The sequence below is a fragment of the Triturus cristatus genome, chromosome 1_2, assembly GCF_964204655.1.
Source record: "Triturus cristatus chromosome 1_2, aTriCri1.1, whole genome shotgun sequence".
Lineage (NCBI taxonomy): Eukaryota > Metazoa > Chordata > Amphibia > Caudata > Salamandridae > Triturus > Triturus cristatus.
In genome coordinates, this window is record NC_140580.1 from 393,846,828 (window position 1) to 393,918,916 (window position 72,089).

Here is a 72,089-nt window from a genome sequence, read left to right on the forward strand (position 1 = left end):
ATTATGGTTAGTGCTGTAGAAAGAAAAATTAGGACATGTTTTAAGTTGGATCTAAATATCTTCCTGTTATATTTCAACAGGAGCAGCCTGTCAGTTAATAACTTTGTGTTCTACTGTAGCTTCCCAGAGTGTTCTAAAGAACAACTAGAGAGCTAACAGTCTTACTTATGACAAAAGTATGGCACACCTGATGCCATCTTGATTGGTATAGACTGGTAACACTTAAAACATTTAATTTAAAAAGGAACAAAATGAGGGGGTTCATTTTGCCATAGAAATTATGGTTAGTGCTGCAGAAAGAAAATGTAGGGCATGTTTTAAGTGAGATCTCAAATCCTCTTCTATTTCATTACAAAATTCTGACATGCAGACTGAAACAATCACTTTCAATACCAGCAGTAGACTTCCAGTTAATTCCCTGGTGAGCAGTAGCTTTACTACAGTGATCTAATGAACAACTAGAGTGCTAATATTCTGAATTTATGGCAAATGTATGACACATCTGAATGCCTTCTTGATGGCATCAAAGTAAAAAACTGAAAGCATATCCTACTGAGGAGACTGCAGTACATGAGGAAATTAGGAAACTTCATAACACATAAGTCTCCCAAGATGGCCACCAGAGAAAAAAGAGCCCAAATGTAGCACAAATATCACCCAGATGTAGCCCACATATAGCCCAATGACAGAAGTGTGCAAAACACTTTTTATTTTTAGTTTTTATGCAGTTTTATATAGTGCAGACTGGTCAGGTATTGGAGCGTTACATCTTACTTGGACCCCTTATTGCGTATTTTGCACGAAGTACATGAGATTGATCTTGCGAAACATTGAACTTTACAATTCTGTTAACCTGAAGTTGCTCTGAACCGGCCTTTGTAACACCCGTTTTTACCTACTGGTTTTAATTAATTCTCACTGTATTGTATTAGGAAAGAGGATTTACTGTTTTTACGTACACTTTTATGATCTATGTTTCTAAATCAGATCGAATAAAGTTTAATGAATTCTATGGCAGGACGGAGGCGAGGATTATGCATATCTTTCCTCACTTTATTTGCATAGCAGTTCAAAGAAAATGTAACACAAAATCATTAAACAAAAGACTACACAACCCATGAACCATTAGGGGGGTAGTCTCCAAGGCAACTATAGTCCAATCATATCACAGTCCATCGTTTATAATATCGTGACGTCCCTTCCGCTTCCTCTTTCTTCACTGCTTTTCAGTTAAGTGCCTTTCTTACATTAATCTGACGTTGTTGCTGTTTGCATAGCGGTTTCTTGTGCTCGTTATTAGCATTATTGCCTTGGTATTGTTTCATATTCAGGCTCTTGCACGAGAGCATTCTCCCCCTCGCAGTATCTCCTGCTGTGCGCTCTGCGCGTGGTGAGATCCTGTCAGGCGTGTCAGGACCGAGCAAACCAGCTCCGTCGAGTGCTCCTGTTGGTCCTTGAGCGCGTTTGGGAATCCAGTCACTCCTTTAGTGTCCGCTTGATTCCCGACCAACCCTCGCCTGATTTTGACACCGCTACGCGGTGATTTCCCCGCACGGCCACATTAGTGACCAGCACCGCCTGGTGGTGGTAATTGGTATTGCGCCTTAGTCTATTCTTATAACACCTTCGGGGAAAGCCCAGCTGTTGGAGGACCAGCGAGGGGGCTGCCTTAAGGATTTTAAGGGCATTTGTTCTGTGCTCACACCCTCTGCCATCATGTCTTCTCCAGAAGACCATTTTTACTCATTCTACCAGGAAGTGGAGGAGGAATGGTCCCCCATATTCTCCCTCCAGCAGTAGACCAAGCCCTCTCTCTGTCTATTTCTAGGGATCAAGTTGATAAACTGGCGAAAAGCATCCCTGGGGTGTTCAGTGACCCAGATCTGGTGGTAGCAGGTCCCAGTAGCTCCCAGATGGGGAATAAAAGGGCCGTTAAGCATAACGCGGGGCACATGGAAGGATTTGATAAACTAAGGGAGACCTTCCTCAAGAATGCGCGAACGTTAAAACATGCACCTTGCCGTCAGGAGTAGGAGTCCGGGGAAAATTTGCTAGGCTGTCACCACTATTGTAGACCCCAACGGCGGGTTTCCCTTAGAGGGAGAGGGTATATCGGAGGACGATTTCTCCCACTCCTCTCAGTCCCGGGTTGGGGACGAGGTCCACTCGGACATGTTCGAGCCTACCCAAATTTACCATCCGAGGTCGGCGGAGTGGACCCCTGACACCAAAGTGGCAGAGTATGTGGTGGGGAAAATCCATCAACCCCCTTGAAAGGGAGGTCAGGAATAGGATGAGGGGAGAATGCCCCAGGCCCTCACTGAAGGGGAAGGTGGCACACACGCCTGAAATTGAAGAGAAACTATGTACCTTTTTCTCCAAGTATATGAGGGATTTCAAGAAAGGAATTGACAGGTCTTGGACGTGGTAGATCCCTTGACCCAAATTATTCAATTGGCGGTGCGTTCAAAAGAGTCAGGATCTCCTTTGTCCATGGATATTGTGGCTGGTTGGGCGCACTACCCTAAACCCTAAAACACTACACCCTCCACAAACCAAACACCAATGCACTACCCTAAACCTTAAAACACTACCCCCAGCACGACACCGTACACTACCCAAACATAATTGCACTACCCTAAACCCTAAAACACTACCACCAGCACAACCCCCTACACTACACAAACACCACTGCACTGAACTAACCCTAAAACACTACCCCCAGCATGACCCCCTTCACTACACAAACACCACTGCACTGCCTTAAACCCTAAAACACTACCCCAGCACAACCCCCTCCACTACACAAACACCACTGCACTTCCCTAAACTCTAAATCTACCCTCAGCATGACCCCCTACACTACACAAACACCACTGCACTGCCTTAAGCCCTAAGACACTACCCCAGCACGACCCCCTCCACTGCCCGAACACCACTGCACTGCACTGCCCTAAACCCTATAACACCACCCCCAGCAAGACCCCCTACACTGCCCGAAGACCACTGCCCTAAACCCTGAAACACCACTCCCATCAAGACCCCCTACACTGCCCAAACACCACTGCACTGACCTAAACCCTGAAACACCACCCCCTGCACGACCCCCTACACTGCCCGAACACCACTGCACTGCCCTAAACCTTGAAACACCACCCCCAGCACAACCACCTACACTGCCCGAACATCACTGCTCTGCGCTAAACCCTAAAACACCACCCCCAGCACGACCCCCAACACTGCCCGAACACCACTGCTCTGCCCTAAACCCCAAGACACCACCCCCAGCACAACCCCTACACTGCTTGAACACCACTGCTCTGCCACTAACCCTAAAACACTACCACCAGCACGCCCCCCTACACTGCCAGAACACCACTGCACTGCTTAAAACCCTGAAACACTAGCCCCCCGCAGGACCCCATACACTGCCCGAACACCACTGCACTGAACCCTGAAACACCACCCCCAGCATGACCCCCTACACTGCCTGAACACCACTGCACTGCCCTAAACCCTGAAACACCGCCCCAGCACGACAACCCTACACTGCCCAAACATCACTGCACTGCCCTAAACCCTAAAACACCACCCCCAGCATGACCCCAACACTGCCCGAACACCACTGCACTGCCCTAAACCCTGAAACACCAGCCCCCGCACGACCCCCTACACTGCCTGAACACCACTGCACTGCCCTAAACCCTGAAACACCAGCCCCCACATGACCCACTACACTGCCCGAACACCACTGCACTGCCCTAAACCCTGCAACACCAGCCCCCGCACGACCCCCTACACTTTCTGAACACCACTGCACTGCCCTAAACTCTGAAACACCAGCCCCAGCACGACCCCCTACACTGCCCGAACAACACTGCACTGCTCTAAACCCTGAAACACCAGCCCCGCACGACCCCCTACACTGCCTGAACACAACTGCACTGCCCTAAACTCTGAAACACCAGCCCCCGCACGACCCCCTACACTGCCCGAACACCATTGCACTGCCCTGAAACACCACACCCTGCAAGACCCCATACACTGCCCAAACACCACTGCCCTAAACACTGAAACACCACCCCCAGCAAGACCCCCTTCACTGCCAGAACACCACTGCACTGCCCTAAACCCTGAAACACCACCCCCTGCATGACCCCCTACACTGCCCAACCATCACTGCACTGCCCTAAACCATAAAACACCACCCCCAGCATGACCCCCAACACTGCCCGAACACCACTGCACTGCCCTAAACCCTGAAACACCACCCCCAGCATGACCCCCTACACTGCCCGAACACCACTGCACTGCCCTAAACCCTGAAACACCACCCCAGCACGACAACCCTACGCTGCCCAAACACCACTGCACTGTTCTAAACCCTGAAACACCACCCACAGCACAAAAACCCTACACTGCCCGAACACCACAGCTCTGCCCTAAACCCTGAAACACTACCCCCAGCACGACCCTCTACACTGCCCGAACACCACTGCTCTGTCCTAAACTCTGAAACACTACCCCCAGCACGACCACCTACACTTCCCGAACACAACTGCTCTGCCCTAAACCCTGAAACACTAACCCCAGCATGACCCACTACACTGCCCGAACACCACTGCACTGCCCAAAACCCTGAAACACCAGCCCCAGCATGACACCCTACACTGCCCGAACACCACTGCACTGCCCTAAACCCTGAAACACCAGCCCCCTGCACGACCCCCTACACTACCCAAACACCCCTGCACTGCCCTAAACCCTGAAATACCAGTCCCCTGCACGACCCCCTACACTGCCCAAATACCCCAGCACTGCCCTAAACCCCGAAACACCAGGCCCCCACACGACCCCCTACACTGCCCGAAAACCCTTGCACTGCCCTAAACCCTGAAACACCACCCCCGCAAGACCCCCTACACTGCCCGAACACCACTGCACTGCCCTAAACGCTGAAACTTAACCTCACACACAACCCCTTACACTGCCCGAACACCATTGCACTGCCCTGAAACACCACACCCTGCAAGACCCCCTACACTGCCCAAACACCACTGCCCTAAACACTGAAACACCACCCCCAGAAAGACCCCCTACACTGCCCGAACACCACTGCACTGCCCTAAACCCTGAAACACCACCCCCAGCATGACCCCCTACACTGCCCGAACACCACTGCACTGCCCTAAACCCTGAAACACCACCCCCAGCATGACACCCCTACGCTGCCCAAACACCACTGCACTGCCCTAAACCCTGAAACACCAGCCCCAGCACGACAACCCTACACTGCCCGAACACCACTGCACTGCCCTAAACCCTAAACACCACCCCCAGCACGACCCCCTACTCTGCCCGAACACCACAGCTCTGCCCTAAACCCTGAAACACTACCCCCAGCACGACCCTCTACACTGCCCGAACACAACTGCTCTGTTCTAAACCCTGAAACACTACCCCCAGCACGACCACCTACACTGCCCGAACACAACTGCTCTGCCCTAAACCCTGAAACACTAGCCCCAGCACGACCCCCTTCTCTGCCCAAACACCACTGCACTGCCCAAAAGTCTGAAACACCAGCCCCAGCATGACCCCTTACACTGCCCGAACAACACTGCACTGCTCTAAACCCTGAAACACCAGCCCCGCACGACCCCCTACACTGCCCGAACACAACTGCACTGCCCTAAACTCTGAAAAACCAGCCCCCACACAACCCCCTACACTGCCCGAACACCATTGCACTGCCCTGAAACACCACACCCTGCAAGACCCCCTACACTGCCGAACACCACAGCTCTGCCCTAAACCCTGAAACACTACCCCCAGCACGACCCTCTACACTGCCCGAACACAACAGCTCTGTTCTAAACCCTGAAACACTACCCCAGCACGACCACCTACTCTGCCCGAACACAACTGCTCTGCCCTAAACCCTGAAACACTAGCCCCAGCACGACCCCCTTCTCTGCCCAAACACCACTGCACTGCCCAAAAGTCTGAAACACCAGCCCCAGCATGACCCCTTACACTGCCCGAACAACACTGCTCTGCCCTAAACCCTGAAACACTAACCCCAGCATGACCCACTACACTGCCCGAACACCACTGCACTGCCCAAAACCCTGAAACACCAGCCCCAGCATGACCCCCTACACTGCCCGAACACCACTGCACTGCCCTAAACCCTGAAACACCAGCCCCCTGCACGACCCCCTACACTACCCAAACACCCCTGCACTGCCCTAAACCCTGAAATACCAGTCCCCTGCACGACCCCCTACACTGCCCAAATACCCCAGCACTGCCCTAAACCCCGAAACACCAGGCCCCCACACGACCCCCTACACTGCCCGAAAACCCTTGCACTGCCCTAAACCCTGAAACACCACCCCCGCAAGACCCCCTACACTGCCCGAACACCACTGCACTGCCCTAAACGCTGAAACTTAACCTCACACACAACCCCTTGCACTGCCCAAACACCATTGCACTGCCCTGAAACACCACACCCTGCAAGACCCCCTACACTGCCCAAACACCACTGCCCTAAACACTGAAACACCACCCCCAGAAAGACCCCCTACACTGCCCGAACACCACTGCACTGCCCTAAACCCTAAAACACCACCCCAGCATGACCCCCAACACTGCCCGAACACCACTGCACTGCCCTAAACCCTGAAACACCACCCCCAGCATGACCCCCTACACTGCCCGAACACCACTGCACTGCCCTAAACCCTGAAACACCACCCCCAACATGACACCCCTACGCTGCCCAAACACCACTGCATTGCCCTAAACCCTGAAACACCAGCCCCAGCACGACAACCCTACACTGCCCGAACACCACTGCACTGCCCTAAACCCTAAACACCACCCCCAGCACGACCCCCTACTCTGCCCGAACACCACAGCTCTGCCCTAAACCCTGAAACACTACCCCCAGCACGACCCTCTACACTGCCCGAACACAACTGCTCTGTTCTAAACCCTGAAACACTACCCCCAGCACGACCACCTACACTGCCCGAACACAACTGCTCTGCCCTAAACCCTGAAACACTAGCCCCAGCACGACCCCCTTCTCTGCCCAAACACCACTGCACTGCCCAAAAGTCTGAAACACCAGCCCCAGCATGACCCCTTACACTGCCCGAACAACACTGCACTGCTCTAAACCCTGAAACACCAGCCCCGCACGACCCCCTACACTGCCCGAACACAACTGCACTGCCCTAAACTCTGAAAAACCAGCCCCCACACAACCCCCTACACTGCCCGAACACCATTGCACTGCCCTGAAACACCACACCCTGCAAGACCCCCTACACTGCCGAACACCACTGCCCTAAACACTGAAACACCACCCCCAGCAAGACCCCCTACACTGCCCGAACACCACTGCACTGCCCTAAACGCTGAAACACCACCTCACACACAACCCCTTACACTGCCCGAACACCACTGCACTGCCCTGAACCCTGAAACACCACCCCCAGCAAGACCCCCTACACTGCATGAACACCACTGCACTGCCCTAAACCCTGAAACACCACCCCCAGTAAGACACCCTACACTGCCCGAACACCATTGCACTGCCCTGAAACACCACACCCTGCAAGACCCCCTACACTGCCCGAACACCACTGCCCTAAACAGTGAAACACCACCCCCAGCAAGACCCCCTACACTGCCCGAACACCACTGCACTGCCCTAAACCCTGAAACACCACCCCCTGCATGACCCCCTACACTGCCCAAACACCGCTGCACTGCCCTAAACCCTAAAACACCACCCCAGCATGACCCCCAACACTGCCCGAACACCACTGCACTGCCCTAAACCCTGAAACACCACCCCCAGCATGACCCACTACACTGCCCAAACACCTCTGCACTGCCCTAAACCCTGAAACACCACCCCCAGCATGACAACCCTACGCTGCCCGAACACCACTGCACTGCCCTAAACCCTGAAACACCACCCCCAGCAAGACACCCTACACTGCAGGAACACCATTGCACTGCCCTGAAACACCACACCCTGCAAGACCCCTTACACTGCCCGAACACCACTGCCCTAAACAGTGAAACAGCACCCCCAGCAATACCCCCTACACTGCCCGAACACCACTGCACTGCCCTAAACCCTGAAACACCACCCCCAGCATGACAACCCTACGCTGCCCGAACACCACTGCACTGCCCTAAACCCTGAAACACCACCCCAGCACGACAACCCTACACTGCTCGAACACCACTGCACTGCCCTAAACCCTAAACACCACCCCTCAGTACGACCCCCTACTCTGCCCGAACACCACAGCTCTGCCCTAAACCCTGAAACACTACCCCCAGCATGACCACCTACACTGCCCGAACACAACTGCTCTGCCCTAAACCCTGAAACACTAGCCCCAGCACGACCCCCTGCTCTGCCCAAACACCACTGCACTGCCCAAAAGTCTGAAACACCAGCCCCAGCACGACCCCCTACACTGCCCGAACACAACTGCACTGCCCAAAACCCTGAAACACCACCCCCCGCAAGACCCCCTACACTGCCCGAACACCACTGCCCTAAACCCTGAAACACCACCCCCAGCATGATCCCCTACACTGCCCGAACACCACAGCACTGCCCTAAGCCCTGAAACACCACCTCCCACACGATCCCCTACACTGCCCGAACACCACTGCACTGCCCTAAACCAAGAAACACCAACCCCGCATGACCCCCTACAATGCCCGAACACCACTGCACTGACCTAAACCCTGTAACACCACCCCCCGCAAGACCCCCTACACTGCCCGAACACCACTGCACTAAACCCTGAAACACCACCCCCAGCATGATCCCCTACACTGCCCGAACACCACGGCACTGCCCTAAGCCCTGAAACACCACCTCCCACACGATCTCCTACACTGCCCGAACACCATTGCACTGCCCTAAACCAAGAAACACCAACCCCGCAGAAACCCCCTACAATGCCCGAACACCACTGCACTGACCTAAACCCTGAAAGACCACCCCCCGCATGACCCCCTACACTGCCCGAACACCACTGCACTGCCCTAAGCCATGAAACACCACCCCCTGCAAGACCCCCTACACTGCCCGAACACCACTGCACTGCCCTAATCCCTGAAACACAACCCCCCAGCAAGACCCTCTACGCTGCCCGAACACCACTGCACTGCCCTAAACCCTGACACACCACCTCCCGCAAGACCCCCTACACTGCCCAAACACCACTGCACTGCCCTAAATCCTGAAACACCACCCCCCAGCATGACCCCCTACACTGCTCAAACACTACTGCACTGTCCTAAACCCTGAAACACCACCCCCAGCAGGACACCATACACTGCCCGAACACCACTGCATTAAACCCTGAAACACCACCCCCAGCAAGACTCCCTAAACTGCCCGAACACCACTGCACTGCCCTAAACCCTGAAACACCACCCCCAGCAAGACCCCCTACTCTGCCCGAACACCACTGCACTGCCCTAAACCCTGAAACACCAAGCCCAGCAAGAACCCCTACACTGCCCGAACACCACTGCACTGCCCTAAACCCTGAAACACCACCCCCAGCAAGACCCCCTACACTGGCCGAACACCACTGCACTGCCCTAAACCCTGAAACACCAACCCCTGCATGACCCTCTACACTGCCCGAACACCAATGCACTGCCCTAAACCCTAAACACCACCTCAAGCACGACCCCCTACAAAGCCCGAACACCACTGCACTGCCCTAAACCCTAAACACCATGCCCAGCATGACCCCCTACTCTGCCCAAACACCACAGCTCTGCCCTAAACCCTGAAACACTACCCCCAGCATGACCCTCTACACTGCCCGAACACCACTGCTCTGTCCTAAACCCTGAAACACTACCCCCAGCACGACCCCCTACACTGCCCGAACACAACTGCTCTGCCCTAAACCCTGAAACACTAGCCCCAGCACGACACCCTACACTGCCCGAACACCACTGCACTGCCCAAAAGCCTGAAACACCAGCCCCAGCATGAACCCCTACACTGCACGAACACCACTGCACTGCCCAAAACCCTGAAACAAAAGCCCTAGCATGACCCCCTACACTGCCCAAACACCACTGCACTGCCCTAAGCACTGAAACACCAGCCCCTTGCACGACCCCCTACACTGCCCAAACACCCCTGCACTGCCCTAAACCCCGAAACACCAGTCCCCCAGCACGACCCCCTACACTACCCAAATACCCCTGCACTGCCCTAAACCCCGAAACACCAGCCCCCCGCATGACCCCCTACACTGCCTGAAAACCCCTGCACTGCCCTAAACCCTGAAACACCACCCCCCGCAAGACCCTCTACACTGCCCGAACACCACTGCACTGCCCTAAGCCCTGAAACACCACCTCCCGCACAACCCCCTACACTGCCCGAACACCATTGCACTGCCCTAAACAAAGAAACACCACCCCCAGCAAGACCCCCTACACTGCACGAACACCACTGCACTGCCCTAAACCCTGAAACACCACCCCCTGCACGGCCCTCTACACTGCCCGAACACCAATGCACTACCCTAAACCCTAAACACCACCTCAAGCACGACCCCCTACTCTGCCCCAACACCACTGCACTGCTCTAAACCCTAAACACCATCCCCAGCATGACCCCCTACTCTGCCCGAACACCACAGCTCTGCCCTAAACCCTGAAACACTACCCCCAGCATGACCCTCTACACTGCCCGAACACCACTGCTCTGTCCTAAACCCTGAAACACTACCCCCAGCATGACCCCCTACACTGCCCGAACACAACTGCTCTGCCCTAAACCCTGAAATACTAGCCCCAGCACGACACCCTACACTGCCCGAACACCACTGCACTGCCCAAAAGCCTGAAACACCAGCATGAACCCCTACACTGCACGAACACCACTGCACTGCCCAAAACCCTGAAACACCAGCCCCAGAAGGACCACCTACACTGCCCGAACACCACTGCACTGCCCTAAGCACTGAAACACCAGCCGCCTGCACGACCCCCTACACTGCCCAAACACCCCTGCACTGCCCTAAACCCCAAAACACCAGTCCCCCAGCACGACCACCTACACTACCCAAATACCCCTGCACTGCCCTAAACCCCGAAACACCAGCCCCCCGCACGACCCCCTACACTGCCTGAAAACCCCTGCACTGCCCTAAACCCTGAAACACCACTCCCCGCAAGACCCCTACACTGCCCGAACACCACTGCACTGCCCTAAGCCCTGAAACACCACCTTCTGCACAACCCCCTACACTGCCGAAACACCATTGCACTGCCCTAAACAAAGAAACACCACCCACGCATGACCCCCTACACTGCTCGAACACCACTGCACTGCCCTAAACCATAAAACACCACCCCCAGCAAGACCCCCTACACTGCCCGAACACCACTGCACTGCCCTAAACCCTGAAACACCACCCCCAGCAAGACACCCTACACTGCCCGAACACCACTGCACAGCCCTAAACCCTGAAACACCAGCCCCAGCCCGACCCTCTACACTGCCTGAACACCACTGCACTGCCCTAAACCCTGAAACACCAGCCCCAGCACGACCGCCTACACTGCCCGAACACCACTGCACTGCCCTAAACCCTGAAACACCAGCCCCAGCACGACCCCCTACACTGCCCGAACACCACTGCACTGCCCTAAACCCTGTAACACCATCCCCCAGCATGACCCCCTATGCTGCCCGAACACCAGTGCACTGCCCTAAACCCTGAAACACCACCCCCGCTTGACCCCCTACAGTGACCGAACACCACTGCACTGCCCTAAACCCTCAAAACACCACCCCCCGCATGACCCCCTACACTGCCCGAACACCACTGCCCTAAACCCCGAAACACCTTCCCCAGCATGACCCCCTACACTGCCCGAACACCACTGCCCTAAACCCCGAAACACCTCTCCCAGCATGACCCCCTACACTGCCTGAACACCACTGCACTGCCCTAAACCCTAAAACACCCCCCCAGCAAGACCCACTACACTACACGAACACCACTGCCCTATACCCTGAAAGAGCACCCCAGTAAGTCTCCCTACACTGCCCGAACACCACTGCACTGCCCTAAACCATGAAACAGCACCCCCTGCACGACCCCCTACACTGACCGAACGCCACTGCACTGCCCTAAACCCTGAAATACCACCCGCTGCACGACCCCCTACACTGCCCGAACACCACTGCACTGCCCTAAACCCTTAAACACCACCCCCTGCATGACTCCCTACACTACCCAAACACCACTGCACTGCCCTAAACCCTAAAACACTCCCCTCAGCACCACTCCCTATACTACCCGAACACCACTGCACTGTCCTAAACCCTAAAACACTCCCCCCAGCAAGACGCTCTACACTGCCCGAACACCACTGCACTGCCCTAAACCCTGAAACACCACCTCCCGCATGACCCCCTACACTGCCCGAACACCACTGCACAGCCCTAAATCCTGAAACACCACCCCCAGCAAGACCCCCTACACTGCCCGAACATCACTGCCCTAAACCCTGAAACACCACCACCAGCAACATCCCCTACTCTGCCCGAACACCACTGCACTGCCCTAAACCCTGAAACACTACCCCCAGCGTGACCCCCTACACTGCCCGAACACCACTGCACTGCCCTAAACCCTGAAACACCACCCCATCACGACAACCCTACGCTGCCCGAACACCACTGCACAGCACTAAACCCTAAACACCACCCCCAGCACGACCCCTACTCTGCCCGATCACCACAGCTCTGCCCTTAACCCTAAAACACTACCCCCAGCACGACCCTCTACACTGCCTGAACACCACTACTCTGCCCTAAACCCTGAAACACTACCCTCAGCACGACCCCCTACACTGCCCGAACACAACTGCTCTGCTCTAAACCCTGAAACACTAGCCCCAGCATGACACCCTACTCTGCCGAAAACACCACTGCACTGCCCAAAACCCTGAAACACCTGCCCCAGCATGACCCCCTACACTGCCCGAGCACCACTGCACTGCCCAAAACCCTGAAACACCAGCCACAGCACGACCCCCTACACTGCCCGAACACCACTGCACTGCCCTAAACCCTGAAACACCAGCCATAGCACGACCCCCTACACTGCCCGAACACCACTGCACTGCCCTAAACCCTGAAACACCAGCCCCCTGCACGACCCCCTACACTGCCAGAACACCCCTGCACTGCCCTAAACCCCGAAACACCAGTCCCCCGCACAACCCCCTACACTGCCCGAATACCCCTGCACTGCCCTAAACCCCGAAACACCAGAACCCCGCACGACCCCCTACACTGCCTGAAAACCCCTGCACTGCCCTAAACCCTGAAACAACATCCCCGCACGACCCCCTACACTGCCCGAACACCACTGCACTGCCCTAAGCCCTGAAAAACCACCTCCCACACGATCCCCTACACTGCCCGAACACCACTGCACTGCCCTAAACCAAGAAACACCACCCCCGCACGACCCCCTACAATGCCCGCACACCACTGCACTGACCTAAACCCTGAAAGACCTCCCCTCGCAAGACCCCCTACACTGCCTGAACACCACTGCACTGCCCTAAACCATGAAACACCGACCCCCAGCAAGACCCCCTACACTGCCCGAACACCACTGCACTGCCCTAAATGCTGAAACACCACCCCCCAGCAAGACCCCCTACACTGCCCAAACACCACTGCACTGCCCTAAACCGTGAAACACAACCCCCCGCATGACCCCCTACACTGCCCGAACACCACTGCACTGCCCTAAACCCTGAAACACCACCCCCCAGCATGACCCCCTACACTGATCAAACACCACTGCACTGTCCTAAACCCTGAAACACCACCCCCAGCAAGATACCCTACACTGCCCGAACACCACTGCACTAAACCGTGAAACACCACCACCAGCAAGACCCCCTACACTGCCCGAACACCACTGCACTGCCCTAAACCCTGAAACACCACCCCCAGCAAGACCCCCTACACTGCCCGAACACCACTGCACTGCCCTAAACCCTGAGACACCACCCCCAGCAAGACCCCCTACACTGCCCGAACACCACTGCACTGCCCTAAACCCTGAAACACCACCCCCTGCACAACCCTCTACACTGCCCCAACACCAATGCACTACCCTAAATCCTAAAACACCACCCCAAGCATGACCCCTACACTGCCCGAACACCAATGCACTGCCCTAAACCCTAAAACACCACTCCCAGCACAATCTCCTACACTGCCTGAATACCACTGCACTGCCCTAAACCCTAAAACACCCCCCAGCACCACTCCCTACTCTGCCCGAACACCACTGCACTGCCCTAAACCCTAAAACACCCAACCAGCACTACCCCTACACTACCCAAACACCACTGCACTACCCTAAAGCCTAAAACACTTCCCCAGCACAACCCCCTACACTACCTGAAAAACACTGCACTGCCCCAAACCCTAAAACACTCACCCCAGCAAGACCCCCTACTCTGTCCGAACACTACTGCACTGCCCTAAACTCGGAAACACCAGCACGACCCCCTACACTGCCCAAACACCACTGCACTGCCCTAAACCCTGAAACACCAGCCCCAGCACAACCCCCTACACTGCCCGAACACCACTGCACTGCTCTAAACCCTGAAACACCACCCCCAGCATGACACCCCTACGCTGCCCGAACACCACTGCACAGCACTAAACCCTAAACACCACCCCCAGCACGACCCCCTACTCTGCCCGAACACCACAGCTCTGCCCTTAACCCTAAAACACTACCCCCAGCACGACCTTCTACACTGCCTGAACACCACTTCTCTGCCCTAAACCCTGAAACACTACCCTCAGCACGACCCCCTACACTGCCCGAACACAACTGCTCTGCTCTAAACCCTGAAACACTAGCCCCAGAATGACACCCTACTCTGCCGAAAACACCACTGCACTGCCCAAAACCCTGAAACACCTGCCCCAGCACGACCCCCTACACTGCCCGAACACCACTGCACTGCCCAAAACCCAGAAACACCAGCCACAGCACGACCCCCTACACTGCCCGAACACCACTGCACTGCCCTAAACCCTGAAACACCATCCCCCTGCACGACCCCCTACACTGCCAGAACACCCCTGCACTGCCCTAAACCCCGAAACACCAGTCCCCCGCACAACCCCCTACACTGCCCGAATACCCCTGCACTGCCCTAAACCCCGAAACACAAGAACCCCGCACGACCCCCTACACTGCCCGAACACCACTGCACTGCCCTAAACCCTGAAACACCACCCCCAGCAAGACCCCCTACACTGCCCGAACACCACTGCACTGCCCTAAACCCTGAGACACCACCCCCAGCAAGACCCCCTACACTGCCCGAACACCACTGCACTGCCCTAAACCCTGAAACACCACCCCCTGCACAACCCTCTACACTGCCCCAACACCAATGCACTACCCTAAACCCTGAAACACCACCCCAAGCATGACCCCCTACACTGCCCGAACACCAATGCACTGCCCTAAACCCTAAAACACCACTCCCAGCACAATCTCCTACACTGCCTGAATACCACTGCACTGCCCTAAACCCTAAAACACCCCCCAGCACCACTCCCTACTCTGCCCGAACACCACTGCACTGCCCTAAACCCTAAAACACCCAACCAGCACTACCCCTACACTACCCAAACACCACTGCACTACCCTAAAGCCTAAAACACTTCCCCAGCACAACCCCCTACACTACCTGAAAAACACTGCACTGCCCCAAACCCTAAAACACTCACCCCAGCAAGACCCCCTACTCTGTCCGAACACTACTGCACTGCCCTAAACTCGGAAACACCAGCACGACCCCCTACACTGCCCAAACACCACTGCACTGCCCTAAACCCTGAAACACCAGCCCCAGCACAACGCCCTACACTGCCCGAACACCACTGCACTGCTCTAAACCCTGAAACACCACCCCCAGCATAACACCCCTACGCTGCCCGAACACCACTGCACAGCACTAAACCCTAAACACCACCCCCAGCACGACCCCCTACTCTGCCCGAACACCACAGCTCGGCCCTTAACCCTAACAAACTACCCCCAGCACGACCCTCTACACTGCCTGAACACCACTTCTCTGCCCTAAACCCTGAAACACTACCCTCAGCACGACCCCCTACACTGCCCGAACACAACTGCTCTGCTCTAAACCCTGAAACACTAGCCCCAGAATGACACCCTACTCTGCCGAAAACACCACTGCACTGCCCAAAACCCTGAAACACCTGCCCCAGCACGACCCCCTACACTGCCCGAACACCACTGCACTGCCCAAAACCCTGAAACACCAGCCACAGCACGACCCCCTACACTGCCCGAACACCACTGCACTGCCCTAAACCCTGAAACACCAGCCCCCTGCACGACCCCCTACACTGCCAGAACACCCCTGCACTGCCCTAAACCCTGAAACACCAGTCCCCCACACAACCCCCTACACTGCCCGAATACCCCTGCACTGCCCTAAACCCCGAAACACAAGAACCCCGCACGACCCCCTACACTGCCTGAAAACCCCTGCACTGCCCTAAACCCTGAAACACCACCACCAGCAAGATCCCCTACTCTGCCCGAACACCACTGCACTGCCCTAAACCCTGAAACACTACCCCCAGCGTGACCCCCTACACTGCCCGAACACCACTGCACTGCCCAAAACCCTGAAACACCACCCCCATCACGACAACCCTACGCTGCCCGAACACCACTGCACAGCACTAAACCCTAAACACTACCCCCAGCACGACCCCCTACTCTGCCCGAACACCACAGCTCTGCCCTTAACCCTAAAATACTACCCCCAGCACGACCCTCTACACTGCCTGAACACACCTACTCTGCCCTAAACCCTGAAACACTACCCTCAGCACGACCCCCTACACTGCCCGAACACAACTGCTCTGCTCTAAACCCTGAAACACTAGCCCCAGCATGACACGCTACTCTGCCGAAAACACCACTGCACTGCCCAAAACCCTGAAACACCTGCCCCAGCACGACCCCCTACACTGCCCGAACACCACTGCACTGCCCAAAACCCTGAAACACCAGCCACAGCACGACCCCCTACACTGCCCGAACACCACTGCACTGCCCTAAACCCTGAAACACCAGCCCCCTGCACGACCCCCTACACTGCCCGAATACCCCTGCACTCCCTAAACCCCGAAACACCAGAACCCCGCACGACCCCCTACACTGCCTGAAAACCCCTGCACTGCCCTAAACCCTGAAACACCATCCCCGCACGACCCCCTACACTGCTCGAACACCACTGCACTGACCTAAGCCCTGAAAAACCACCTCCCACATGATCCCCTACACTGCCCGAACACCACTGCACTGCCCTAAACCAAGAAACACCACCACTGCACGACCCCCTACAATGCCCGCACACCACTGCACTGACCTAGACCCTGAAAGACCTCCCCTCGCAAGACCCCCTACACTGCCTGAACACCACTGCACTGCCCTAAACCATGAAACACCAACCCCCAGCAAGACCCCCTACACTGCCCAAACACCACTGCACTGCCCTAAACCGTGAAACACCACCCCCCGCATGACCCCCTACACTGCCCGAACACCACTGCACTGCCCTAAACCCTGAAACACCACCCCCCAGCATGACCCCCTACACTGATCAAACACCACTGCACTGTCCTAAACCCTGAAACACCACCCCCAGCAAGACACCCTACACTGCCCGAACACCACTGCACTAAACCGTGAAACACCACCACCAGCAAGACCCCCTACACTGCCCGAACACCACTGCACTGCCCTAAACCCTGAAACACCACCCCCAGCAAGACCCCCTACACTGCCCGAACACCACTGCACTGCCCTAAACCCTGAGACACCACCCCCAGCAAGACCCCCTACACTGCCCGAACACCACTGCACTGCCCTAAACCCTGAAACACCACCCGCTGCACAACCCTCTACACTGCCCGAACACCAATGCACTACCCTAAACCCTGAAACACCACCCCCAGCATGACCCCCTACACTGCCCGAACACCACTGCACTGCCCTAAACCCTAAAACACCACTCCCAGCACAATCTCCTACACTGCCTGAATACCACAGCACTGCCCTAAACCCTAAAACACCCCCCAGCACCACTCCCTACTCTGTCCGAACACCACTGCAATGCCCTAAACCCTAAAACACCCAACCAGCACTACCCCTACACCACCCAAACACCACTGCACTACCCTAAAGCCTAAAACACTTCCCCAGCACAACCCCCTACACTACCTGAACAACACTGCACTGCCCCAAACCCTAAAACACTCACCCCAGCAAGACCCCCTACACTGACCGAACGCCACTGCACTGCCCTAAACCCTGAAACACCACCCGCTGCACGACCCCCTACACTGCCCGAACACCACTGCACTGCCCTAAACCCTGAAACACTCCCCCAGCACCACTCCCTACACTACCCAAACACCACTGCACTGCCCTAAACCCTAAAACACTCCCCTAAGCACCACTCTCTACACTACCCGAACACCACCGCACTGCACTAAACCCTAATACACTCCCCCCAGCACGACCCTCTACACTACCCGAACACCACTGCACTGCCCTAAACATTAAAACGCTACCCCCAACAAGACCCCCTACACTAACCAAACACTACTGCACTGCCCTAAACCCTAAAACACTACCCCCATCACGACCCCCTACACTACACAAACACCACTGCACTGCCCTAAACCCTGAAACACCAGCCCCAGCACGACCCCTACACTGCCCGAACACCACTGCACTGCCCTAAACCCTGTAACACCATCCCCCAGCATGACCCCCTACGCTGCCCGAACACCACTGCACTACCCTAAACCCTGAAACACCACCTCGCTTGACCGCCTACAGTGACCGAACACCACTGCACTGCCCTAAACCCTGAAACACCACCCCCCGCATGACCCCCTAAACTGCCCGAACACCACTGCACTGCCCTAAACCCTGAAACAGCACCCCCGCATGACCCCCTACACTGCCCGAACACCACTGCCCTAAACCCCGAAACACCTCCCCCAGCATGACCCCCTACACTGCCCGAACACCACTGCACTGCCCTAAACCCTAAAACACCACCCCCGCTTGACCCCCTACAGTGACCGAACACCACTGCACTGCCCTAAACCCTGAAACACCACCCCCTGCATGACCCCCTAAACTGCCCGAACACCACTGCACTGCCCTAAACCCTGAAACAGCGCCCCCACATGACCCCCTACACAGCCCAAACACCACTGCCCTAAACCCCGAAACACCTCCCCCAGCGTGACCCCCTACACTGCCCGAACACCATTGCACTGCCCTAAACCCTAAAACACCCCCCCAGCAAGACCCACTACACTACACGAACACCACTGCCCTAAACCCTGAAAGAGCACCCCAGTAAGTCTCCCTACACTGCCCGAACACCACTGCACTGCCCTAAACCATGAAACTGCACCCCCTGCAAGACCCCCTACACTGACCGAACGCCACTGCACTGCCCTAAACCCTGAAACACCACCCGCTGCACGACCCCCTACACTGCCCGAACACCACTGCACTGCCCTAAACCCTGAAACACTCCCCCAGCACCACTCCCTACACTACCCAAACACCACTGCACTGCCCTAAACCCTAAAACACTCCCCTAAGCACCACTCTCTACACTACCCGAACACCACTGCACTGCACTAAACTCTAATACACTCCCCCCAGCACGACCCCCTACACTAACCAAACACTACTGCACTGCCCTAAACCCTAAAACACTACCCCCATCACGACCCCCTACACTACACAAACACCACTGCACTGCCCTAAACCCTGAAACACCAGCCCCAGCACGACCCCTACACTGCCCGAACACCACTGCACTGCCCTAAACCCTGTAACACCATCCCCCAGCATGACCCCCTACGCTGCCCGAACACCACTGCACTACCCTAAACTCTGAAACACCACCTCGCTTGACCCCCTACAGTGACCAAACACCACTGCACTGCCCTAAACCCTGAAACACCACCCCCCGCATGACCCCCTAAACTGCCCGAACACCACTGCACTGCCCTAAACCCTGAAACAGCGCCCCCGCATGACCCCCTACACTGCCCGAACACCACTGCCCTAAACACCGAAACACCTCCCCCAGCATGACCCCCTTCACTGCCCGAACACCACTGCACTGCCCTAAACCCTAAAACACCACCCCCGCTTGACCCCCTACAGTGACCGAACACCACTGCACTGCCCTAAACCCTGAAACACCACCCCCCGCATGACCCCCTAAACTGCCCGAATACCACTGCACTGCCCTAAACCCTGAAACAGCGCCCCCGCATGACCCCCTACACAGCCCGAACACCACTGCCCTAAACCCCGAAACACCTCCCCCAGCATGACCCCCTACACTGCCCGAACACCACTGCCATAAACCCCGAAACACCTCCCCCAGCATGACCCCCTACACTGCCCGAACACCACTGCACTGCCCTAAACCCTAAAACACCCCCCAGCAAGTCCCACTACACTACACGAACACCACTGCCCTAAACCCTGAAAGAGCACCCCAGTAAGTCTCCCTACACTGCCCGAACACCACTGCAGTGCCCTAAACCATGAAACAGCACCCCCTGCAAGACCCCCTACACTGACCGAACGCCACTGCACTGCCCTAAACCCTGAAACACCACCCGCTGCACGACCCCCTACACTGCCCGAACACCACTGCACTGCCCTAAACCCTGAAACACTCCCCCAGCACCACTCCCTACACTACCCAAACACTACTGCACTGTCCTAAACCCTAAAACACTCCCCTAAGCACCACTCTCTACACTACCCGAACACCACTGCACTGCACTAAACCCTAATACACTCCCCCAGCACGACCCTCTACACTACCCGAACAGCACTGCACTGCCCTAAACATTAAAACGCTACCCCCAGCAAGACCCCCTACACTAACCAAACACTACTGCACTGCCCTAAACCCTAAAACACTACCCCCATCACGACCCCCTACACTACACAAACACCACTGCACTGCCCTAAACCCTAAAACACTACCCCCAGCACGACCCCCTACACTACACAAACACCACTGCACTATCCTAAACCCTAAAACACTATCCCCAACACGACCTCCTACACTACCCAAACACCACTGAACTACCCTAAACCCTAAAACACTGCCCCAGCATGACCCCCTAAACTACCCAAACACCACTGCACTACCCTAAAACACTACCCCCAGCACGACCTCCTACACTCCCCAAAGAACACTGCACTACCCTATACCCTAAAACACTACCCCCAAAACGACCCCTAAACTACCCAAAGACCACTGCACTACCCTAAACCCTAAAACACTACCCCCGCACGACCACCCACACTACCAAAAGACCACTGCACTACCCTAAACCCAAAACAAGACCCCCTACACTACACAAACACCGCTGCACTACCCTAAACTCTAAAACACTATCCCCAGCATGACCCCCTACACTACACAAACACCACTGCACTACCCTAAACCCTAAAACATTAACCCCTACACTACACAAACACCACTGCACTACCCTAAACCACTACCCCCGGCAGTACCTTCTATACTACCCAAACACCACTGCACTATCCTAAACCCTAAACCACTAACCCCAGCACGACCCCCTACACTACCCAAACACCACTGCACTACCCTAAACCCTGAAACACTATCCCCAGCACGACACGCTACACTACCCAAACAACACTGCACTACCCTAAACCCTAAAACACTCCCCCAGCATGACTCCCTACACTACACAAACACCACTGCACTACCCTAAACCCTAAAACACTAACCCCTACACTACGCAAATACCACTGCACTACCCTAAACCCTAAAACACTACCCCCGGCAGTACCCTCTATACTACCCAAACACCACTGCACTATCCTAAACCCTGAAACACTATCCCCAGCACGACCCGCTACACTACCCAAACACCACTGCACTACCCTAAACCCTAAAACACTCCCCCAGCACAACTCCCTACTCTACCCAAACACCACTGCACTACCCTAAACCCTAAATCTACCCCCAGCACGACCCCCTATACTACCCAAACACCACTGCACTACCCTAAACCCTAAATCTACCCCCAGCACGACCTCCTACACTACCCAAAGAACACTGCACTACCCTAAACCCTAAATCACTGCCCCCGCACGACCACCCACACTACCAAAAGACCACTGCACTACCCTAAACCCAAAACATGACCCCCTACACTACACAAACACCGCTGCACTACCCTAAACCCTAAAACACTACCCCCAGCATGACCCCCTACACTACACAAACACCACTGCACTACCCTAAACCCTAAAACACTAACCCCTACACTACACAAACACCTCTGCACTACCCTAAACCCTAAAACACTACCCCCGGCAGTACCCTCTATACTACCCAAACACCACTGCACTATCCTAAACCCTAAACCACTACCCCCAGCACGACCCCCTACACTACCCAAACACCACTGCACTACCCTAAACCCTGAAACACTATCCCCAGCATGACACGCTACACTACCCAAACACCACTGCACTACCCTAGACCCTAAAACACTCCCCCAACATGACTCCCTAAACTACACAAACACCGCTGCACTACCCTAAACCCTAAAACACTAACCCCTACACTACACAAATACCACTGCACTACCCTCAACCCTAAATCACTACCCCCGGCAGTACCCTCTATACTACCCAAACACCACTGCACTATCCTAAACCCTGAAACACTATCCCCAGCACGACCCGCTATACTACCCAAACACCACTGCACTACCCTAAACCCTAAAATACTCCCCCAGCACAACTCCCTACTCTACCCAAACACCACTGCACTACCCTAAACCCTAAATATACCCCCAGCGCGACCCCCTACACTACCCAAACACCACTGCACTACCCTAAACCCTAAATCTACCCCCAGCATGACCGCCTATACTACCCAAACACCACTGCACTACCCTAAACCCTAAATCTACCCCCAGCACGAACCCTACACTACCCAAACACCACTGCACTACTCTAAACCCTAAATCTACCCCCAGCATGACCTCCTACACTACCCAAAAATCACTGCACTACCCTGAACCCTAAAACACTACCCCCGCACGACCCCCTACACTACCCAAACACCACTGCACTGCCCTAAACCCTAAAACACCACCCGCTGCACGACCCCCTACACTGCCCGAACACCACTGCACTGCCTTAAACCCTTAAACACCACCCCCTGCATGACCCCCTACACTGCCCGAACACCACTGCACTGCCCTAAACCCTAACACACTCCCCCAGCACCACTCCCTACACTACCCAAACACCACTGCACTGCCCTAAACCCTAAAACACTCCCCTCAGCACCACTCCCTATACTACCCGAACACCACTGCACTGCCCTAAACCCTAAAACACTCCCCCCAGCAAGACCCTCTACACTGCCCGAACACCACTGTACTGCCCTAAACCCTGAAACACCACCTCCCGCATGACCCCCTACACTGCCCGAACACCACTGCACAGCCCTAAACCCTGAAACACCACCCCCAGCAAGACCCCCTACACTGCCCGAACACCACTGCCCTAAACCCTGAAACACCACCACCAGCAAGATCCCCTACTCTGCCCGAACACCACTGCACTGCCCTAAACCCTGAAACACCACCCCCAGCGCGACCCCCTACACTGCTTGAACACTACTGCACTGCCCTAAACCCTGAAACACCACCCCCATCACGGCAACCCTATGCTGCCCGAACACCACTGCACAGCACTAAACCCTAAACACCACCCCCAGTACGACCCCCTACTCTGCCCGAACACCACAGATCTGCCCTTAACCCTAAAACACTACCCCCAGCATGACCCTCTACACTGCCTGAACACCACTGCTCTGCCCTAAACCCTGAAACACTACCCTCAGCATGACCCCCTACACTGCCCGAACACAACTGCTCTGCTCTAAACCCTGAAACACTAGCCCCAGCATGACACCCTACTCTGCCGAAAACACCACTGCACTGCCCAAAACCCTGAAACACCTGCCCCAGCACGACCCCCTACACTGCCCGAACACCACTGCACTGCCCAAAACCCTGAAACACCAGCCACAGCACGATCCCCTACACTGCCCGAACGCCACTGCACTGCCCTAAACCCTGAAACACCAGCCCCCTGCACGACCCCCTACACTGCCAGAACACCCCTGCACTGCCCTAAACCCCGAAACACCAGTCCCTCGCACAACCCCCTACACTGCCCGAATACCCCTGCACTGCCCTAAACCCCGAAACACCAGAACCCCGCACGACCCCCTACACTGCCTGAAAACCCCTGCACTGCCCTAAACCCTGAAACACCATCCCCGCACGACCCCCTACACTGCCCAAACACCACTGCACTGCCCTAAGCCCTGAAAAACCACCTCCCACACGATCCCCTACACTGCCCGAACACCACTGCACTGCCCTAAACCAAGAAACACCACCCCCGCACGACCCCCTACAATGCCCGCACACCACTGCACTGACCTAAACCCTGAAAGACCACCCCTCGCAAGACCCCCTACACTGCCCGAACACCACTGCACTGCCCTAAACCATGAAACACCAACCCCCAGCAAGACACCCTACACTGCCCGAACACCACTGCACTGCCCTAAATGCTGAAACACCACCCCCAGCAAGACCCCCTACACTGCCCAAACACCACTGCACTATCCTAATCCCTAAAACACTACCCCCAGCGTGACCCCCTACACTACACCAACACCACTGCACTACCCTAAACCCTAAAACACTACCGCAACATGACCCCTACACTACCCAAACACCACTGCACTACCCTAAACCCTAAAACACTACCCCCGCACGACCCTCTATACTACCCAAACACCACTGCACTGCCCTAAACCCTAAAACACCACCCGCTGCACGACCCCCTACACTGCCCGAACACCACTGCACTGCCCTAAACCCTTAAACACCACCCCCTGCATGACCCCCTACACTACCCGAACACCACTGCACTGCCCTCAACCCGAACACACTCTCCCAGCACCACTCCCTACACTACCCAAACACCACTGCACTGCCCTAAACCCTAAAACACTCCCCCCAGCAAGACCCTCTACACTGCCCGAACACCACTGCACTGCCCTAAACCCTGAAACACCACCTCCCGCATGACCCCCTACACTGCCCGAACACAACTGCACAGCCCTAAATCCTGAAACACTACCCCCAGCAAGACCCCCTACACTGCCCGAACACCACTGCCCTAAACCCTGAAACACCACCACCAGCAGGATCCCCTACTCTGCCCGAACACCACTGCACTGCCCTAAACCCTGAAACACCACCCCCAACGCGACCCCCTACACTGCTTGAACACCACTGCACTGCCCTAAACCCTGAAACACCACCCCCATCACGACAACCCTACGCTGCCCGAACACCACAGCTCTGCCCTTAACCCTAAAACACTACCCCCAGCACGACCCTCTACACTGCCTGAACACCACTGCTCTGCCGTAAACCCTGAAACACTACCCTCAGCACGACCCCCTACACTGCCCGAACACAAATGCTCTGCTCTAAACCCTGAAACACTAGCCCCAGCATGACACCCTACTCTGCCGAAAACACCACTGCACTGCCCAAAACCCTGCAACACCTGCCCCAGCATGACCCCTACACTGCCCGAACACCACTGCACTGCCCAAAACCCTGAAACACCGGCCACAGCACGACCCCCTACACTGCCCGAACACCACTGCACTGCCCTAAACCCTGAAACACCAGCCCCCTGCACGGCTCCCTACACTGCCAGAACACCCCTGCACTGCCCTAAACCCCGAAACACCAGTCCCCTGCACAACCCCCTACACTGCCTGAATACCCCTGCACTGCCCTAAACCCCGAAACACCAGAACCCCGCACGACCCCCTACACTGCCTGAAAACCCCTGCACTGCCCTAAACCCTGAAACACCATCCCCGCACGACCCCCTACACTGCCCGAACACCACTGCACTGCCCTAAGCCCTGAAAAATCACCTCCCACACGATCCCCTACACTGCCCGAACACCACTGCACTGCCCTAAACCAAGAAACACCACCCCTGCACGACCCCCTAAAATGCCCGCACACCACTGCATTGACCTAAACCCTGAAAGACCACCCCTCGCAAGACCCCCTACACTGCCCGAACCCCACTGCACTGCCCTAAACCATGACACACCAACCCCCAGCAAGACCCCCTACACTGCCCGAACACCACTGCACTGCCCTAAATGCTGAAACACCACACCCCAGCAAGACCCCCTATACTGCCCAAACACCACTGCACTACCCTAAACCCTAAAACACTTCCCCCAGCATGACCCCCTACACTACACCAACACCACTGCACTACCCTAAACCCTAAAACACTACCCCCGCACGACCCCCTACACTACCCAAACACCACTGCACTGCCCTAAACCCTAAAACACCACCCACTGCACGACCCCCTACACTGCCCGAACACCACTGCACTGCCCTAAACCCTTAAACACCACCCCCTGCATGACCCCCTACACTACCCGAACACCAGTGCACTGCCCTAAACCCTAACACACTCTCCCAGCACCACTCCCTACACTACCCAAACACCACTGCACTGCCCTAAACCCTAAAACACTCCCCTCAGCACCACTCCCTATACTACCCGAACACCACTGCACTGCCCTAAACCCTAAAACACTCCCCCCAGCAAGACCCTCTACACTGCCCGAACACCACTGCACAGCCCTAAATCCTGAAACACCACCCCCAGCAAGACCCCCTACACTGCCCGAACACCACTGCCCTAAACCCTGAAACACCACCACCAGCAAGATCCCCTACTCTGCCCGAACACCACTGCACTGCCCTAAACCCTGAAACACCACCCCCAGCGCGACCCCCTACACTGCTTGAAAACCACTGCACTGCCCTAAACCCTGAAACACCACCCCCATCACGACAACCCTACGCTGCCCGAACACCACTGCACAGCACTAAACCCTAAACACCACCCCCAGCACGACCCCCTACTCTGCCCGAACACCACAGCTCTGCCCTTAACCCTAAAACACTACCCCCAGCACGACCCTCTACACTGCCTGAACACCACTGCTCTGCCCTAAACCCTGAAACACTACCCTCAGCACGACCCCCTACACTGCCCGAACACAACTGCTCTGCTCTAAACCCTGAAACACTAGCCCCAGAATGACACCCTACTCTGCCGAAAACACCACTGCACTGCCCAAAACCCTGAAACACCTGCCCCAGCACGACCCCCTACACTGCCCGAACACCACTGCACTGCCCAAAACCCTGAAACACCAGCCACAGCACGACCCCCTACACTGCCCGATCACCACTGCACTGCCCTAAACCCTGAAACACCAGCCCCCTGCACGACCCCCTACACTGCCAGAACACCCCTGCACTGCCCTAAACCCCGAAACACCAGTCCCCCGTACAACCCCATACACTGCCCGAATACCCCTGCACTGCCCTAAACCCCGAAACACCAGAACCCCGCACGACCCCCTACACTGCGTGAAAACCCCTGCACTGCCCTAAACCCTAAAACACCATCCCCGCACGACCCCCTACACTGCCTGAACACCACTGCACTACCCTAAGCCCTGAAAAATCACCTCCCACACGATCCCCTACACTGCCCGAACACCACTGCACTGCCCTAAACCAAGAAACACCACCCCCGCACGACCCCCTACAATGCCCGCACACCACTGCATTGACCTAAACCCTGAAAGACCACCCCTCGCAAGACCCCCTACACTGCCCGAACCCCACTGCACTGCCCTAAACCATGAAACACCAACCCCCAGCAAGACCCCCTACACTGCCCGAACACCACTGCACTGCCCTAAATGCTGAAACACCACCCCCCAACAAGACCCCCTATACTGCCCAAACACCACTGCACTGCCCTAAACCCTGAAACACCACCCCCCGCATGACCCCCTACACTGCCGAAACACCACTGCACTGCCCTAAACCCTGAAACACCACCCCCCAGCATGACCCCCTACACTGATCAAACACCACTGCACTGTCCTAAACCCTGAAACACCACCCCCAGCAAGACACCCTACACTGCCCGAACACCACTGCACTAAACTGTGAAACACCACCACCAGCAAGACCCCCTACACTGCCCGAACACCACTGCACTGCCCTAAACCCTGAAACACCACCCTCAGCAAGACCCCCTACACTGCCCGAACACCACTGCACTGCCCTAAACCCTGAGACACCACCCCCAGCAAGACCCCCTACACTGCCCGAACACCACTGCACTGCCCTAAACCCTGAAACACCACCCCCTGCACAACACTCTACACTGCCCGAACAGCAATGCACTTCCCTAAACCCTGAAACACCACCCCCAGCATGACCCCCTACACTGCCCGAACACCACTGCACTGCCCTAAACCCTAAAACACCACTCCCAGCACAACCTCCTACACTGCCTGAATACCACTGCACTGCCCTAAACCCTAAAACACCCCCCAGCACCACTCCCTACTCTGCCCGAACACCACTGCACTGCCCTAAACCCTAAAACACCCAACCAGCACTACCCCCACACTACCCGAACACCACTGCACTACACTAAAGCCTAAAACACTTCCCCAGCACAACCCCCTACACTACCTGAACAACACTGCACTGCCCCAAACCCTAAAACACTCACCCCAGCAAGACCCCCTACACTGTCCGAACACTACTGCACTGCCCTAAACTCGGAAACACCAGCACGACACCCTACACTGCCCGAACACCACTGCACTGCCATAAACCCTGAAACACCAGCCCCAGCACAACCCCCTACACTCCCCGAACACCACTGCACTGCCCTAAACCCTGAAACACCAGCCCCAGCACGACCGCCTACTCTGCCCGAACACCACTGCACTGCCCTAAACCCTGAAACACCAGCCCCAGCACGACCCCCTACATTGCCCGAACACCAATGCAATGCCCTAAACCCTGAAACACCAGCCCCAGCATGACCCCTACACTGCCCGAACACCAATGCACTGCCCTAAATCCTGAAACACCATCCCCAGCATGACCCCCTAAACTGCCCGAACACCACTGTACTGTCCTAAACCCTGAAACAGCACCCCGCATGACCCCCTACACTGCCCGAACACCACTGCCCTAAACCCCGAAACACCTCCCCCAGCATGACCCCCTACACTGCCCGAACACCACTGCCCTAAACCCCGAAACACCTCCCCCAGCATGACCCCCTACACTGCCCGAACACCACTGCACTGCCCTAAACCCTAAAACACCCCCCCAGCAAGACCCACTACACTACATGAACACTACTGCCCTAAACCCTGAAAGAGCACCCCAGTAAGTCTCCCTACACTGCCCGAACACCACTGCACTGCCCTAAACCATGAAACAGCACCTCCTGCAGGACCCCCTACACTGACCGAACGCCACTGCACTGCCCTAAACCCTGAAACACCACCCGCTGCACGACCCCCTACACTGCCCTAACACCACTGCACTGCCCTAAACCCTGAAACACCACCCCCTGCATGACCCCCTACATTGCCCGAACACCACTGCACTGCCCTAATTCCTAACACACTCCCCCAGCACCACTCCCTACACTACCCAAACACCACTGCACTGCCCTAAACCCTAAAACACTCCCCTAAGCACTACTCCCTACACTACCCGAACACCACTGCACTGCCCTAAACCCTAATACACTCCCCCAGCACGACCCTCTACACTACCCGAACACCACTGCACTGCCCTAAACATTAAAACGCTACCCCCAGCAAGACCCCCTACCCTACACAAACACTACTGCACTGCCCTAAACCCTAAAACACTACCCCATCACGACCCCCTACACTACACAAACACCACTGCACTATCCTAAACCCTAAAACACTACCCCCAACACGACCTCCTACACTACCCAAACACCACTGAACTACCCTAAACCCTAAAACACTACCCCAGCATGACCCCCTAAACTACCCAAACACCACTGCACTACCCTAAACCCTAAACCACTACCATCAGCACGACCCCCTACACTACCCAAACACCACTGGACTACCCTAAACCCTGAAACACTATCCCCAGCACGACACGCTACACTACCCAAACACCACTGCACTACCCTAAACCCTAAAACACTCCCCCAGCATGACTCCCTACACTACACAAACACCGCTGCACTACCCTAAACCCTAAAACACTAACCCCTACACTACACTTATACCACTGCACTACCCTAAACCCTAAAACACTACCCCAGGCAGTACCCTCTATACTACCCAAACACCACTGCACTATCCTAAACCCTGAAACACTATCCCCAGCACGACCCGCTACACTACCCAAACACCACTGCACTACCCTAAACCCTAAAACACTCCCCCAGCACAACTCCCTACTCTACCCAAACACCACTGCACAACCATAAACCCTAAATCTACCCCCAGCGCGACCCCCTACACTACCCAAACACCACTGCACTACCCTAAACCCTAAATCTACCCCCAACACGACCCCCTATACTACCCAAACACCACTGCACTACCCTAAACCCTAAATCTACCCCCAGCACGACCTCCTACACTACCCAAACACCACTGCACTACCCTAAACCCTAAATCTACCCCCAGCATGACCTCCTACACTACCCAAACACCACTGCACTACCCTAAACCCTAAAACACTACCCCCAGCGCGACCCCCTACACTACCCAAACACCACTGCACTGCCCTAAACCCTAAAACACTACCCCCAGCACGACCCCCTACACTACACAAACACCACTGCACTATCCTAAACCCTAAAACACTACCCCCAACACGACCTCCTACACTACCCAAACACCACTGAACTACCCTAAACCCTAAAACCCTACCCCAGCATGACCCCCTAAACTACCCAAACACCACTGCACTACCCTAAACCCTAAAACACTACCCCCCAGCATGACCCCCTACACTACCCAAAGAACACTGTACTACCCTATACCCTAAAACACTACCCCCAAAACGACCCCTAAACTACCCAAACACCACTGCACTACCCTAATCCCTAAATCTACCCCCAGCACGACCCCCCTATACTACCCAAACACCACTGCACTACCCTAAACCCTAAATCTACCCCCAGCGCGACCCCCTACACTACCCAAACACCACTGCACTAACCTAATCCCTAAATCTACCCCCAGCACGACCCCCTATACTACCCAAACACCACTGCACTACCCTAAACCCTAAATCTACCACCAGCACGACCCCTACACTACCCAAACACCACTGCACTACCCTAAACCCTAAATCTACCCCCAGCATGACCTCCTACACTACCCAAACACCACTGCACTACCCTAAACCCTAAAACACTACCCCCAGCGCGACCCCCTACACTACCCAAACACCACTGCACTGCCCTAAACCCTAAAACACTACCCCCAGCACGACCCCCTACACTACACAAACACCACTGCACTATCCTAAACCCTAAAACACTACCCCCAACACGACCTCCTACACTACCCAAACACCACTGAACTACCCTAAACCCTAAAACACTACCCCAGCATGACCCCCTAAACTACCCAAACACCACTGCACTACCCTAAACCCTAAAACACTACCCCCCAGCATGACCCCCTACACTACCCAAAGAACACTGTACTACCCTATACCCTAAAACACTACCCCCAAAACGACCCCTAAACTACCCAAAGACCACTGCACTACCCTAAACCCTAAAACACTACCCCCGCACGACCACCCACACTACCCAAAGACTACTGCACTACTCTAAACCCAAAACATGACCCACTACACTACACGAACACCGCTGCACTAGCCTAAACCCTAAAACACTACCCCCAGCATGATCCCCCTACACTACACAAACACCACTGCACTACCCTAAACCCTAAAACACTAACCCCTACACTACACAAACACCATTGCACTACCCTAAACCCTAAAACACTACCCCGGCAGTACCCTCTGTACTACCCAAACACCACTGCACTATCCTAAACCCTAAACCACTACCCCCAGCACGACACGCTACACTACCCAAACACCACTGCACTACCCTAAACCCTAAAACACTCCCCCAGCATGACTCCCTACACTACACAAACACCGCTGCACTACCCTAAACCCTAAAACACTAACCCCAGCATGACCCCCTACACTACACAAACACCACTGCACTACCCTAAACCATAAAACACTAACCCCTACACTACACAAATACCACTGCACTACCCTAAACCCTAAAACACTAACCCCAGCAGTACCCCCTACACTACCCAAACACCACTGCACTATCCTAAACCCTAAACCACTACCCCCAGCACGACCCCTACACTACCCAAACACTACTGCACTACGCTAAACCCTGAAACACTATCCCAAGCATGACCCGCTACACTACCCAAACACCACTGCACTACCCTAAACCCTGAAACACCACCCCCTGCATGACCCCCTACATTGCCCGAACACCACTGCACTGCCCTAAACCTTAACACACTCCCCCAGCACCACTCCCTACACTACCCAAACACCACTGCACTGCCCTAAACCCTAAAACACTCCCCTCAGCACTACTCCCTACACTACCCGAACACCACTACACTGCCCTAAACCCTAATACACTCCCCCCAGCACGACCCTCTACACTACCCGAACACCACTGCACTGCCCTAAACATTAAAACGCTACCCCCAGCAAGACCCCCTACACTACACAAACCCTACTGCACTGCCCTAAACCCTAAAACACTACCCCATCACGACCCCCTACACTACACAAACACCACTGCACTGCCCTAAACCCTAAAACACTACCCCCAGCACGACCCCCTATACTACACAAACACCACTGCACTATCCTAAACCCTAAAACACTACCCCCAACACGACCTCCTACACTACCCAAAGACCACTGAACTACCCTAAACCCTAAAACACTACCCCAGCATGACACCCTAAACTACCCAAACACCACTGCACTACCCTAAACCCTAAAACACTACCCCCAGCACGCCCCCCTACACTACCCAAAGAACAGTGCACTACCCTATACCCTAAAACACTACCCCCAAAACGACCCCTAAACTACCCAAAGACCACTGCACTACCCTAAACCCTAAAACACTACCCCCGCACGACCACCCACACTGCCAAAAGACCACTGCACTACCCTAAACCCAAAACATGACCCCCTACACTACACAAACACCGCTGCACTACCCTAAACCCTAAAACACTACCCCCAGCATGACCCCCTACACTACACAAACACCACTGCACTACCCTAAACCCTAAAACACAACCCCCCAGCAGTACCCTTTATACTACCCAAACACCACTGCACTATCCTAAACCCTAAACCACTACCCCCAGCATGACCCCCTACACTACCCAAACACCACTGCACTACCCTAATCCCTGAAACACTATCCCCTGCACGACACGCTACACTACCCAAACACCACTGCACTACCCTAAACCCTAAAACACTCCCCCAGCATGACTCCCTACACTATACAAACACCGCTGCACTACCCTAAACCCTAAAACTCTACCCCCAGCATGACCCCCTACACTACACAAACACCACTGCACTACCCTAAACCCTAAAACACTAACCCCTACACTACACAAATACCACTGCACTACCCTAAACCCTAAAACACTACCCCCAGCAGTACCCGCTACACTACCCAAACACCACTGCACTACCCTAAACCCTAAATCTACCCCAACACGACCCCCTACACTACCCAAACACCACTGCACTACCCTAAACCATAAATCTACCCCCAGCACGACCCCCTATACTACCCAAACACCACTGCACTACCCTAAACCCTAAATCTACCCCCAGCACGACCCCTACACTACCCAAACACCACTGCACTACCCTAAACCCTAAATCTACCCCCAGCATGACCTCCTACACTACCCAAACACCACTGCACTACCCTAAACCCTAAAACACTACCCCCAGCACGACCCCCTACACTACACCAACACCACTGCACTACCCTAAACCCTAAGACACTACCACAACATGACCCCCTACACTACCCAAACACCACTGCACTACCCTAAACCCTAAAACACTACCCCCAGCACGACCCCCTACACTACCCAAACACCACTGCACTGCCCTAAACCCTAAAACACTACCCCCAGCACAACCCCCTACACAACACAAACACCACTGCACTATCCTAAACCGTAAAACACTACCCCCAACACGACCTCCTACACTACCCAAACACCACTGAACTACCCTAAACGCTAAAACACTACCCCAGCATGACCCCCTAAACTACCCAAACACCACTGCACTACCCTAAACCCTAAAACACTACCCCCAGCATGACCCCCTACACTACCCAAAGAACACTGCACTACCCTATACCCTAAAACACTACCCCCAAAACGACCCCTAAATTACCCAAAGACCACTGCACTACCCTAAACCCTAAAACACTACCCCCGCACGACCACCCACACTACCCAAAGACTACTGCACTACCCTAAACCCAAAACATGACCCCCTACACTACACAAACACCGCTGCACTACCCTAAACCCTAAAACACTACCCCCAGCATGATCCCCTACACTACACAAACACCACTGCACTACCCTAAACCCTAAACCACTAACCACTACACTACACAAACACCACTGCACTACCCTAAACCCTAAAACACTACCCCCAGCACGACCCCCTACACTACCCAAACACCACAGCACTAACCTAAACCCTAAATCTACCCCCAGCACGACCCCTATACTACCCAAACACCACTGCACTACCCTAAACCCTAAATCTACCCCCAGCATGACCTCCTACACTACCCAAACACCACTGCACTAACCTAAACCCTAAAACACTACCCCCAGCACGACCCCCTACACTACACCAACACCAGTGCACTACCCTAAACCCTAAGACACTACCACAACATGACCCCCTACACTACCCAAACACCACTGCACTACCCTACACCCTAAAACACTACCCCCAGCACGACCCCCTACACTACCCAAACACCACTGCACTGCCCTAAACCCTAAAACACTACCCCCAGCACAACCCCCTACACAACACAAACACCACTGCACTATCCTAAACCCTAAAACACTACCCCCAACACGACCTCCTACACTACCCAAACACCACTGCACTACCCTAAACCCTAAAACACTACCCCCAGCATGACCCCCTACACTACCCAAAGAACACTGCACTACCCTATACCCTAAAACACTACCCCCAAAACGACCCCTAAACTACCCAAAGACCACTGCACTACCCTAAACCCTAAAACACTACCCCCGCACGACCACCCACACTACCCAAAGACTACTGCACTACCCTAAACCCAAAACATGACCCCCTACACTACACAAACACAGCTGCACTACCCTAAACCCTAAAACACTACCCCCAGCATGATCCCCTACACTACACAAACACCACTGCACTACCCTAAACCCTAAACCACTAACCCCTACACTACACAAACACCACTGCACTACCCTAAACCCTAAAACACTACCCCGACAGTACCCTCTATACTACCCAAACACCACTGCACTATCCTAAACCCTAAACCACTACCCCCAGCACGACCCCCTACACTACCCAAACACCACTGCACTACACTAAACCCTGAAACACTATCCCCAGCACGACACGCTACACTACCCAAAAACAACTGCACTACCCTAAACCCTAAAACACTCCCCCAGCATGACTCCCTACACTACACAAACACTGCTGCACTACCGTAAACCCTAAAACACTAACCCCAGCATGACCCCCTACACTACACTAACACCACTGCACTACCCTAAACCCTAAAACACTAACCCCTACACTACACAAATACCACTGCACTACCCTAAACCCTAAAACACTACCCCCAGCACAATCCCCTACACTACTCAAACACCATTGAACAACCCTAAACCCTAAAACACCACCCCCAGCAGTACCCCCTACACTACCCAAACACCACAGCACTATCCTAAACCCTAAACCACTAACCCCAGCACGACCCCTACACTACCCAAACACCACTGCACTACCCTAAACCCTGAAACACTATCCCCAGCATGACCCGCTACTCTACACAAACACCACTGCACTACCCTAAACCCTAAAACACTCCCCCAGCACAACTCCCTACTCTACCCAAACACCACTGCACTATCCTAAACCCTAAATCTACCCCCAGCACGACCCTCTACACTACCCAAACACCACTGCACTACCCTAAACCCTAAATCTACCCCCAGCACGACCCCTATACTACCCAAACACCACTGCACTACCCTAAACCCTAAATCTACCCCCAGCACGACCCCTACACTACCCAAACACCACTGCACTACCCTAAACCCTAAATCTACCCCCAGCACGACCCCCTACACTACACCAACACCACTGCACTACCCTAAACCCTAAAACACTAACCCCGACACTACACAAACACCACTGCACTACCCTAAACCCTAAAACACTACCCCGGCAGTACCTCTATACTACCCAAACACCACTGCTCTATCCTAAACCCTAAAACACTACCCCCAGCACGACCCCCTACACTACCCAAACACCACTGCACTACACTAAACCCTGAAACACTATCCCCAGCACGACACGCTCCACTGCCCAAACACCACTGCACTACCCTAAACCCTAAAACACTCCCCCAGCATGACTCCCTACACTACACAAACACCGCTGCGCTACCCTAAACCCTAAAACACGAACCCCAGCATGACCCCCTACACTACACAAACACCACTGCACTACCCTAAACCCTAAAACACTAACCCCTACACTACACAAATACCACTGCACTACCCTAAACCCTAAAGCACTACCCCCAGCATAACCCCCTACACTACTCAAACACCACTGCACTACCCTAAACCCTAAAACACTACCCCCAGCAGTACCCCCTACACTACCCAAACACCACTGCACTATCCTAAACCCTAAACCACTACCCCCAGCATGACCCCTACACTACCCAAACACCACTGCACTACCCAAAACCCTGAAACACTATCCCCAGCATGACCCGCTACACTACACAAACACCACTGCACTACCCTAAACCCTAAAACACTCCCCCAGCACAACTCCCTACTCTACCCAAACACCACTGCACTACCCTAAACCCTAAATCTACCCCCAGCACGACCCCCTATACTACCCAAACACCACTGCACTACACTAAACCCTAAATCTACCCCCAGCACGACCCCTACACTACCCAAACACCACTGCACTACCCTAAACCCTAAATCTACCCCCAGCATGACCTCCTACACTACCCAAACACCACTGCACTACTCTAAACCCTAAAACACTACCCCCAGCACGACCCCCTACACTACACCAACACCACTGCACTACCCTAGACCCTAAAACGCTACCGCAACAGGACCCCCTACACTACCCAAACACCACTGCACTACCTTAAACCCTAAAACACTACCCCCAGCACGACCCCCTAGACTACCCAAACACCACTGCACTATCCTAAACCCTAAACCACTACCCCCAGCACGACCCCCTACACTACCCAAACACCACTGCACTACACTAAACCCTGAAACACTATCCCCAGCACGACACGCTACACTACCCAAAAACAACTGCACTACCCTAAACCCTAAAACACTCCCCCAGCATGACTCCCTACACTACACAAACACTGCTGCACTACCGTAAACCCTAAAACACTAACCCCAGCATGACCCCCTACACTACACAAACACCACTGCACTACCCTAAACCCTAAAACACTAACCCCTACACTACACAAATACCACTGCACTACCCTAAACCCTAAAACACTACCCCCAGCACAATCCCCTACACTACTCAAACACCATTGAACAACCCTAAACCCTAAAACACCACCCCCAGCAGTACCCCCTACACTACCCAAACACCACAGCACTATCCTAAACCCTAAACCACTAACCCCAGCACGACCCCTACACTACCCAAACACCACTGCACTACCCTAAACCCTGAAACACTATCCCCAGCATGACCCGCTACTCTACACAAACACCACTGCACTACCCTAAACCCTAAAACACTCCCCCAGCACAACTCCCTACTCTACCCAAACACCACTGCACTATCCTAAACCCTAAATCTACCCCCAGCACGACCCTCTACACTACCCAAACACCACTGCACTACCCTAAACCCTAAATCTACCCCCAGCACGACCCCTATACTACCCAAACACCACTGCACTACCCTAAACCCTAAATCTACCCCCAGCACGACCCCTACACTACCCAAACACCACTGCACTACCCTAAACCCTAAATCTACCCCCAGCACGACCCCCTACACTACACCAACACCACTGCACTACCCTAAACCCTAAAACACTAACCCCGACACTACACAAACACCACTGCACTACCCTAAACCCTAAAACACTACCCCGGCAGTACCTCTATACTACCCAAACACCACTGCTCTATCCTAAACCCTAAAACACTACCCCCAGCACGACCCCCTACACTACCCAAACACCACTGCACTACACTAAACCCTGAAACACTATCCCCAGCACGACACGCTCCACTGCCCAAACACCACTGCACTACCCTAAACCCTAAAACACTCCCCCAGCATGACTCCCTACACTACACAAACACCGCTGCGCTACCCTAAACCCTAAAACACGAACCCCAGCATGACCCCCTACACTACACAAACACCACTGCACTACCCTAAACCCTAAAACACTAACCCCTACACTACACAAATACCACTGCACTACCCTAAACCCTAAAGCACTACCCCCAGCATAACCCCCTACACTACTCAAACACCACTGCACTACCCTAAACCCTAAAACACTACCCCCAGCAGTACCCCCTACACTACCCAAACACCACTGCACTATCCTAAACCCTAAACCACTACCCCCAGCATGACCCCTACACTACCCAAACACCACTGCACTACCCAAAACCCTGAAACACTATCCCCAGCATGACCCGCTACACTACACAAACACCACTGCACTACCCTAAACCCTAAAACACTCCCCCAGCACAACTCCCTACTCTACCCAAACACCACTGCACTACCCTAAACCCTAAATCTACCCCCAGCACGACCCCCTATACTACCCAAACACCACTGCACTACACTAAACCCTAAATCTACCCCCAGCACGACCCCTACACTACCCAAACACCACTGCACTACCCTAAACCCTAAATCTACCCCCAGCATGACCTCCTACACTACCCAAACACCACTGCACTACTCTAAACCCTAAAACACTACCCCCAGCACGACCCCCTACACTACACCAACACCACTGCACTACCCTAGACCCTAAAACGCTACCGCAACAGGACCCCCTACACTACCCAAACACCACTGCACTACCTTAAACCCTAAAACACTACCCCCAGCACGACCCCCTAGACTACCCAAACACCACTGCACTATCCTAAACCCTAAACCACTACCCCCAGCACGACCCCCTACACTACCCAAACACCACTGCACTACACTAAACCCTGAAACACTATCCCCAGCACGACACGCTACACTACCCAAAAACAACTGCACTACCCTAAACCCTAAAACACTCCCCCAGCATGACTCCCTACACTACAGAAACACTGCTGCACTACCCTAAACCCTAAAACACTAACCCCAGCATGACCCCCTACACTACACAAACACCACTGCACTACCCTAAACCCTAAAACACTAACCCCTACACTACACAAATACCACTGCACTACCCTAAACCCTAAAACACTACCCCCAGCACAATCCCCTACACTACTCAAACACCATTGAACAACCCTAAACCCTAAAACACCACCCCCAGCAGTACCCCCTACACTACCCAAACACCACAGCACTATCCTAAACCCTAAACCACTACCCCCAGCACGACCCCTACACTACCCAAACACCACTGCACTACCCTAAACCCTGAAACACTATCCCCAGCATGACCCGCTACTCTACACAAACACCACTGCACTACCCTAAACCCTAAATCTACCCCCAGCACGACCCTCTACACTACCCAAACACCACTGCACTACCCTAAACCCTAAATCTACCCCCAGCACGACCCCCTATACTACCCAAACACCACTGCACTACCCTAAACCCTAAATCTACCCCCAGCACGACCCCTACACTACCCAAACACCACTGCACTACCCTAAACCCTAAATCTACCCCCAGCACGACCCCCTACACTACACCAACACCACTGCACTACCCTAAACCCTAAAACACTAACCCCGACACTACACAAACACCACTGCACTACCCTAAACCCTAAAACACTACCCCGGCAGTACCTCTATACTACCCAAACACCACTGCACTATCCTAAACCCTAAAACACTACCCCCAGCACGACCCCCTACACTACCCAAACACCACTGCACTACACTAAACCCTGAAACACTATCCCCAGCACGACACGCTCCACTGCCCAAACACCACTGCACTACCCTAAACCCTAAAACACTCCCCCAGCATGACTCCCTACACTACACAAACACCGCTGCGCTACCCTAAACCCTAAAACACGAACCCCAGCATGACCCCTACACTACACAAACACCACTGCACTACCCTAAACCCTAAAACACTAACCCCTACACTACACAAATACCACTGCACTACCCTAAACCCTAAAGCACTACCCCCAGCATAACCCCCTACACTACTCAAACACCACTGCACTACCCTAAACCCTAAAACACTACCCCCAGCAGTACCCCCTACACTACCCAAACACCACTGCACTATCCTAAACCCTAAACCACTACCCCCAGCATGACCCCTACACTACCCAAACACCACTGCACTACCCTAAACCCTGAAACACTATCCCCAGCATGACCCGCTACACTACACAAACACCACTGCACTACCCTAAACCCTAAAACACTCCCCCAGCACAACTCCCTACTCTACCCAAACACCACTGCACTACCCTAAACCCTAAATCTACCCCCAGCACGACCCCCTACACTACCCAAACACCACTGCACTACCCTAAACCCTAAATCTACCCCCAGCACGACCCCCTATACTACCCAAACACCACTGCACTACACTAAACCCTAAATCTACCCCCAGCACGACCCCTACACTACCCAAACACCACTGCACTACCCTAAACCCTAAATCTACCCCCAGCATGACCTCCTACACTACCCAAACACCACTGCACTACTCTAAACCCTAAAACACTACCCCCAGCACGACCCCCTACACTACACCAACACCACTGCACTACCCTAGACCCTAAAACGCTACCGCAACAGGACCCCCTACACTACCCAAACACCACTGCACTACCTTAAACCCTAAAACACTACCCCCAGCACGACCCCCTAGACTACCCAAACACCACTGCACTATCCTAAACCCTAAACCACTACCCCCAGCACGACCCCCTACACTACCCAAACACCACTGCACTACACTAAACCCTGAAACACTATCCCCAGCACGACACGCTACACTACCCAAAAACAACTGCACTACCCTAAACCCTAAAACACTCCCCCAGCATGACTCCCTACACTACACAAACACTGCTGCACTACCCTAAACCCTAAAACACTAACCCCAGCATGACCCCCTACACTACACAAACACCACTGCACTACCCTAAACCCTAAAACACTAACCCCTACACTACACAAATACCACTGCACTACCCTAAACCCTAAAACACTACCCCCAGCACAATCCCCTACACTACTCAAACACCATTGAACAACCCTAAACCCTAAAACACCACCCCCAGCAGTACCCCCTACACTACCCAAACACCACAGCACTATCCTAAACCCTAAACCACTACCCCCAGCACGACCCCTACACTACCCAAACACCACTGCACTACCCTAAACCCTGAAACACTATCCCCAGCATGACCCGCTACTCTACACAAACACCACTGCACTACCCTAAACCCTAAAACACTCCCCCAGCACAACTCCCTACTCTACCCAAACACCACTGCACTACCCTAAACCCTAAATCTACCCCCAGCACGACCCTCTACACTACCCAAACACCACTGCACTACCCTAAACCCTAAATCTACCCCCAGCACGACCCCCTATACTACCCAAACACCACTGCACTACCCTAAACCCTAAATCTACCCCCAGCACGACCCCTACACTACCCAAACACCACTGCACTACCCTAAACCCTAAATCTACCCCCAGCACGACCCCCTACACTACACCAACACCACTGCACTACCCTAAACCCTAAAACACTAACCCCGACACTACACAAACACCACTGCACTACCCTAAACCCTAAAACACTACCCCGGCAGTACCTCTATACTACCCAAACACCACTGCACTATCCTAAACCCTAAAACACTACCCCCAGCACGACCCCCTACACTACCCAAACACCACTGCACTACACTAAACCCTGAAACACTATCCCCAGCACGACACGCTCCACTGCCCAAACACCACTGCACTACCCTAAACCCTAAAACACTCCCCCAGCATGACTCCCTACACTACACAAACACCGCTGCGCTACCCTAAACCCTAAAACACGAACCCCAGCATGACCCCTACACTACACAAACACCACTGCACTACCCTAAACCCTAAAACACTAACCCCTACACTACACAAATACCACTGCACTACCCTAAACCCTAAAGCACTACCCCCAGCATAACCCCCTACACTACTCAAACACCACTGCACTACCCTAAACCCTAAAACACTACCCCCAGCAGTACCCCCTACACTACCCAAACACCACTGCACTATCCTAAACCCTAAACCACTACCCCCAGCATGACCCCTACACTACCCAAACACCACTGCACTACCCTAAACCCTGAAACACTATCCCCAGCATGACCCGCTACACTACACAAACACCACTGCACTACCCTAAACCCTAAAACACTCCCCCAGCACAACTCCCTACTCTACCCAAACACCACTGCACTACCCTAAACCCTAAATCTACCCCCAGCACGACCCCCTACACTACCCAAACACCACTGCACTACCCTAAACCCTAAATCTACCCCCAGCACGACCCCCTATACTACCCAAACACCACTGCACTACACTAAACCCTAAATCTACCCCCAGCACGACCCCTACACTACCCAAACACCACTGCACTACCCTAAACCCTAAATCTACCCCCAGCATGACCTCCTACACTACCCAAACACCACTGCACTACTCTAAACCCTAAAACACTACCCCCAGCACGACCCCCTACACTACACCAACACCACTGCACTACCCTAGACCCTAAAACGCTACCGCAACATGACCCCCTACACTACCCAAACACCACTGCACTACCTTAAACCCTAAAACACTACCCCCAGCACGACCCCTAGACTACCCAAACACCACTGCACTACCCTAAACCCTAAAACACTACCCCAAGCACAACCCCCTATACTACACAAACACAACTGCACTTCCCTAAACCCTAAAACACTAACCCAAGCTCGACCCCCTACAATACACAAACATCACTGCACTACCCTAAACCCTAAAACAATACCACCAGCATGACCCCCTACACTACACAAACACCACTGTACTACCCTGAACCCTAAAACACTTCCCTCAGCACGACCCCCTACACTACACAAACACAACTGCACTACTCTAAACCCTAAAACACTACCCTCATCATGACCCCCTACCCTACCCAAACACCACTGCACTACCCTAAACCCTAGAAAAGTAACCACCACCCCATGCCCAATCCCCCTTACCTCTCACTCCTCGTGGTTCCTCTCTCCTCGTGGTTCCTGCTTCATGTCATCTCTGAGGGGCGGTGCACGTCGTTGTGAGGAAACGGAACAGCCTCTGTTACCTTACAACGACTTGGATCGTCTACATTTTTTTAGAACTCATGGCCATTTACCATACATACCTTTAAAACAAAATTTGTTGTAAAGGCATGCGTGATAAATGACCATGCGTTCTAAAAAATTGCGTAGTGATGACTTTGCGATGTACAATGTGGTAATGCATGCGTTGTAATTGTATCGCAAAGTAAAAAAGTCATTGTAAAGCTGTTTACCGATCGAAGCTGGCACCTGTTCTTCAGTGAGTCATTTATTTGATAAATTAGGAGGAACTAATGTGTTTTTTTACCGAAAAGTGCATTCCCGGCTGTTGTATTGTGAAAGTGTCCGCGTGGCCTGGTTTCACTTCTGGTAAGAGAGTGGAAGAGTCTGTTTGGATCTAAAGGGATTCTGATGTTGGACAGGGCCAGCTCAACACGCCATCAGAAAACACAGCTAATGGAAAGCGTTGTCTTCGAAGTGTGGAGCAGTGCCATGAGAGGTCAACAAGTGTGCGTTCCACCGCAGTATGACCATACAGCGTGACCCATGTGCCACCTCCAGTGTACAGAAAGCAGAAGCGGCATCCATCACAGGTCCTCTTGAAGACCGTTGTAGCACTAATTCTACATTTTGGAACTAGGACATTTTAACCTTGTTGTTCCTGCCAGATACAAAGAGAAGATTTGAGATTTCATCAGTGATATCATCAGTGATGTCACTGACGATGTCATGAATGATGCAATATGTGACATCATCAGCAGTGCATTGCCGGCACGCGAGTTATAGTTAGCAGAACTAACTATAACGGAGGAATTTCTATGGTTTTGTACGAGTGAAATGGCCAGCTAACTATAACAGCCCTGAAACCTATGGTTTTTTCTGTGAATTTCTAAGGTTTTTTAAATGCTAATTTCTAACTATAACGTCTCTGAAACCTATGTTTTTTTCAGTGAATTTCAAAGTTTTTTTAAATGCTAATTTCTAACTACAATGTCTCTGAAACCTATGTTTTTTTCAGTGAATTTCAAAGGTTTTTTAAATGCATATTTTTAAGTGTGATAGTAGTTATACCTGTTTTTTGTACTGATTTTCCACAGTTTTTTAACTGTTTATTTCTAATGTTTTATTCATTAAATAACATAATATATTTTTCTGAAAATTGCAAAAAAAAATTCAAACTGAAATATTGATTAATTTTCTTGTCTTCATTTTTTATCTTAATATATTTATCTTATTTTTTTCGGAGCCGCGCACTCAAAGCGTACTCATCACGGTGGGTGCGCGCATTCTAGCTGCCATTTTAGAAAAGTCGTGAAGGATCCGCGTACGGTTTGCGACGGCTGCGTGTTTTTCAGTTACATCATAAAATTTAATATTACGTGATGTGCGCGATTGGTATGCGAACAGTCCTCGACTCCTGTTCCCGCGCATTCGCGACACATGCGCATTACGGTACGAGTTGCTTGCGCGGTTGCGGGTCCCGCGTGATGTCCTATACGTGCTGGGGTGCGCTGGGTGCGCGACTCCCGCAAAAAACAATATGTTCCAAAATTATATGTATGTGTCTTTAATATACATATTAGGGCAAGAGATCATGTAAGATATTCATAAAAATAATATATTTGTACTTCTAATAAACTTATATTATTTTTAAATATATTTTCGCGAAGTTGGGTGCGTGCATCGTGAGTGCAGAGAACCAGGTCAGCAGAGCTGCTGTGGAGCCAGAGAAACCAGGTCAGCAGAGCCGTTGTAGAGCCAGAGAACCAGGTCAGCAGAGCTGCTCTAGAGCCTAAGAAGCATGTCAGCAGAGCTGCTTTAGAGCCATAGAACCAGGTCAGCAGAGCTGCTTTAGAGCCAGAGAACCAGGTCAGCAGAGCTGCTTTAGAGCCAGAGACCCAGGACAGCAGAGCTGCTCTAGAAGCCGAGAACCAGGTCAGCAGAGCTGCTGTAGAACTAGAGAAACCAGGTCAGCAGAGCTGCTTTACAGGGAGAGAACCAGGTCAACAGATCTGCTTTAGAGCCAGAGAACCAGGTCAGCAGAGCTGCTCTAGAGCCAGAGAACCAGGTCAGCAGAGCTCTTTAGAGGGAGAGACACAGGTCAGCAGAGCTGTTTTAGAGCCAGAGAACCAGGTCAACAGAGCTATTTTAGAGCCAGAGAACCAGGTCAGCAGAGCTCCTTTAGAGCCATAGAACCAGGTCAGCAGAGCTGCTTTAGAGCCAGAGAACCAGGTCAGTAGAGCTGCTTTAGAGCCATAGAACCAGGTCAGCAGAGCTGCTTTAGAGGGAGAGAACCAGGTCAGCAGAGCTGCTTTAGAGGGAGAGAACCAGGTCAGCAGAGCTGCTTTAGAGCCAGAGAACCAGGTCAGCAGAGCTGCTTTAGAGCCAGAGAACCAGGTCAGCAGAGCTGCTCTAGAGCCAGAGAACCAGGTCAGCGGAGCTGCTTTAGAGCCATAGAACCAGGACAGCAGAGCTGCTCTAGAGGCAGAGAACCATGTCAGTAGAGCTGATTTAGAGGGAGAGAACCAGGTCAGCAGAGCTGCTTTAGAGCCAGAGAACCAGGTCAGCAGAGCTGCTCTAGAGCCAGAGAACCAGGTCAGCAGAGCTGCTTTAGAGCCATAGAACCAGGTCAGCAGAGCTGCTTTAGAGCCATAGAACCAGGACAGCAGAGCTGCTCTAGAGGCAGAGAACCATGTCAGTAGAGCTGATTTAGAGGGAGAGAACCAGGTCAGCAGAGCTGCTTTAGAGCCAGAGAACCAGGTCAGCAGAGCTGCTCTAGAGCCAGAGAACCAGGTCAGCAGAGTTGCTTTAGAGCCATAGAACCAGGTCAGCAGAGCTGCTTTGGAGCCTAAGAACCGGGTCAGCAGAGCTGCTCTAGAGCCAGAGAACCAGGTCAGCAGAGCTGCTGTAGAGCCAGAGAATCCAGGTCAGTAGAGCTGTTTTAGAGCGAGAGAACCAGGTCAGCAGAGCTGCTTTAGAGGGCGAGAACCAGGTCAGCAGAGCTGCTTTAGAGCCAAGGGACCAGGTCAGCAGAGCTGCTCTAGAGCCAAAGAACCAGGTCAGCAGAACTGCTTTAGAGTCATTCAACCGGGTCAGCAGAGCTGCTTTAGAGCCAGAGAACCAGGTCAGCAGAGCTGTTGTAGAGCCAGAGAAACAGGTCAGCAGAGCTGCTCTAGAGCCTAAGAACTAGGACAGCAGAGCTGCTTTAGAGCCTAAGAACCAGGCCAGCAGAGCTGCTGTTGAGCCAGAGAAACCAGGTCAGCAGAGCTGCTTTAGAGCCAGAGAACCAGGTCAGCAGAGCTGCTCTAGAGCCTAAGAACCGGGTCAGCAGAGCTGCTCTAGAGCCAGAGAACCAGGTCAGCAGAGCTGCTGTAGAGCCAGAGAATCCAGGTCAGTAGAGCTGTTTTAGAGCGAGAGAACCAGGTCAGCAGAGCTGCTTTAGAGGGCGAGAACCAGGTCAGCAGAGCTGCTTTAGAGCCAAGGGACCAGGCCAGCAGAGCTGCTTTAGTGCCAAAGAACCAGGTCAGCAGAGCTGCTTTAGAGCCAGAGCACCAGGTCAGCAGAGCTGCTCTACAGCCAGAGAACCAAGTCAGCAGAGCTGCTTTAGAGCCATAGAACCAGGTCAGCAGAGCTGCTTTAGAGGCAGAGAACCAGGTCAGCAGAGCTGCTCTAGAGCCTAAGAACCAGGTAAGCAGAGCTGCTCTAGAGCCAGAGAACCAGCTCAGCAGAGCTGCTCTAGAGCCAGAGATACCAGGTCAGTAGAGCTGCTCTAGAGCCAAAGAACCGGTTCAGCAGAGCTGCTCTAGAGCCAGAGAACCAGGTCAGCAGAGCTGCAGTAGAGCCAGAGAAACCAGGTCAGTAGAGCTGCTTAGAGCGAGAGAACCAGGTCAGCAGAGTTGCTTTAGAGGGCGAGAACCAGGTCAGCAGAGCTGCTTTAGAGCCAAGGGACCAGGTCAGCAGAGCTGCTCTAGAGCCAGAGAACCAGGTCAGCAGAACTGCTTTAGAGCCATTCAACTGGGTCAGCAGAGCTGCTTTAGAGCCAGAGAACCAGGTCAGCAGAGCTGCTCTAGAGCCTAAGAATTAAGACAGCAGAGCTGCTCTAGAGCCAGAGAACCAGGCCAGCAGAGCTGCTGTAGAGCCAGAGAAACCAGGTCAGCAGAGCTGCTTTAGAGCCAGAGAGCCAGGCCAGCAGAGCTGCTTTAGAGCCAAAGAACCAGGTCAGCAAAGCTGCTTTAGAGCCAGAGAACCAGGTCAGCAGAGCTGCTTTTGAGCCAGAGAACCAGATCAGCATAGCTGCTCTAGAGCCAGAGAACCAAGTCAGTAGAGCTGCTTTAGAGCCATAGAACCAGGTCAGCAGAGGTGCTTTAGAGCCAGAGAACCAGGTCAGCAGAGCTGCTCTAGAGCCTAAGAACCAGGTCAGCAGAGCAGCTCTAGAGCCAGAGAACCAGGTCAGCAGAGCTGCTGTAGAGCGAGAGAAACCAGGTCAGTAGAGTTTATATTTGTATATTTTATATTTGTATATTTGTTAAGCGCATCATTCATCCCAAGGGACATCACGGCGCTAAGAAGTACTAACCGAGTATAGGCGGGTTAAGAAGTTTCTAGATAACAATTTAGTGGTTAGGGAATATATATGTTTTTAGTTTTTTCCTGAACATTAAGTATTCTTCAGTCAGATGCAGTTCTAAAGGAAATATATTCCAATTTACAGCTGCTACTTTAGAGAAAGATCTATCGCCCATCCTAGCCTTGGTTGTGTGTTTGACTGAGGCCAATGCCTGATGGCGCGATCTCAAATTACACGAAGGGGTATGGAGTTGCTTTAGAGGAAGAGAACCAGGTCAGCAGAGCTGCTCTAGAGCCAGAGAACCATGTCAGCAGAGCTGTTGTAGAGCTAGAGAACCATGTCAGCAGAGCTGCTCTTGCTGACACTGACTGGCTGACACTGACTGACTGACACTGACTGATTGACACTGACTGACACTGACACTGACTGACACTGACACTGACTGACATTGACACTGATTGACTGAAACTGACTGACTGACAATGACTGACTGACTGACACTGACTGACACTGATTGACTGACACTGACTGACTGACAGACACTGATTGACTGACACTGACTGACACTGATTAACTGACACTGACTGACTGACAGAAACTTACTGACACTGACTGACTGACACTGACTGACTGACACTGACACTGACTGACTACTCTCTACTACTCACACTCTACTCACTCTCTACTACTCCCTCTCTACTACTCACTCTCTACTACTCACTCTCTACTACTCACTCTCTCATGCTCACTCTCTACTACTCTCTACTATTCACTCTCTACTACTCTCTACTACTCACTCTACTACTCTCTGCTACTGTCTACCACTCATTCTCTACTACTCTGCTACTCTCTCTCTACTACTCACTCTCTACTACTCACTCTCTACTAATCTCTACTACTCACTCTCTACTACTCACTCGCTACTACTCTCTACTACTCACTCTCTACTACTCTCTCTACTACTCACTCTATACTACTCTCTACTACTCACTCTCTACTACACACTCTCTACTACTTGCTCTCTACTACTCGCTCTCTACTACTCTCTAGTACTCACTCTACTACTCACTCTCTGCTACTCTCTACTACTCACTCTACTACTCACTCTCTACTACTCTCTACTACTCACTCTCTACTACTTGCTCTCTACTACTCGCTCTCTACTACTCACTCTCTACTACTCTACTACTCTCTACTACTCTCTCTACTACTCACTCTCTACTACTCTCTACTACTCACTCTCTACTACTCACTCTCTACTACTCTACTACTCTCTACTACTCTCTCTCTACTACTCACTCTCTACTACTCTCTACTACTCTCTTCTACTCACTCTCAACTACTCACTCTACTACTCACTCTACTACTCATTCTCTACTACTCACTCTCTACTACTTTCTACTACTCACTCTCTACTACTCTCTCTCTACTACTCTCTACTGCTCACTCTACTACTCACTCTCTACTACTCTCTAATACTCTCTCTCTGCTACTCACTCTCTACTACTCACTCTCTTAAACTCTCTCTCTACTACACTCTACTACTCTCTTCTACTCACTCTCTACTACTCACTCTACTACTCACTCTCTGCTACTCACTCTCTACTACTCTCTACTACTCACTCTCTACTACTCTCTACCACGCACTCAATCTACTCACTCTCTACTACTCTCAAATACTCTCTCTCTTCTACTCACGCTCTACTACTCTCTACTACTCCCTCTCTACCACACTCTACTACTCTCTACTACTCACTCTACTACTCACTCTCTGCTACTCTCTACTTCTCACTCTCTACTACTCACTCTCTAATACTCACTCTCAACTACTCTCTACTACTCACTCTACTACTCTCTACTACTCACTCTCTGCTACTCTCTCTACTACTCTCTACTACTCACTCTATACTCTCTATTACTCACTCTCTACCACTCTACCTCTCTCTACCTCTCTCTCTACTACTCTCTACCTCCCTACCTCTCTACCTCTACCTCTCTAGCTCTACCTCTCTACCTCTACACCTCTACCTCTACACCTCTACCTCTCTACCTCTCTCTACACACACACATATGAACATATATATATATGCATATATATGCATATGCATTTATATTTATGTATGTATATATATATAGATACATATTTAAACATATATATAATCTGCATATCTATGTAAATACAAATATAAACGTATGCATGCATATACATGTATGCATACATATGCATGTTATGTACATGAAAGTTTGAAAAACACTAATACAAGCAAAGCTAAAAAGCCACCTAATTACAAACAGAATTGCTTTAACTTAAACAAGGGCGAGACCTATTGCATTGTCAATGCTTGTTTACTTTGGTTCCATCAAGAAGGCATTCAGATGTGTCACACATTTGCCATAAATTCTGAATGGTAGCACTCTAGTTGCTCATTAGATCACTGTAGTAAAGCTACTGCTCACCAGGGAAGTCTGCTGCAGGTATTCAAAGTGCATGTTTCAGTCTGCATGTCAGAATTTTTTTATGAAATAGAAGAGGATTTGAGAAGTCAAAATGTGCCCTAATTTTTCTTTCTGCAGCACTAATCATAATTTCTATGACAAAATGAACCCACTCATTTTGTTCCTTTGCAAATTAAGGGCCATATGTAGGAAGCCCAATACCGGTCGGTAACGGCCGATTTTCGGTAAAAATCCCGTTACCGACCGGTATTCAGGCTTATGGTATGTAGGGGGCACATTTCAGGATTCGGTAAGTTACCGAATCGGTAAAATTACCGAATCGGTAATTTTACCGATTCGGTAAATACCGAATCCTGAAATGAGATGTAGGGGGAGTGTGTGGGTGTTGTGTGGATTCGTTATTGACCACCAACTAAAAGTTGGTGGTAAATATCGAATGGCTTTGAAAAAGCATTTTTTTGCACTTAGAAGTGTGCAATGTGGCAGACATACATGCCCTTAGGGCATGTATGTGTGCCACATGTGCACACATGCAGGAATCAGGGGTGCAACAGGGTGTCACTGTGACACCCTGCCACCCTTGATTGTGCTCCCCCCATTACCGATTCGGTATTTACCGATTCGGTAATGGTAACTGGCTTCCCATTGATTCCTATGGGCCTCCTGGCCCATAGGAATCAATGGGAAGCCAGTTACCATTACCGAATCGGTAAATACCGATTCTAAAATACCGACCCATTCCGATTCGGTAAATATTACCGATGGATTACCTACATAGCATTTACCACTTCATAAATACCGAATCGGTAAAATTCGGTATTTATGAAGTGGTAAATGTTAGGCCACCTACATATGGCCCTAAATGTTTTAAGTGTTACCACTTTATTCCAATCAAGATGGCTTCAGGTGTGCCATACTTTTGTCATAAGTAAGACTGTTAGCGCTCTAGTTGTTCTTTAGAACACTCTGGGACATTCTGTCATTGGGCTATACTTGAACTACATCTGGGTGATATTTGTGCTACATTTGGCCTCTTTTGTCTCTGGTGGACATCTTGGGAGACTTATTTGTTATGAAGTTTCCTAATTTCCTCGTTTACTACAGTCTCCTCAGTAAGAAATACTTTCAGGTTTTTTACTTTGATTCCATCAAGAAGGCATTCAGATGTGTCACACATTTGCCATAAATTCGGAATGTTAGCACTCTAGATGCTTATTAGATCACTGTAGTAAAGCTGCTGCTCACCAGGGAAGTCTGCTGCTGGTATCGAAAGTGCATGTTTCAGTCTGCATGTCAGAATTTTTTAATGAAATAGAAGAGGATTTGAGAAGTCACTCAAAATGTGCCCTAATTTTTCTTTTTTCAGCACTAATCATAATTTCTATGGCAAAATGAACCCCCTCATTGTGCTCCTTTTAAATTAAACTACTCACTCTCTACTACTCACTCGCTACTACTCTCCACTACTCTCTCTCTACTACTCCCTCTCTACTACTCACTATTACTCACTCTCTACTCCTCACTCTCTATTCCTCTCTCTCTACTACTCACTCTCTACTACTCGCTCTCTACTTCTCTCTACTACTCACACTCCACTACTCACTCTCTACTACTTGCTTTCTACTACTCTCTACTACTCACACTCTACTACTCACTCTCTACTACTCTACTACTCTCTACTACTCTCTCTACTGCTCACTCTCTACTACTCACTCTCTACTACTTACTCTCAACTACTCTACTACTCTCTACTACGCTCTCTCTACTACTCTCTACTACTCACTCTATTACTCTGTAGTACTCTCTACCACTCCCTCTCTACTACTCTACTACTCACTCTCTACTACTCTCTACTACTCTATCTCTACTACTCACTCTCTACTACTCACTCTACTACTCACTCTCTACTACTCTCTCTACTGCTCACTCTCTACTACTCTCTACTACTCACTCTCCACTACTCACAATCTACTACTCGCTCTCTACTACTCTCTACTACTCGCTCTCTAGTACTCGCTCTCTACTACTCTCTACTACTCACTCTCCACTACTCACAATTTACTACTCGCTCTCTACTACTCTCTACTACTCACTCTACTACTCACTCTCTACCACTCTACTACTCTCTACTACTCTCTCTACTACTCACTCTCTACTACTCACTCTCAACTATTCTCTCTACTACTCACTCTCTACTACTCACTCTACTACTCACTCTCTACTACTCCCTACTACTCACTCTACTACTCACTCTCTACTACTCACTCACTACTACCCTACTACTCCCTACTACTCTCTCTCTACTACTCACTCTCTACTAATCACTCTCTACTACATACTCTCTACTACTCTCTACTACTCACTCTCTACTACTCACTCTCTACTACTCTCTACTAATCACTCTCTACTACTCTCTCTCTACTACTCTCTACTACTCTCTGCTACTCACTCTAATACTCACTCTACTAATCACTTTCTACTACTCTCTACTACTCACTCTCTACTGCTCTCTCTCTACTACTCTCTACTACTCACTCTACTACTCACTCTCTACTACTCTCTACTACTCTCTCTCTACTACTCACTCTCTACTACTCACTCTCTACTACTCTCTACTACTCACTATCTACTACTCACTCTCTACTACTCTTTACTACTCACTCTCTACTACTCTCTACTACTATCTCTACTACTCACTCTCTACTACTCTCTACTACTCACTCTCTACTACTCTCTACTACTCACTCTCTACTATTCACTCTCGCCTACTCTCTCTCTACTACTCATTGCTACTCACTCTAATACTCACTCTACTAATCACTTTCTACTACTCTCTACTACTCACTCTCTACTGCTCTCTCTCTACTACTCTCTACTACTCACTCTACTACTCACTCTCTACTACTCTCTACTACTCTCTCTCTACTACTCACTCTCTACTACTCACTCTCTACTACTCTCTACTACTCACTATCTACTACTCACTCTCTACTACTCTTTACTACTCACTCTCTACTACTCTCTACTACTATCTCTACTACTCACTCTCTACTACTCTCTACTACTCACTCTCTACTACTCACTCTCTACTACTCTCTACTACTCACTCTCTACTATTCACTCTCGCCTACTCTCTCTCTACTACTCACTGCAACTCACTCTACTACTCACTCTCTACTACTCTCTCTCTGCTACTCACTCTCTACTACTTACTATCTACTACTCTCTACTACTCACTCTCTACTACTCACTCTCTGCTACTCTCTCTACTACTCACCCTCTACTCTCCATTACTCATCCTCTACTCTCTACCTCTCTACCTCTACCTCTCTACCTCTACCTCTCTACCTCTACCTCTCTACCTCTACCTCTCTACCTCTCTCTACACGCACACATATGCACATTTATTTGCATATATATGCATATGCATTTATATATATATATGTATGTGTATATATATATATACATACATATATAAACATATATAATCTGCATATCTACATAAATACAAATATAAATGCATGCATACACATACATATACATATATGCATGCATATGCATGTTATGTACATGAAAGTTTGAAAAACACTAATAAAAGCAAAGCTAAAAAGCCACCTAATTACAAACAGAATTGCTTTAACTTAAACGGGGGCGAGACCTATTGCATTTTCAATGCTTGTTTACTTTGGTTCCATCAAGAAGGCATTCAGATGTGTCACACATTTGCCATAAATTCTGAATGGTAGCACTCTAGTTGCTCATTAGATCACTGTAGTAAAGCTACTGCTCACCAAGGAAATCTGCTGCTGGTATTCAAAGTGCATGTTTCAGTCTGCATGTCAGAATTTTTTAATGAAACAGAAGAGGATTTGAGAAGTCAAAATGTGCCCTCATTTTTCTTTCTGTAGCACTAATCATAATTTCTATGGCAAAATGAACCCCCTCATTTTGTTCCTTTGCAAATAAAATGTTTTAAGTGTTTCCACTTTATTCCAATCAAGATGGCTTCAGGTGTGCCATACTTTTGTCATAAGTAAGACTGTTAGCGCTCTAGTTGTTCTTTAGAACACTCTGGGACATTCTGTCATTGGGCTATACTTGGGCTGCATCTGGGTGACATTTGTGCTACATTTGGGCTCTTTTGTCTCTGGTGGCCATCTTGAGAGACTTATTTGGTATGAAGTTTCCTAATTTCCTCATTTACTACAGTCTCCTCAGTAGAAATACTTTCAGTTTTTTAATTTGATTCCATCAAGAAGGCATTCAGATGTGTCACACATTTGCCATAAATTCAAAATGTTAGCACTCTAGTTGCTCATTAGATCACTGTAGTAAATGTACTGCTCACCAGGGAAGTCTGCTGCTGGTATTGAAACTGCATGTTTCAGTCTGCATGTCAGAATTTTTTAATGAAATAGAAGAGGATTTGAGAAGTCACTAAAAATGTGCCCTAATTTTTCTTTCTGCAGCACTAATCATACTTTCTATGGCAAAATGAACCCCCTCATTTTGTTCCTTTTTAAAATAAATGTTTTAAGAGTTATCACTTTATTCCAATCAAGATGGCTTCAGGTGTGCCATACGTTTAGCATAAGTAGGACTGTTAGCACTCTAGTTGTTCTTTGGAACACTCTGGGAAGCTGCAGTAGAACACAAAGGAATCAACTGACAGTCTCTGCCCTTGTTGGATGTACATGTTTTACTGAGAATGTCAGACTTCATTCTCACATGACTGAGAAAGATAATGTGAATTTACAGAAAATATGCTCTCAGTTTCGCATATAGATCACCTTCCAAACCTCTGTGGGAAAAGCATGAGAAAATAGTTTTCTCTCAAACATGATTCATTAATTTCCCAGCAGAAGGCTTTTTCACATGGTTAAATCACCTTAGAACATACCACAATTCCTAAAATGAGTATGGTACCATCAATAAATGATTTATATTGTAACTAAAGTCTTAAAACCTTCTATTAACTGCAATGCTTTTAAATGAGGTGCTATCATCTATATTGGTCCCAAGATGGCTGCCAACACTTCTTGAATGAAGACCTGACTGCCAATCAGATCTCACGATGAGATGTGTGGTTAGGCTCCGCCCAGATATATATGTGATTTTACTTTTGATTTTCTCAGGAACTACTGAACAGATTTACACCATTTAAGCAAAAGGCACGAGTCTGAACTAAGGACTACCTTTCTGCCAAATGTGGTGTAATTCCGTTCAGCAGTTCGGGCTGTAGCTGCGGCTAAAGGTCCTATGGGAAATTGCATGGGGAAAACACGTTTTGGGACCCCGCTTTTTTCTCAGCCCCCGCTACACGAATCATCCCGAGATTTTCAGGATAGGAGCGGACCGGAGTTGGCCAAAAGTTTTGAAAATTTTGCGTAGATTCGTCAATCGGCACCAAAGTTATTGGGAATAGAATGTTGCGGATTTCCTATGGAAAATAGGTCCTAACTATAACTACCTACTGGCGCCCGCCAGTAGGTAATATATATATATATACAAATGCATAACCAATAAAGGCATAAAGAAATAGCAACAGATCAAGCATTTCTCACTATTAAAACATAAGCATGATTAAGACATATTAAAAACATTAATGCCAAACAGTAAAAGCATCTTTTTGGTAGAAACAGGTGGACAACGGGGAGGCAGTGGGACAGTGAGGAATCCACAGGCAGATACTGTATCCACCAGAAAAAGCGTTACCGAAGGTAAGTAACTTGCTCTTCTGATGGATAATTCTGCCTGTTGATTCCTCACCTTTTGATTAGAATCATCAAGCCGTACCTCACCTGGAGGAGGGTGTCCACCTGACTAGACCAAAAAATCTTTCAAAACGGGTCGAGCAAAATGGCCATCTCTCCGAACCCCCGAATACAATAATAATCGAATAATTTTTTGTCGAAAGTATATTGAAAATAATACTTAAAAAATACTTTTATTAATAAATTTAGACAAACACTTAAAGGAAAACTTTTATTTATAATTAATTTACAGATATTTCATACTGTACAAATTACGCTGAAGTCGCGATCCCAGCGCGACTTTTCAAAATGGCTACCGGAATGCGCGCAGCCACTGTGTAGGGTGCGCAAAGGGTGCGCAACTTCTGTATAATATTAAAAAAAAATATGAATGAATATAGTTTTCCTAACTAAAAATTATTCACAATTTTTTTAAATATATGTATGAAAAAGGCAAGTGTGCCGAAACGCGTCAAGCAGAGAAAATAAACTGAAGCCTGGATGTTAAAACTCACCCAAGTGTCGGAGTCTGATTTCGGAAGTGGAATTGGAGTTGGTTTGAATATATATATATATATATACATATATATAGAACATTTAAAAAAACATAGGATTGAGGTACATTAGACTTACAAATTTTCATATAAAATACCTTTGAAATTCAGTGGAAAAACCATAGGTTTCAGGCACGTTATAGTCAGAAATTAGCATTTAAAAAACATAGAAATTCACTGAAACAACCATAGGTTTGAGGCACGTTATAGTTAGAAATTAGCATTTAAAAAACCATAGAAATTAACTGAAAAAACCATAGGTTTCAGGAACATTATAGTTAGTTGGACATTTCACTCGTACAAAACCATAGAAGTTCCGGCGTTATAGTTAGTTCAGCTAACTATAACTCGCACCCCCGCAATGCACTGCTGATGATGTCACATATTACATCATTCATGACATGGTCAGTGACATCACTGATGACATCACTGATGACATCTCAAATGACATCACGGATGACATCATCCACATGAAAATCTGATACACCTCCTCACACCTGAATTTAACCTTTGATACACCCACTCTAAAATACAGACTACCATTTTCGAAAAAATAGACACATCAATACCAGCAACTAAATATGCACTGACTGATTCCTAGGTCTACACACACATCCACTCATTCACCCATACAGTCACTCATACATGCAGTCACTCATCAATACATCACTATCATATGCACTCATACACCTATACTGACACTCACACACTGCCACATATCCAGAGTTACTCACACACTTAGTCAGTCATGCAAAGAATCAATCATACTTCCATTTACTCACCTATACAGTTATACAGAAACAACCTCACCTATTCATAAAGATACTAACACATAATAACTCTCTTATAGAATCACTGATACAAATTCACACTCATCCATGCAGCCACTCTCTCAATTACTGACTCTCACATATAGTTATTTATATACAACATCACTCACATATACTGCCTTTTACATATGTAGTTACTTGCACATGTACCACTGAGACATCCATTCACTCGCCAACACACCCATACACACACTCACCCACCCATACAGCTGTTTCCACATGCACTCTTGAACCCATACACCCAGTGATTCAACTACTCACACATCTATGCACAGTCACACAACTTCCACCCACCCACACACACACTCAGGCAGCCATACAAATACTCAGGCAAGCAATCAATAACCCATATAGACACTCATGCAGCTACTCACCAACCCATGCAGCAGCTTACACAACAACAGACAGACTGATACAGACTTTCACACACTTTAGTCACTAACCCATGCATTCAGTAAGACACATTTAATCACTCACTTATACAGTCAGTCACGTACCTACTAAATCCTCCATAAGACACTTATACACCCACTCATTCCTCAATACAGCTTGGCATATATATAAAACAAAATTAAACTTTACAGAAACACACAGTCACTGGATGATGTCATCAGTGGTGTCATTTGAGATGTCATCAGTGATGTCATCAGTGATGTCACTGACCATGTCATGAATGATGTAATATGTGACGTCATCAGCAGTGCATTGCGGTGTCGTGAGTTATAACGCTGGAATTTCTATGATTTTGTACTATGAAATGTCCAACTATCTATAACGTTCCTGAAACCTCTGTTTTTTTCAGTTAATATATATATATATATATATATACATATAGATACATATATATATATATATATATATATATATATATATATATATATATATATATATATATTATTACATACATATACATAAATATACATATATATCTATATATATATTATGTACTGGCGGTCGCTAGTAGATAGTTATATTTAGGACCTAGTTTCCATAGGGAAAGCGTTTTTTGTTTTCCCATTAACGTTGGCTCCTGGATGACGAATCTTCGCGAAATGTTCAAAACTCGTGGGGCGTTCTGGTCAGCTCCTATCCTGAAAGTTTCGGGGTGATTCGCCAAGGGGGGGCCGAGAAAAAAGGGGGGTCCCAAAACGCGTTTTCTTAATGTTATTTCACATAGGAAACTTTAGACACGACTACAGCCCTAACTGCTCAACGGAGTTACACCAAATTTGGCAAAAAGGAAGCCCTTGGTTCAGAAAGAGACCTTTTTTTAAATAGTGTAAATCCGTTCAGTAGTTCCTGAGAAATACAAAAAAAGAGGTAAAAAAATCAATTTCCCATAGGAAACTTTAAACACAGTTACAGCTGAAACTGCTGAATGGAATTACACCAAATTTGGCAAAAAGGTAGCCCTTGGTACAGAAAGAGACCTTTTTTTTTAAATGGTTTAAATCCGTTCAGTAGTTGCTGAGAAAATCAAACATTAATAATATTGATACATAGAGGCACGGTGGATCCGCGCACCCTGCCGATCACAAGCTGCATTCTAATTGGCTGTCAACACTTCGAACCGAGGCACAAGAAAACAGGGAAACTGGTGCAAAAACAAGAAAAGGGGGCAGGGTTTAAACACCCTGACCCCCTAGGCCTGCTCAGGGGGTCCCACAAGGACCCCCAGGGCCAAAAAAAGCATTTTTTTAATTTAAAAATCGGCGAGATTCGCGCACCCAGCACTAAGTTTGGTCGAAAATTAAATTTGCACGGGCAGTACAGAATTTCATCTGAAATTTATAACCTGTCTTCCCTCGTTTTATTACTGACAGTTCAAATCGTAATTAACTTGCCATTGTACATTTCCCGCATTGCTATTGTTAAAGTTAACAAGTCGCATCAAACCAGTGACCAACAAATAGAACGAAACTAGTCAGTGATTGTTGAAAGACTTTGAGGGATACCTGATGGATTCTGCTTTAAGGGGGGAATCATTCCTGAATGCCAGCTGGGGTCTGTGCGGTGCAGAAAGGGTCACAGTTATGCATATTTCTCACTTCAGAGGGGGGACAGCCCTCCCCCACCAGCGCCACCAGCTCGTGTAGCTCCTAAGTGCCCCTTCTCGCCGGCTTCAGTGAGCATCATCTGTGAACAAACACGAGCCTGTAAACAAACACAAAATACAAGATCCATATTCCAGGAGGGTAAACTTCCAACACCACATCACCCTCAGCAAACTGACACAGATATTATATTACTTTCTCTTCTGCCCACCTCAGGCATTATGCTTAACTGAATTTTGTAAGGCCGGTCGATATCTTCGGGAAATATTCTTTTTATTTCCCTGTGTAGACGGAGTGCTAGTGAAATCTTTACTTTGTGCTAAAGTCAACAGCTGCCGAGCCTGGGCTCAGATAAATACAGCGGAGCCTCCTGCTCCGGGCAGAGGCTTCCTGGCAGGGCTGTCACCGCCTTCGGAGGGCAGTGCAGGTAGGGCCACTCCGAGCATCCGTAGTCTGACGCTACCTACCGTTTATTGCGCATCCACCGCAAACGGCGCTGTGCGTAATTACAGAGGTTCTACTCACTACCGGCTGGGAAACAATGCAGCGTAATTGTACGGGGCACTAACGGATAAATTGGTTAACCGCGTTTCGAACTTGGCGTAATCGTTTACACGCAAATCTGGGTCATTTTGCTTAAATAGGCTAGTGGGTTAAAGTGTCCTTGTTTCGAGCCATGGATGTAAACGGGCGGTTTCAAAATAAACTCTGTGTTGACTCACCTTCTTATGTTTTTAAATTAACATCTTTGAGCCAGTAATGCCGGCTACTGACTGCGCTACGATGTAATCTAGGGCGGAATAGATATTATTATTATTATTATTATAAGACAATAAACGATCATAATAATATTGATAGGAATTGTTAAGCGTGCACATATTTTTCATTACTTAATACTTTCAATAGCCATATTTTTAGCATTAGTATGGTCATGGTCACTATTAGTATTACCTTGACTCATAACGACACCATAATAACCAACGACAGCTGCAAAGCTCGTCCGCTGATTGCTACAAACAGCAGTGGTACCCCTACATTCTAGGGTACCAGGACGCCACTAGGGGTGACTGTGGTATTTACATGAATTATATCGGTGGTGCAGCGTGATCCTCACGAGCGGTTCTTCATGCTCGTGGAGATCACGCGCATTGTAATGTTTCAACTATGGGAGTTCGAGTGAGGGAACGTTACGGGGGTTGAGAATTATTATCATGATGATGGGCTTGGTGTGAAGGGATGAAATAAACCTTGCGGCCACGACTACCAACGCTTCAGTATGATTTCTTCCTTTGAAAGTATTCCACATACTTTCCTACACTGGCGACGAGCGGGATCGAACCAGGCCATTTAAAGCAAGTTTGCATTTTAAATTTTTTTTTTTAAATATTGAGGAAAAGAATCCTGTGCTTCCATCTACATCGTGACTTTAAACGGAAAAAAAAAGAGGAAGAACAACAGTCTTCGAAAACCTGACGTCAAATCTGTTCTTTAAATAAACAAGGAACGGAAATCTCGGGAAGTACAGAGGATGCAGAACTGATCGACATGGGGGAAAAGTAACACATGCAGAGGCAATAGCGGTGGAAATTACAAGAAAGTTATCGTGATCAATCTACTGTGAGTAGATGTAACACCGATGCAGCTTGTTTTGGAATGAAATTAGCACCGCTACCCTGTGGAACTTTACGATCAGCTTCATTTTGAAGTTCTCGTTAACTTCCCTTACTTGTTCCGATCACGTGATGCAACGCGATGACATCATGACGCGTTACCATCACAACCCAGTGTAATATTATCGAGGATTTTCCGCTTTCATTTACACGGAAATAAAAAGGCTTCGAGGCAATTACATTTAAGGAATCTCCTTGCAGCAAGAAGGTAAACAACATTACTCTAGGTGGAAAAGAAGAGTCTAAAATACTAAAGAGAGTTCTAAGTGCGAGAGGACATGTCAGGTATTGTGCCACCTCCTTCTTTTCTTTCGTCATCAGGCGATCCTCCCATGCCATGGGAAGTCTGGGAACCAGTATTCTTAGCTTATGTTGAAGTGCTAGAAGGAGATGATTGTGAACCAGAGAGGAAACTATCTCTATTAAAACATTGTCTTGGGGGTTTTGGTTTAAAGGAATTTAAAACACTTCCTGCATTAATCAGTCCTGGCAGAATAAATGTATACCAGTATGCCTCATCCCAATTAAATATCCGTTTTGGAAAAAAAAAAACGTAGTAATGGAAAGATTTATATTCTACTCTCGGAAACAACGCCCTGATGAGTCAATTGAGGATTATGTCTCGGCGCTAAGGTCGTTGGCGAGTTCTTGTGACTTTGAACATATTTCCTACGAACAGGTACTGAGAGACCAAATTCTTATGCGAACCAACAGAAAGAAGGTTCAAAAGAATCTATGGTCCACTCCTAATTTATCGTTAAATGCTGCCATTGACCTTGCTAAGTCGATTGAACATTCAGAAGAATTCGTAAAGGAGATCAGAGGCAACGAAAAGGGAGATGTATTCAGTGTCAACAAAGACGCAAAAGCACATGTCAAACAGAATAAAAATTCAAGTCAGAAATATGACCATTTTAACAAAAGCGAGAACAAATATAGGAATCAAAACACAGGTCCTGATACACAGAATGTTTCATTACAATGTTTTAGATGTGGAAGTTCAAACCACTTAGCAAATTTTAAGGGTTGTCCTTCTTTTGACAAAGTATGTTCAAAATGCAATAAGAAGGGGCATTTCAGTAAATATTGCAAAACTGTTATGAGAAAAGTAAACATTATACAGTGCACAGATGATGAATATAATTCTTATAGTAATGATGAAAATGAAAGTGAAATTAATACAGTAATTAATATGTGCAGTGAAGATGGGAAATCAAAGTTTCCTTCGTGTATAATTAAGGTTGATGGGAAAGAACTGAGATTTCTAGTTGACTCGTGTGCTCTGTATTCCATTATTTCAGAAAAAGTGTTTTATGGAAATTGGCCTAGAAGGCCACTTATGCAACCTGATGTATCTCCAGGTGGTTATACTGGTCATAAAATAGATTTAATAGGTTATTTCAACGCTGATATAGCGTTTCATGGACAGAGTACCTTTAGCAAAATCTATGTTGCAAAATCAGGAGAATCTCTTCTTGGGTGGCCACATCAACACGAATTAGGCATCAGACTTGATCCTAGGGCAAATCCCCCTGTTTTTGCGATAGACTCTAGTTCCCAGTGTGAGTCAAGTTTGGTTGACAAACTGATCAGTGAATTTCCTGGTGTGTTTAGCGGGAAACTTGGAAGATACGTAGGATTTGAACATGTGATTAGATTGCATGAGAATATTGTTCCTATCCGACATAAAGTAAGGAATGTTCCACTTTCTTACAGGGATAAATTGAGTGAAATGATAAGAAATCTCTGTAATGAGGGCATTATTGAACCCATAGAATCTTCCCCATAGGTTTCTCCCATAGTTATTTCATTAAAATCTTCAGGGGAACTTCGTTTGTGTGTTGACTTACACGGTTTAAACCGCGTAATTTGGGTTGATGCTCATCCTCTTCCTAATTTGCATGAAATGGTATCGAGTTTAGGTAATGCACAAGTGTTTTCATGTATTGATTTAGCGAGTGCATATCATCAAGTAGTTCTTTCTGAGGATTCTAAAAACTATACGGCATTTATCACCCCAGATGGATTATTTAGATATCGTCGTATGCCATTTGGTCTAGCTAGTGCGGCTTCAGTTTTCCAGAGATTAATGAAAAAAACTTTGGAGGGATTGTCAGGAGCCATAGCATTCCAGGACGACATTCTGGTATATGGGAGGAACGATGAGGAGCATGATAAGGACCTTCATGATGTAATCGCAGCACTAGCCAAGAAAGGTCTTACCTTGCGATTGGATAAATGCAAGTTGAAAGCGAGGGAAGTAGAGTACTTAGGACACACGATTAGTGGGAAAGGTATCAAACCAAAGCAAAAACATATCCAAAGCATCATTAATGCCCCAGTACCATCATCAAAGGAACAGTTAGTTGCCTTTCTTGGGTTAACTGAATTTTATGCGAAATTTATCCCCAATTATTCGGCTAAAGTGGACTCTTTCAGATGTTTGCAAAAAAAAAATGCAAAGTTTATATGGTCAGAAGACATGACTATGGCGTTTGAGGATTTGAAAAGGTTCATAGTGAATGCTCCTTGTTTGAAACCATTTGTTCCAGGGAAGAAGTGCATAGTCATGGTAGATGCAAGCAATTTAGGTCTTGGAGGTGTCTTGATACAAAAAGACAATTCTACCGAATGGATTGTAGCTTATGCTTCCAGAGCATTAAGAGATGCAGAGAAGAATTACTCTGTAATTGAAAAGGAGCTCCTTGCTTGTGTGTGGGGAGCAGAACACTTCAGGAGTTTTCTGTGGGGGACTGAGTTCATAATCAAAACCGACCATAAGCCTCTTATATTTCTAATGTCTCCTGGGGGAGGTTGATCTATGTCAGCACGGTTAGCAAGGTTATCTTCAAGATTACAATCATTCCGTTTTAGTATTGAGTATGTGCAGGGGAAAGCAAATATGCACGCAGACTGTATGTCAAGGCTTCCCATTAATGGTGAAAAAAATTACCAAGATGATGACTGTGAAGTAGCATTTACCACACATGATTTAAATTTAATACATGGTGAGGGAAAATGTTTAAGAGAAGAGGATTGGATGTTGGAAATGGAGAAAGATGATGAGTTAAAAATTGTAAAGAGATACATCATGCAAGGTTGGCCAGAAGTGAGGAGATTGTTCGGTGATATGATGAGCTATGCGAAAATCCATGAAGAACTAGCAATTGAAAACGGATTGGTTATGAGGGGAGACAAAATGGTTCCTCCGTTTGGACTTAGAAATACTGTCATGGAGATCGGTCATGAGGGCCATCTTGGAATTTCATTTACTCGAAGACGAGTTAGGGAGGCATTTTGGTGGCCTGGGATAGATTCTTCCATTGAACAATTTGTACAAAAATGCAGTAATTGTTCTAGTATTGATAAATCTGCTGTTCCTTTACGTGTAGAATCCCATCCGGTAGCTTATCCCGATGGTCCGTGGAGGAAATTAGGCCTAGATATTATTGGTCCTTTTCAAACCTTGCCAAAGGATAAATGTTTTGGCATTGTGCTCATTGACTATTTTTCAAAATGGCCTGAAGTTAAGATGGTAAAAGAAGTGACTTCACAAAGTGTTATTGAATTTTTAGACGAAATATTCTGTAGGGAAGGCATTCCGCAAGAAATAGTCACGGATAATGGACCACAATTTATTAGCAAAGTGATGGAAGCATTTCTAGAGAAATGTAATGTTATACATAGGAGAATATCTGTTTTCCATCCAGAAGCAAATGGTCAGGTGGAACGGTTCAACCGTGTTATGAAACAAGCGATACAGTTGTCGTTGAAAGGAGGCTTAAATTGGAATGTTGCATTGCAATCTATGTTACTATCTTACAGGACGTCTCCAAATTCTGTAACATTAGCTAGCCCATTCGAATTGTTAAGGGGGCGCAAACCAAGTACTAGCTTAGTTCCATGGTGGTTAAAAAAGGATTGGAATGAAAAGAGATTTAATGCCATTGATTATGAAATTGTGAAACAAAGAGTTAGTGTGCAAAAAGAAAAAATGAAAATATCTATGGATAAGAAAAGAGGTGTTAGCACTAAAGCAAGAATTGTAGTCGGTGATTTGGTTAGAGTGAAGAGGAAGGAAGGTGTTCCGAAAGGTTCACAGTGTTGGTCAGATCCAAAGGAAGTCATAGAAGTTTTCAATAGTGCTGTGCGAATAGAAGGAGGGAGTGTCTGGAATTTGAATAGAATCTCGTTGTTCAAAGGGGTTCACCATCCAGCTAGAGATGCTAGGATGAGTCGACAATTAAGTGAGGATCATAATAGACAGCATTCTCATTGTTCAAATTTGTGGGAGGATTTAAGAGGAAAACGTGAACATCGTTATCCAGGAAAGTTTAAGGATTATGTTATGTATTAAAAAAAAAAATGATAAGAAATGAAAAGGGGGAAGTAAGTAAAGTAAAGATATTTGTTAAGCGCGGTTGCTGCCCGTAGGCGTCCAAGCGCTGAGTTGAACATAAAGTGACGGGGAAGGAATTAAGGTACACAGGATTTGGCAAACAGCAGTGTCTTCAAATTTTTACGGAATAAGAGCAGGTCAGGGTTGGACCGGAGTGGAAGGGGGAGAGCATTCCAGAGCCTGGCGGTATTCAAAGAGAACCGCCTACCGCCAGACCTGGCTCGCTTCACTCTGGGAACAGCGGCAAGGAACGCCTCCGTCGACCGAAGGTTCCTGTTAGGATGGTAGGGGATGACAAGGTCGCTGTTGATGGCTGGGCCCGTTTTCCAGAAGGCGCGATGCGCCAAGCACAGGGCCTTGAAGGCCACTCTCTGCCTCACTGGCAACCAGTGGAGACTTTTTAGAGCAGGTCTGGCCGACTGGGTACGCAGAATTTTCAGCAGGGAACGTGCTGCACAGTTCTGCACGACCTGCAATTTCCGGAGGGTCGTCTCAGGTGCCCAGACGTTACTTCCCTCTACACCTCAATTCCCCATGACATGGGGTTAGAAACTACGGAACATTTTCTTCTACAATCACAGATTCCTCATGATTTACAGGTTTTTCTAATGGAGCTACTACACTTCACGCTTTATCACAGTTATTTCTCTCACAACAACCAATATTTTCTTCAATTGAATGGAACATCCATGGGAAATTGTGCAGCACCTTGCTACGCTAACCTGTTCATGCACAAATTTGAGTTGGATCACATTTTGCACACCACACCTTGGGAGAATCATCTGTTACTGTTTGTTCGCTACATTGACGACATTTTTTTAATTTGGAGAGGTTCGAAAACCACATTGAGTGAAGCAATTATGAATCTGAATACTATCAACGATAGACTCAAGTTCACATCTACCATCAGTGATACGCACATAAATTTCCTAGACGTTCACATCTATATTGTGGATCAACATGTACAAACTACACTTTTCAGAAAAGATACGGATAGAAACAACTTGCTACACTATTCGAGTTTTCACCAACCATCACTTAAACGACACTTACCATTTTCCCAATTTCTCAGGATAAAGAGAATCATCTCTGACCCTCAACAACTAACCCAACAAACCTTGGAAATGGAACGACGCTTTGTAAAGCGAGGTTATCCATCACAAATACTGACAACAGCCATGGACAAGTCGCTAAATAGACAAAGGGAAACATTGTTGGAAAAACAATCAACATCCTCTGACACATCTACAAGAATGGTCATGGTTACAAAATTCTCCACAGAAAGTTTTAACATCAGGAAATCCATTCTTAGACACTGGCCTCTACTACAAATGGAATCTGACTTCAACCAAATCTTTTCGCAGCAACCATTGTTTGCCTATGAAAGGAGTAGAAACTTCATGGAGGTATTAAAAACAACGAGCCTCTCACAGCCTTTTTCCGAATACAAGGGCACAATACCTTGCCACAATTGTGGGAACTGTAACAACATCATTACAGGCACGAACATACAACATCCGACTAAGGGCCACAACATAAAACTTTTTGTTTCTGCAACCTGTGATTCTAAAAACGTTGTCTATATGTTGAAGTGTCCATGCGGCTTGCCTTATATCGGCAAAACCGAAAGAAAAATGAAAACTCGATTAAATGAACACAAAAGCAATATCCGAAACAACAATCTGAAGTCGACAGTAGCTGTACATTTCAATGAACACAAACATAATGTCAGCCAATTACGTTTTCTAGTGTGTGAAACAGTTCCTTTAAGAGAAGGTTGTGACAATAGAAAATTTCTGATTCAAAGAGAAACATTTTGGATTTACAAAATGAACTCCATGGTACCCCTTGGACTGAATGATCGCCTCGAACTGAGTTGCTTTATTTGACTTTGCATTGATGCCTGCAAGAACGCCCAAAAGTTTTTACAGTCAATGGACTTGTAACGCTTAATCACCTCTATTGTTTTCTATCTACCCTTTCTTACCCATCCTTAACTTTACTGTTTGTTTCTTCTTGATTCTTCACAACTTTATTGTTTTTTTCCAAATACACTTTATTTTAACCTTTACTTTACATTGTTGATTCTAACTTATCATTTCAAACTTTATTTAACCTTTGGTCGCATTGCACTTAATCGTTCACAAGTTCTTTCAGTCAAGTTGTTGTTATCGATTTACGTCATGCATGGTTTCCTGCTCTAAGATGGCCGCCACAACTAGAGTCTCCTTTCTCTGTTTATTATTCACATACTTAACACAGCCACACGCTCACTAACGGTCTTCTGGATTAGAGCATTTTGGATACGCTCATTCGAACGGGTGAACTGAGGTAACATTCACGACCTTACTCGGCACTGGTCCGGGGTTCTATCTCACGGTGTATGTTGTTTCCAGGATACTTTGCACACACGATGGATTCTCTCACTTGATCTTGGCACGTATTTTATTTATTATTCATGTATGTTATTTAAAACACCGCTATCACCGCATCTATTTCGCAGCACGACTTACACGCGGTAAATTCACTCACACATTTTTGTAATTCTTCTCAATAGCGTTTCCTTAGATGTCTTTTGCGCACTTTTTTATGTTTGATATTTCGGTTGGTACACGTGGCCAAACATTGTGTTATCCATTTGTCAATGCATTAATTTGTCAGTTAACGTTAATTTGTTGAACAATGAATCCTATGAGGGGACATGCTTCTTTATCTCTTGTTTCTGTTTATAGGATTCCTCCTGATGAAGGGTTTTACCCGAAATGCATAGAGGATATCCGTCAGTACCGTTGTTGACACAACATGTGATAATTTGCTAGACAGAACAATGAATTTCTAATCATGAATAAATGAACTTTGATCTAATCAGCACGAAAATTGGTAACTTTGTTACACCACAATGCTGTGCGCATAGAGGGACACCACCCTGGATGGGTTAGTGCAACTTTCATTATTTCTTCGACCTTGGTTTAGGGGTCGCTCCTCTAGCAGCACGCCGCTACCCATCAAAATTATACTACACTCAGAGATTAAATAAGGAGTGCGCGATATTTCAACATTTAGCCCCCACGTATAGGGCATTGTTCGAGTCCAGGCGAGACTGGATGAGACCTTGTACAGCCACCTTTTTGGCCTCTAGGGGAAGTAGCGGGAGAACCTTCCTCAAGATTCTAAGTAGGCCAAAACATGTGGCGGACACTTTTGTGGCCTGAGTGGAGAAGGAAAGTTTGTTGTCCAGCCACACTCCCAGGCTCTTAACACTTTCCTTAGGGATGGGAGGGGGGCCCAGCGCACTGGGCCACAAGGAGGTGAAAGGCACAGGAGAGGTTGGGCCTAGGAGCATGAGCTCCGTCTTTTCTCCGTTTAGTTTTAGGGAGGAGTTGGTCATCCATTCCTTGACATCCTCTAGGCATTTTAGCAGATCGGCTGGGGAATACCTGTTGTTCTTGGTGGCCAGCGAGACCACAAGCTGGGTGTCGTCGGCGTATGACACGATTTTAATGCCATACGGTTCGACAACACCCGCCAGCGGCCTCATGTACACGTTGAACAATACAGGGCTCAGGGAGGAGCCCTGCGGTACTCCGCAGCTCAGGGGTTTACTAGAGGATACTGTCTCACCGTCGAAAATCTGAAACGACCTCCCAGACAGAAAGGAATCAAACCACCTTAAGGCGTCACCAGAAACTCCGATGTTATGGAGACGGTCCAGCAGGGTGGTATAGTTGACCGTATCGAAGGCGGCACTTAGATCAAGGAGGATCACTGCCACTGATCCTCCCTGGTCCAGTATCCTTCTAGTTTCTTCGGTGACCACTAACAAGGCGGTTTCTGTGCCATGCTTCGGTCTGAAGTCTGTCTGGGATGTGTGTAATAGAGAGTGGTCCTCCAGGAACTGGACCAGCTGCGCATTTATGTACTTCTCTAACACCTTGCTAACCCAAGGGAGAAGTGAGATGGGGCGATAGCTGGAGTGGTCATCTGGGTCTAGGCTGGGTTTCTTCAATAGCGCCCGTACCATGGCCTGCTTCCAGGCTGTGGGGATAGAGCAAGCGGATATGGACGTGTTTAGAAGGTCCAGGATTACAGGCAGGGTGGCGTTGCTTGCCTGCATCAGGACCTCTGGAGGAGCAGGGTCACAAGGAGAGCCCGACTTGACTTGTCGTGCCACTTTGCTTAAAGTGTCGAGGTCCAGAGGAGGGAAGTGCTCGAGGGAAGGCTGGGCTGGGTGAAGAGGTGGTTTAGGGAGGGGTGGATTAATCCCAACCGGGGTTGTAGCTGCAGTTGAAAAAGTGGAATACATTGTTAGAACTTTGTTGTAGAAGAAATCTGCCAGCTCATTGCATTGGTCCTGAGTTTTATTAGAAGGGGGTGCCGTGTTGGCACTAGAGCATTGCTTTATAATTTGGAAAATTTCTTTGGGCTTTGATTTCGCTTCTAGTATTTTCTCAGAGTAGTGGATTGCCTGGGCCGTTCTGATCCCTTCTTTGTAGGCTTTGATCGCCTCTTTATAGGAGGCCTTTTTGTCTGGGAGGAAATCTAAACGCCAGGCTCTCTCTCGTTGCCTACAAAGGCGTTTTAGCTGTCTTAGAGAGTCGGAGAACCAGGGGGCAGATTTCTGTAGTCTCTTCGAGGAGGATCTGCGGAACGGAAGGATCGAGTCTAGCGAATGGGTGATCCAGCTTTCATAGTTGACGTTTGCCACATTGGGGTCTAGGCAGGGTAGCGGGCGAGTGGAGTCCAGGTTGTTCAGCCAGGACTCCAAAGGGAGTTTTGACCAATTCCTCCTGGTGGTGACTTGGGAAGGTAATTGGGGGGTTTTGTGTGTGACCCAGGTAAACGGGACCAAAAAATGATCTGACCATGGAAGGGGGGTGGGTTGATCAACAGTTAGATCCAGGCAGTTACTAAATATAGGGTCAAGTAAGTTGCCTTTTTCATGGGTCGGGGCTGCAACCAGTTGGAACAGTTGGAGAGCTTCCAAATCATCTAGTAATTCCTGAGCAATGTGGTCTGAGGGGGAGTTAAAATGGAGATTAAGGTCCCCTAGGATCGTGTGGTTGGCGGAAGAAAGAATTCTTTCCGCTATAATTTCTGGAAGAGTCCTATGGAACACTTTTACAGGCTCAGGGGGGCGGTAGATCAGGGTGCCGGAGAAAGAGCTATTTGCATTGAACTCTATGCAGAATGCTACACTCTCGCACTCAGAGATAGTTTCTGCTGTAGTACGGCATCGGTACTGGTTCTTCAATATGATCGCCAGACCTCCGCCTCTCCCTACCGGTCTATCCGATCTAAGGATATAGTAGCCTACGGGTAAGGCTTGGACCACATCTGGCTCAGAGTGTGCAGTGAGCCACGTTTCTGTCAGGAAAACCGCGTCTGGCTTTTGCTCCTCGAGCAGCATGGCAATCTGTGTGCTATGTTTTGGTAGGTAGCGGCAATTTAACGCGTACATACGGTACGTTCGTGCCGCGAAGATGTGTGGTATTTACATGAATTATATCAGTGGTGCAGCGTGATCCTCACGAGCGGTTCTTCATGCTCGTGGAGATCACACGCATT